General features: G+C 39.7%; 1 protein-coding gene across 2 annotated transcripts; it reads right to left on the bottom strand.

Annotated features, from left to right (window-relative positions):
* Positions 1–2,928: 2,928 nt before the first annotated feature.
* Positions 2,929–49,290, bottom strand: ar (androgen receptor). Of its 2 annotated transcripts, none has more exons than XM_052457200.1 (9): positions 49,185–49,290; positions 46,856–49,054; positions 36,421–36,572; positions 31,757–31,873; positions 14,163–14,441; positions 13,829–13,973; positions 8,846–8,976; positions 8,432–8,583; positions 2,929–7,172 (listed from the first exon to the last, which is right to left on the bottom strand). In XM_052457200.1, the coding sequence occupies exons 2-9, from the start codon at positions 48,280–48,282 to the stop codon at positions 7,014–7,016; spliced, it is 2,562 nt and encodes an 853-aa protein (XP_052313160.1). In that variant the 5' UTR covers positions 48,283–49,054; positions 49,185–49,290; the 3' UTR covers positions 2,929–7,013. The 2 variants fall into 2 exon arrangements, with proteins under 2 accessions (XP_052313160.1, XP_035636549.1); XM_035780656.2 differs by having other exon boundaries at positions 48,661–49,054.
* Between the last annotated feature and the right edge of the window lie 4,143 nt (positions 49,291–53,433).

Raw genomic sequence — 53,433 nt, 5'->3', positions numbered from 1 at the left:
AGAGCTGGGACCAAAGTAACAAAGCCTACCATCAGTAACACACTACGCCGCCAGGGACTCAAATCCTGTAGTGCCAGACGTGTACCCCTGCTTAAGCCAGTACATGTCCAGGCCCGTCTGAAGTTTGCTAGAGCATTTTTACATTACATTTAAGTCATTTAGGACGCTCTTATCCAGAGACTTACAAATTGGTGCATACACCTTATGACAACCAGTGGAACAGCCACTTGCATCTAAATCTTGTTGGGGGAGAATGGGGGGAGAAGGTACTTACCCTTACTTACCCTATCCTAGGTATTCCTTGAAGAGGTGGGGTTTCAGGTGTCTCCGGAAGGTGGTGATTGACTCCGCTGTCCTGGCGTCGTGAGGGAGTTTGTTCCACCATTGGGGGCCAGAGCAGCGAACAGTTTTGACTGGGCTGAGCGGGAACTGTACTTCCTCAGTGGTAGGGAGGCGAGCAGGCCAGAGGTGGATGAACGCAGTGCCCTTGTTTGGGTGTAGGGCCTGATCAGAGCCTGGAGGTACTGAGGTGCCGTTCCCCTCACAGCTCCGTAGGCGAGCACCATGGTCTTGTAGCGGATGCGAGCTTCAACTGGAAGCCAGTGGAGAGAGCGGAGGAGCGGGGTGACGTGAGAGAACTTGGGAAGGTTGAACACCAGACGGGCTGCGGCGTTCTGGATGAGTTGTAGGGGTTTAATGGCACAGGCAGGGAGCCCAGCCAACAGCGAGTTGCAGTAATCAAGACGGGAGATGACAAGTGCCTGGATTAGGACCTGCGCCGCTTCCTGTGTGAGGCAGGGTCGTACTCTGCGGATGTTGTAGAGCATGAACCTACAGGAACGGGACACCGCCTTGATGTTAGAGCATTTGGATGATCCAGAAGAAGATTGGCAGAATGTCATATGGTCAGATGAAACCAAAATATAACATCATGCTTTGGGGCTGTTTTTCTGCAAAGGGACCAGGACGACTGTTCCGTGTAAAGGAAAGAATGAATGGGACCATGTATCGTGAGATTTTGAGTGAAAACCTCCTTCCATCAGCAAGGGCATTGAAGATGAAACGTGGCTGGGTTTTTCAGCATGACAATGATCCCAAACACACCGACCGGGCAACGAAGGAGTGGCTTCGTAAGAAGCATTTCAAGGTCCTGGAGTGGCCTCGCCAGTCTCCAGATCTCAACCCCATAGAAAATACCAGCAACAGTGTGTGAAAACCTTGTGAAGACTTACAGAAAATGTTTGACCTCTGTCATTGCCAACAAAGGGTATATAACAAAGTATTGAGATAAACTTTTGTTATTGAGCAAATACTTATTTTCCACCATAATTTGCAAAAAAATTAATTAAAAATCCTACAATGTGATTTCCTGGATTTTTTTCTTCTCATTTTGTCCGTCATAGTTGAAGTGTACCTATGATGACAATTACAGGCCTCTCTCATCTTTTTAAGTGGGAGAACTTGCACAATTGGTGGCTGACTAAATACTTTTTTGCCCCACTGTATGTACAGATGCAGTGATCTGTGAGCTGCTCTGACAGCTGGTGCTTAAAGCTACTGAGGGAGGTAAGAGTCTCCAGCTATAGAGATTATAGCAGTTCGTTCCAGTCATTGGCAAAGAGAACTGGAAAGAGAGGTGGCCAAAGGAAGAATTGGCTTTGTGGGTGACCAGTGAGATATAACTGCTGGAGCACGTGCTAAGGGTGGGTGCTGCTATGGTGACCAGTAAGCTGCTATGGTGACTAGCAGAGACTTGTAGATGACCTGGAACCAGTGGGTTTGGCGATGAGTATGAAGCGAGGGCCAGCCAATAAGAGCATACAGGTCGCAGTGGTGAGTATTATATGGGGCTTTGGTGACAAAATGGAAGGCACAGTGATAGACTGCATCCAATTTGTTGAGTAGAGTGTTGGAGGCTATTTTGTAAATGACATCGCCAAAGTCGAGGATCGGTAGGATGGTCAGTTTTACGAGGGTATGTTTGGCAGCATGAGTGAAGGATACTTTGTTGCGAAATAGGAAGCCGTTTATAGATTTAATTTTGGATTGGAGATGTTTAATGTGAGTCTGGAAGGAGAGTTTACAGTCTAACCAGACACCTAGGTATTTGTAGTTGTCCACATATTCTAAGTCAGAACCGTCCAGAGTAGTGATTCTGGACGTGTGGGCAGGTGCGGGCAGCGAATGTCTGCAACAAGTCCATTTGGTGGAAAAATGTGCATATTTTCTTAATGAGTATTTTAGAATTTTCACATGAAAATCTGTTACCAATTGGATGGAAACCTAGATAATGGTGTTACTCAATTTACAAAAGTCCTCAATTACCAAAAATGTGTAATTGGTGTTACCATCATTGATGTTACTCCTCTTAGCACAATGTTATCATAATGGTTAAACATTTGAAATCATTAAGCTGCCATATTAGTTGATTTAGCATGGGAATATGTTCCCAAATGCATTTAAATAAAAAATGCAATAATGACCAAAATGTCTTTCTGAGAAATGTTTAGGCTAATTACTGCCTGCACATGAAGTGTTTATTGGTGAGGTCGGGTATAAAAAAAATGATGCAGGCAGGTGCTGGTCAATAGCTAATTTCTCATGATCTGTTGGCGATATTTGCTTAATCTGAGATAGGGGAACAAAAATCTTCTGGTGAAGAGCAGCATCACTAATTATTTTGACAAATCAAGTTAGTGCTTGAAGTGGAGGCGGGATTTTAACCAGCATTTTCATAGTGGTTCTGTAGTGGGGATGGTCTGAATCAGCTGTTTCCATTAGCTCATATTTTCATCCCCCAAAATAAACTGAGTAGATCACTAGCTGGTGCACACAAGATTTGCTTCTGGCTTCAGAGATTTTAGAAAAATATTAGGAAAGTTAACATAAAATAACTTCAGTATGTAAATAAAGTTCACACACACAATACATTTTTGATTGTTTTTAATAATATGCAAAGGAACACAAACAAACTAAACCCAATTTACACTAAGACTTATCTGACACAATTCATATCAATAGCTGTAGGTGAACAATCAATTTACAGATTATGGGTGGGGGGGGATTCTTAAATAATGACACATTCACTAGTAGTCACTTCACATGATAAATTGTAGAAATACTACAAACTTTCAAATATTAGGTAACACCATGTTGATGGTCAGGATTGCCTCAAATATCTTTAAAAAGTTATGCAAGTTTGCAGTTTAAAAAAAAATCTCACAAAACACAGAGTACATCGTCAATACTACAGAAGGTAGGTAAAAAGCATTAACAATTGATTTCCCAATATTTTTTTTTAAATCAGTTACATGTACACAAAGTCATTGTACCATTTACACAAATTCAGGCTAATATGGTTTATAAATACATAGAGCTGTGTCCATTTTGACATTTTAATATACTTGTGATGTAATTTACTCATATATAACATTTACATACCAAGCATTACCACTAATAACAACAGTATGAAAACATCAATTCTAGGAACTGGATTTTTTTTAAATAGATTTTGTCATTATGATTCAATGTTGGTCTACCATGGTACATTTAAAGTAAAGTTTATTATGGCAAATTGTTTATTGCTTGGCAGTGCAATCCTGTTCTCCAAGTCAATCTAAAAAGCATGTGAAAAATGTTTTATATGATAAACAAAGCAGTCATAGCATGACTACTGGGTGTATAAAGAGAAATAGCTTAATCTTTGTGATAATTTCCTTAAATCAGAAACGATTTTACCAACTAATTTACCTCGTCATTTACCTCAGAATTCAAGCTAAGTAAAGTGGCCTCATTATGGTAGACACAACTGCTGATCATTTTACTTTACAGACAATTTAATAATTTACACTTAATCTAAAATAATATATGGTACAAAATCTCTATGCGTTTTAAGGCAAATCTATGGCTTTAATATTGAATTACTACACATAGAAATATTTTTTTCTGATTTAAGGTGTCTGATTTGGGATGTTCTTTTGAGGAAAACCTGTAACGAGCATATTTTATTATCAAAATGATTAACAAAGGAATACGACAATACCAATGTCAAGTATGTGCCCATGGCATTTACAAATTGTCATCTGATGTATTAAAACATTTTCTTATCAATATTCAAATTAATTATTTTATTGCTTTTATATAGGCATAGCCAATGTCTCTACGACGAGAAAAGATCAGATATTTTCAGATGGGCAATTGTAACCTAGGCCCGAAATTCAATTAAATCTGCCATAGCAATATTGATGCAGTATCCTTGTTTACACAACTGCTGTCATGCACACGTGTCTGAAAACTGAAAGCACTACCTGCTGTTTCTACCAAAACCATTTTGCCATTTTGTTTATAACGGAAAAGGTATGTTTAGATTTGTGCTGCTGCTTGAATATTGCAATGTGGTTTCATTGAATTGAGATCCATATTATTGCAGTACATTTATAAGAATTATGGTGGTCAACAAGTAAAGTTCCTCACAACACAAGAACAACAACAACTTGAACTTACATTTGTACAAATGCATTTGATTATGGTCTCAATTGACTAATGGTAATATGCGTTAAAGGATTTAAGTCACAATGTATACAGTTGATTTGGATTTTTATGCACAAGCTATTGAAGAAATATATAACACCACTATAATTGACTTGTTTTCTGCATGCCCAAGGTAGACTGAAGTTCTAATGCTTCCATTTTTGCATGCGTCACATGCATGTGTCTGAGAATGAGTGCAATTGTTGTGAAGGATGCATGTTATTGCCATTTATGGTGATAAAACAACAACAAAAACTACTGCTGTCAAATTATCTTTTGATTCATCCCTGGATATTTTTATGGTGTCAGGCAAAGATAGGTGCAATCAATCACTGCTTAAAATCTGAGAAGCATGTGTATTGTAACACTAATTGATTACAGTAAGTGCTACCTGTTGTAGGTTTGATGTGGTCTATTTAGGGACAAATATTAACAGTCACTTTTCTTCTATAAAGCACTTTCAACTTGGCCTAGGTTTCAGTCTGGAGTCATATATTCTAATTAAGCAGCTATGGTGTTGTTATAAATGGGTAAACACCTGCAAGTAATTGCATAGTGCTTGTGGCTGTCAAACGTAAAGTGTATTCTGACAACCCATTCTTTCCACAGCCTACAGTATTTAGAGCGTCAAGATGCTTCCCAGCAAACTCCATTTAACATTACTGGTTCAGCCAATGTTGAACCACCATTTGTTCAATCAGATGTCGAGGCCATGAACATGTGATCTTTCTGGAGTTTGCTGTTTTCCAGATATTTGCATGAAGATTTCAGCATTTTAAAAGGCATTTAAATGACATTCTAAATATGATAATGCATTTCACCTAGTCTAAAATATGAAACGGTTTGATTTGATGTAGTAATTTAAGATACATTTGGCATATAAAAGCAAAGTCAGGGACTATCCCGTGCTATCATTGAATCCCATAGTTTAGCACCTGTTGCCATTTTTGTTGAGGTATCTGAACAAAAAGACCACACTCGCCTAGTTTAAACATTGTTTGCATGTCATGGATCTTATAACAGAGCTTTTCTTGATTGTTTTTGGTTGTTTTTCACTACTTTCTGAAACAAGCAAAAGTACAGATTATTGTATAAAAAGACTTGTTTTGGTATAATAATGGTGTTATGTCAGAATGTTTTGCTAGTGCAGAGAATAAAATGTCCCTGTTTGGCACTTAACTGCAAAACCAGAATGAATCATCAAGAAAAGCCGATGTCTTAATAAGAAATAATGTGAAAAATGCGGTAATATTTGACTTGACTCAGTCTAAACTAATGAAATGTCAACCTGCTTTTACAGGTAGAATGGCAGATTGGAGATTACTCTGAACACAATAACTATCATAGCTGCACTGAACTTGCAAAATGTACACCTGGCATGCATTGTTTTCAATAAAGATTGAAGCATTCTAACATCTACAAACACATGGAGCATGAACCTCCATACATCCTGATGTTGAACTAAATAATGCAAATATTCAGGCCATGTTAAACCTTATAAGAGCATTTTCAGCATTGAGAGATTATGGGTATGCTCCGTTTGACCAAATCATTTGGCCACCTGAAACTACATGAAGAGACTAAATGTGCAGCCAAGTTGTAGCAGGTTTCATACTATATCTTTATAGTATACTTTTAAAGATCCACTGCCACTAAATATATCTGAAAAGTTATTATTTGCAATTGTCTCACTCTGTGTGTCTATAATAAGTAAGTCACTTCTGGGTGAATTATTACAACATTTCCCATAATCAGATGAAATTATGACGGTACCATTAGAATATATTGTTTGTTCACTGACTAAATAACTAGCAAGAAAGTTGTAAGTACTGTACAGTAGTGATGTATGCATTGTATATATATATACATATATATATATATATGTATATATATATGCAATTTAGCTAGTAAATACAGATAAACTATTGTGTATGTATGTGAGTATGCTGTAAACGACTAATTCCACATTCCCTTTGGTAGTTGTTTTTTAAATGAACATAGCACAATCTCATGAAAGTTCCAAAAGTAAAGATATGCATAGATATTTTTAACAATTTCTGCATTTGTTAGTTTTATTATTTAGTTTTATTAGTTTTATTTTCATTCAGTCAATGAATGGTATTCTTCTGTTTCTTACATTTGATGTAACCCCACTGGTCTTGTGTGATATTTGTTCTTGAAATACAGGACAGATAGGGCCGTCAACAAGGTGACACCTTGCAACTCTTGAGATAAATGCTAAAACCTTGCTGCCTATTTGAGAAAATGATCTCAATTATGTCTGATAAGCAGCAAAACTACCGTAATGATGTAATGATTTAAAAATGGTACGTTGAGCTATTCGATAAAAAAGAAAAGGAGCTGAGAGAGAGAAAACAATGGCAGGGAAAACCTACAGAGCCAAGAGCCTTGGCTCTGTAGGGTTATAGAGTCAGTTGGATCGGATCAGATATTCTCAGGATGATGGCAAATCCTGCTACTTGCTACTTGTGGAAAAGGATTGGTTTGGCCAAGCCTGCCAGGATCTTTGGCACATGCACTGAGATTATCTCGGCAATCATCTCTGGAAAGCTGACCTTGGTGGGCAGAGACTGGGCCTGGATAAACAGATCAAATGTAAACTGCTGGAGTTTCCTCACGATCTGGTTGTTGGAGAGATGGACAGAGACAATACACAGTTATAATTCTGTCACTTCAAATTAACATTTGGAAACGGCGCCACTCCAAATGTTTAAGACGTCACCTCATTTCACCTTTATAATTTTTTCCTGGCAGGCTAATGTATTTCGGCAGTTGCGCCTTCATCAGAGCATCAAGAGACGTGCCAAAGCCATCGTTTTTATGCAAATGCATAACTGATAATTACAATTGCCTGTTTGAGGGTGGTACATTGTGGTATTCAAGCAATTGTTACTATATATACAAATACATATACAAATACACAGATCAGCACAATAAACTCGACAAATAGCATTTAGGTATTCATGATGACGTATGAAATTTGAGATATGTTGGCGCAATTAGTTACTTCCTAATGCACAATAAAGCTTACAAAAATAGATGCATTGGGGTATGGAAAATAAACATCTGGATAGAAAGATTGTGATTGAACAAGTTTGGGAAACCCTAGTCTAAACAATGAGTTCTCATTCAGATTATTCTTGTAGACTATATGGCCAAGCTGTCATTTGTATGGTCATGTATATTCTCCTACATTCAGTCGCAATCTTTCTATCCAGACGTTCATTTTTTATACCCCAAAGCATCTATTATTGTGCACTAGGAAGTAATTCATTGCAAGAAAATATCTCAAATTTCCTACATCATCATGAATACCTAAATGCTATTTGTTGAGTTTATTGTGCTGATCTGTGTATTTGTGCTGTATATTTGTATATGTATTTCTATATTTATTGTAACAATTGTTTGTTGACTAATGTTTTGAATACCACTATGTACTGCACTCACACAAGTACGGCATTTGTAATTATCACCAAGGCACTTGCGTAAAGAACGATGGCTTTGCACATCTCTTGATGCTCTGATGAAGGCATAACTGCCGAAAACGTGAAATGAGGTGACGTCTCACAAAAGAGGAATGCCGTCGTGTCCCAATGTTCTTGAACTTGGGATTTCATTTGATGTCATTGTCGTATATGGCAGAGCACTCAGCGAATAAGGTGAGATAGCACACCTGTTACCCACTCCATTACAATTCTGTCACATTCTCAGTTTTTGTTTAGTTAAACATGACAAATTTAGACTTTTATCACTTAGATAAAATATGTCATTAAATCTTGGTACTGTAATTTAAGATTGTCATTAAGGCTCTTAGCTTGATACATTCTAAGATAACAGAATATATCAAATAAAGTTATTGAGGATGCACATTGTCTCTCACCGGTTGGAGGGAATCCATGAGGCGGGTGAGCTGATAGAACCTCTGAGAGCAGTTGGACTTCCTTCCATAGTTAATGACACGATCAAGTTCATTGATGTAGGTCAGCCGCAATTCATCAAAGTACTTCTGACTCTTAAGACCATCGACTGGAACTGCGAAGGAGACAAGCAACGTTATTGTTGTTTTGTCCACAATATTACATTTCTGTTGCTCAACTATTGATAATACAGTGTTTGGTTTTATAAATCAAAGCTTTCTCTGATTGTACTGGATCATTTCGACAGTATTATGAAAATGGCTTAGACTAGGACATTGCTTGCAAATCAATTTAATGAAAAAAGGAAATACACCATGTGAGGCTCTCTACATTATTTTAATGGACCTGCCAACATTGGGCTGCGCAGCAACACTCACTGATGCTGAAGAGGAGCAGGGCCTTCATGCAGAGGAACTCTTCCTGAGTGACTTGCAGCAGGACAAACTGCTGGGAGAGGTGTCTCATCCGTATACAGTGCTCGAACATGCTGGAGATGTGCATCCGATGGCTGGGACGAGAGAGAATCAAATCAAATTGTATTTGTCACATGTGCAGATACAACAGGTGTACCGTGAAATGCTTACTTACAAGCCCTTAACCAACAATGCAGTTCAAGAAATAGTTATGAAAAGATTTACTAAATAAACTAAAGTTAAAAAATAATAATAATAATCAAAAAGTAACACAAGAAAATGACATAACGAGGCTATATACAGAGGGTACCGGTATGTGCGGGTGTACAGGTTAGTCGATGTAATTTGTAAAGTGACTATGCAAAGACAATAAACGGGGGGTCAATGTAAATAGTCCGGCTGGCCATTTGATTACTTGTTCAGCAGTCTAATGGCTTGGGGGTAGAAGCTGTTAAGGAGCCTTTTGGTCCTAGACTTGGCACTCTGGTACTGCTTACCATGCGGTAGCAGAGAGAACAGTCTATGACTTGGGTGACTGGAGTCTTTGACAATTTGTTGGGCCTTCCTCTGACACCGCCTAGTATATAGGTCCTGGATGTCAGGAAGCTTGGCCCAAATGATGTACCGGACCATATGCACTACCCTCTGTAGCGCCTTATGGTCAGATGCCGAGCAGTTGCCATACCAGGCGTTGTTGCAACCGGTCAGGATGCTCTCGATGGTGCAGCTGTAGAACCTTTTGAGGATGTGGGGAGCCATGCCAAATCTTTTCAGTCTCCTGAGGGGGGAAAGGTGTTGTCGTTCCCTGTTCACAACTGTCTTGGTGTTTGGACCATGATAGTTTGTTGGTGATGTAGACACTAAGGAACTTGAAACTCCTGACCCACTCCATTTCAGTCCCTTTGATGTTAATTGGTGTGTGTGTGGCCCTCCTTTTCCTATAGTCCATGATCAGATCCTTTGTCTTGCTCACATTGAGGGAGAGGTTGTTGTCCTGGCACCACACTGCCAGGTCTCTGACCTCCTCCCTATAGGCTGTCTCATCGTTGTCGGTGATCAGGCCTAACACTGTTGTGTCGTCAGTAAACTTAATGATTGTGTTGGAGTCATGCTTGGCCACGCAGTCATGGGTGAATAGGGAGTACAGGAGGAGACTAAGCATGCACTCCTGAGGGGCCCCAGTGTTGAGGATCAGCGTGGCAAATGTGTTGTTGGCTACCCTTACCACCTGGGGGCGGCCCATCAGGAATTCCAGGATCCAATTGCAGTGGGAGGTGTTTAGTCCCAGGGTCCTTAGCTTAGTGATGAGCTTTGTGGGCACTATGGTGTTGAACGCTGAGCTGTAGTCAATGAACAGCATTCTCACATAGGTGGTACTTTTGTCCAGTTGGGAAAGGGCATGATGGTGTTGATGTGAGCCATGACCAGCCTTTCAAAGCACTTCATGGCTACCAATGTCAGTGCTACGGGGCGGTAATCATTTAAGCAGGTTACCTTCGCTTTCTTGGTCACAGGGACTATGTTGGTCTGTTTGAAACATGTAGGTATTATAGACTCGGTCAGGGAGAGGTTGAAAATGTCAGTGAAGACACTTGCCAGTTGGTCCGCGTCTGCTTTGAGTACACATCCTGGTAATCCGTCTAGCCTCGCTGCTTTGTGAATGTTGACCTGTTTAAAGGTCTTTCTCACATCGGCTACGGAGAGCATGATCACAGTCGTCCGGAACAGCTGGTGCTCTCATGCATGCTTCAGTGTTGCTTGCCTCGAAGCTAGCATAAAAGGCATTTAGCTCGTCTGGTAGGCTTGCGTCTCTGGGCAGCTCGCAGCTGGGTTTCCCTTTGTAGTCTGTAATTGTTTTTTAAGCCCTGCCACATCCGATGAGCATCAGAGCCAGTGTAGTAGGATTAAATATTAGTCCTGTGTTGACGCTTTGCCTGTTTGATGGTTCGTCTGAGGGCATAGCGGGATGCCATATAAGCATCTGGATTAGTGTCCCGCTCCTTGAAACGGCAGCTATAGTCCTGTAGCGTAGCATCCATGTCATCTAACCACTTCCGTGTCATCTAACCACTTCTAACCACTTCCATATTGAGTGAGTCACTGGTACTTCCTGCTTTAGTTTTAGCTTGTAAGCGGGAATCAGTAGAATAGATTTATGGTCAGATTTGCCAAATGGAGGGCGGGGAGAGCTTTGTATGCATCTCCATGTGTCGAGTAAAGGTGGTCTAGAGTTTTTTTCTTCTTCTGGTTGCACATGTGACATGCTGACAGAAATTATGTAAAACATATTTAAGTTTGCCTGCATTAAAGTCCCCGGCCACTAGGAGCGCTGTTTCTGGATGAGCATTTTCTGGTTTGCTTATGATCTTAATAGAGCTCATTGAATGCGGTCTTAGTGCCAGCAACGGTTTGTGGTGGTAAATAGACGGCTACGAATAACATAGATAAGAACTCTCTTGGTAGATAGTGTGGTCTACAGCTTATCATGAGGTATCTCGAGACTTCTTTAATACTAGACATCACGCACCAGCAGTTATTGACAAATAGACACACACCCTCACCACTCGTCTTACCAGATGTAGCTGCCCTGTCCTGACGATGCAAGGAGCAGCCAGCCAGCTCTATATTATCCGTGTCATCTTTCAGCCGCGTCTCGGTGAAACATAAGATATTACAGTTTTTAATGTCCCGTTGGTAGGATAGCCTTAATCGTAGATAATCCAGTTTGTTTTCCAATGATTGCACGTTGGCAAATAATACGTAGGGTAGAGGTGGTTTAACTACTCGTCTGCAAATTCTTACAAGGCACGACAAAGCAGTATATCCTTTGCGTTCGGACTGAATAAAGAAAAATCTGCGTCCAGATCGAGGTGAGTAATCACTGTTCTGATGTCCAGAAGCTCTTTTGGTCATAAGAGACAGTAGCAGCAACATTATGTACAAAATGAATTATTAACCATGCGGGGAAAAAAATATAAAAAAATAGCACAGTTAGTTAGGAGCCCGTAAAACCATCCCATCCGGCACCATTATTGGAAGAGAGGAGGGAGTGGGGCAGTGAGGGTCAGGGTGAGATACAATATAAAGAGAATGAGCCAATGAAAAATCAGAGCGGGGTTGGGGAGTTTATCGGGAATATATTAAGAGAAGGATAATCTGTGAGCGTGTTGTTGTGAGAGATATAGATAGAGGGAGCAAATAGATGAGAGAGTAAGAGAGTGAGACCTTTATGTGAAACTGTTGCAATGATTACAATTGCCCAGCGGGCAAAGCTGGATGAAATCTGTTTGTAATGATGTCATTTCAACTAGTTTTGCCTGCTGGGTTGAGTGTGGTCTGATAATACAGGATCACAGTGATTGGTACTGAATGCTGCCCAGGATTATTTTCAAACAAACTGAAAATGTGACCTGATTACATGATTTTCTATGATGACATTGTACATCTAATGTATAAATAATTTACAGACATAGTTCACAGGAATAGACACTAATATACTTAATATATAATATATGCTACATGGATCACTAACCAGTTTTCTATCCAACCTTTTATTGTGAGTAAAGTACATATTGGATAAAAAATGTCATGACAGGCCTGATGGAAACAGAACATTATTTGGTAAACTTTCCAAATGTCAACAAAACTCAATACACTAGACAAGGTGGGATCTTTTTGTGTCGGTAAAATTAATTATGCGATAAATGTCGGTGGAAATGCTTTTATGCGCAAATATTGATATAATAATATCACATCAAAGTAAACTTGGGAGTCATGACCATCAACGCTTGGCTGCCATTTGACAAATAAAAATAATCTCACTCTTTTGTCCATAATAATCTCATGTAAGATATTGATTAGAGTGCACGTGCCAATACCATAATGGGCACACGCTATATAATACAAACATTTTTGTGAGAAAACCATGAATAGAGTTGAAAATGTGTTGGTATTTTTTATTTGGTACATGGGATTTAACCGCAAAACCTATTTTTATGTGCACTACGTCATCACGCACAGACTTTTATCTGCAACAAGTCAATCTGATGGAAACACATCTCTGCTGGGAAAATGCGCATATTGATTTTATGCGGATTTTAGAATTTTTGAATGAAAATCTGTCACCAATAGGATGGAAACCTAGCTAATGATGATAAGGGTGCTTTAGTTGTAACATTTACAGTATATTAGCAATAATAAAATATTTAATTTACCTCATGGCAGGGTAATAATATCTCCACAATGTTCTGCACTGCACCTCAGTAATGGCTATTGTGGCAAAATTCCAGGAACGTTCAATAAATGCCCTGGTTTTCCAGAAATCCTGGTTGGAGGATGGTTTCCGATTTCCTGCTTATTCCCTCCTAATTCTGGGAATCCTACAACCTTGATTTTGGGAAAACTAGAGAATTGATTGAAAGTTCCCAGAATTATGCAACCCTAGTAATGACACTTTAAATACCATTGAACTACCTTAGTCACTTACAATACTTACGTACTCCGTAATATTCAGATTTGAACTAAATATCACTACTTCTCTTAAAACCTGCACCATAGGTGATGTAATGCTGAAAAAATGGAATCTTCCTCAGGACTTATCATGTGACTAAAGAACACCAAATAAGGAAATTAAATATAAATGTTACTGAAAGCCAGGCTTGTAAGCCCGTGTGCACATGGAATTCTAGACATATCGGTGAGAGAGAGACAGAGAGAGCGAGAGGCAAGTAGAGAGAGAGAAAGAGCGAGAGAAAATGAGAGCGACAGGGACAAGGAGCAAGACAGACATAGAGGGAACAAAATTGGCATCTGCCGTACTTATGACAGACAGAAGCCACTGGAGGAAATCTTCACCAACATAATGGGACAACACTGAGTTGTGGCCCTGGGGGTAATAAGATAATATCACAGAAATAATTGAATTCAGTATCACATAGCTGCACATACTCATTGAAAACCAGGTCTGGGGCGAAGTAGAGCATTCTGGCATTGACATTTTTGTAGGACCTCCATCCCAAGCCGAACACCATCACCCCCATCCATGAATGCTGGATTACTGTCATCTGGTCATCCACATGCAGATTCCGAAAACCTGAGAAGAAAATGAAAAACCACATGGAAATGGATTATTATCAAAACATGTCTCTGATGAATTCTTCATGCCTTCACTACCTGCAAATTGCTGCAATGCCATTGCAAACTTGTTATAAATTAAATTATGACATCTTCAAGGACCACATGGAAATATGTTTTGTATGATTCTTCTATTCCAGTACTGTACCTGGCATGCCTTTGGCCCACTTGACCACTTTGACCAGTTGGCGCTCCCCAAGTTCGTTGAGGCTGGTGAGCAGCACTGCAGCTGAGTCCGGCTGGCAATGGTCATGTCCCGCATTAACCACCTCTGGCTCGATGGACTCCAAGATGTTGAGGAACACCAGCTGGGAATGGAAGGTCAGGCCGGACTGGGGAGAGACACACTGGATGGCATCAGTGGGGCCTTGGGTAGGCAGATCCTCCTCCGGGCTCTTCAGCTGTCCAATCTTCTTCAGTTTACGTGCTACATATGGTCAAGAAATGGAACATGGATGAGTAATGGTAGAAGAATAGTGTAATATCTGATGTAGCTGTTAACAATTGCCAAATCCATGATACAACTGTACATAAATGACAGTTCAGATTGTGAGGGAAATTAGCAATATACAGTTGAAGTCGGAAGTTTACATACACCTTAGCCAAATACATTTAAACTTAGTTTTTCACAATTCCTGACATTTAATCAGAGTAAAAATTATCTGTCTTAGGTCAGTTAGGATAGCCACTTTATTTTAAGAATGTGAAATGTCAGAAGAATAGTTGAGAGTATTATTTATTTCAGATTTTATTTCTTTCATCACATTCCCAGTGGGTCAGAAGTTGACATACACTCAATTAGTATTTGGTAGCATTGCCTTTAAATTGTTTAACTTTGGTCAAACGTTTAGGGTAGCCTTCCACAAGCGTCCCACAATAAGTTGTGTGGATATTGGCCCATTCCTCCTGACAGAGCTGGTGCAACTGAGTCAGGTTTGTAGGCCTCCTTGCTCACACTCCTTTTCAGTTCTGCCCACATATTTTCAATTGGATTGAGGTCAAGGCTTTGCGATGGCCACTCCAATACCTTGACTTTGTTTTGTGTCCTTAAGCAATTTTGCCACAACTTTGGAAGTATGCTTGGGGTCATTGTCCATTTGGAAGACCCATTTGCGACCAAGCTTTAACTTCCTGACTGATGTCTTGAGATGTTGCTTCAATATATCCACGTAATTTTCCTTCCTCATGACGCCATATATTTTGTGAAGTGCACCAGGCCCTCCTGCAGCAAAACACCCCCACAACATGATGCTGCCACCCCCGTGCTTCACGGTTGGGATGGTGTTCTTTGGTTTGCAAGCCTCCCCCTTTTTTCTCAAAACATAACGATGGTCATTATGGCCATCAGACCAGAGGACATTTCTCCAGAAAGTACGATCTTTGTCCCCATGTGCAGTTGAAAACCGTAGTCTGGCTTTTTTTATGGCGGTTTTTGAGCAGTGCCTTCTTCCTTGCTGAGAGGCCTTTCAGGGTATATCAATATAGGACCCGTTTTACTGTGGATATAGATAATTTTGTACCTGTTTCCTCCAGCATCTTCACAAGGTCCTTTGCTGTTGTTCTGGGATTGATTTGCACTTTTCGCACCAAAGTACCTTCATCTCTAGGAGACAGAACGCATCTCCTTTCTGAGCGGTATGACGGCTGTGTGGTCCCATGGTGTTCATACTTGCGTACTATTGTTTGTACAGATGAACGTGGTACCTTCAGGCGTTTGAAAATTGCACCTAAGGATGTACCAGACTTGTGGAGGTCTACAATTTTTTTTCTTAGGTCTTGGCCGATTTCTTTTGATTTTCCCATGATGTCAAGCAAAGAGGCACTGAGTTTGAAGGTAGGCCTTGAAATACATAAACAGGTACACCTCCAATTGACTAAATTATGTCAATTAGCCTATCAGAAGTTTCTAAAGCCATGCATCATTTTGGCAAGTCATAACCGACTTGCCAAAACTATAGTTTGTTTACAAGACATTTGTGGAGTGGTTGAAAAATTAGTTTTAATAACTCCAACCTAAGTGTATGTAAACTTCCGACTCAAATGTACAACATCTGTAAGGTCCCTCAGTCAAGTATTGCATTTCAAGCACAAATTAAACTACAAAGACCAGCGAGCTTTTCGAAAGCCTCATAAAGAAGGGCAGTGATCAGACATTAAATATCTCTAAAAAGTATGCTTTGGATTATGTTATAAACCACCCAGATGCATCAAAGATACAGTTGTCCTTCTGAACTGAGCTGCAGGACAGGAATGAAACTGCTCAGGGATATTACCTGTAAAATAGTTAGAGTTCAAATGCAGTGATGGGAGAAAACTGAGGATGGATCAACAACATTGTATTGACTCCACAAAAATGACTTAAATGGCATGGAAAAGAAAAATACAAATATACAAAATAAAAACCATGCATCTTTTATGCAACAAGGCACTAAAGTAATACTGCAAATAAAAACATGGCAAAGGAACAAAATATTTGGCCTAATGTTTGGGGCAAATCCAACACATCACTGAGTAACTGCCTCCTTAGTTTCAAGCATGGTGGTGGCTGCATCATGCTATGGGTATGCTTGACATCGGCAAAGACTGGGGAGTTTTTTCAGGATAAAAAGAAACCAGATGGAGCTAAGCACACACAAAATCCTAGAGAAAAGCCTGCTTCAGTCTGCTTTATAATAGACACTGGGAGAGGAATTCACCTTTCAGCAGGCCAATAACCTACAACACAAGGCCAAATCTACATTGGGGTTGCTTACCAAGAAGCCAGTAAATGTTCTTGACTGGCTGCATGCAAACACAACAACAACTCCACTTTCTGGATCTGGGCCAACCTATTACAATCTTAGAATTGTGGTACACCACCATAGCTTAATATCGCTAAATAACAACATGGGTTGGTTTAATAATTTAAAGGTATCCATGACCATTTCAAACATATTTCCTAAATGTAAGCAAATGAATTGGCTATAACTCATTGATCCTGCTTTGTAACTAGACCTACCCCATCTAATTTACGTGCTAGCTAGCCTGTAAATAAAATAACATAGCTAGCTAGAAAGGGAAGTTTTTATATCTAAATATATAATTTTCCTAAGATATTGTCGCTACACATGCCATAAAATCTGCTAAATATGTTTATGTGACCAATAACATTTGATTTGATTTGTAATTGCTTGACATGACATGTATTTTGGCCAATAGACATGCTCATTGTACACTGAACAAAAATATAAATACAACATGTAACAATGTCAACGATTTTACTGAGTTACAGTTCATAAAAATGTCATGTCAATTAAGGCATCCCCCTGCACCTCTATGATTCAGAGGGGTTGGGTTAAATGCGGAAGACACACTTCAATTGAAAATAAATTCAGTAGGCCCTTATATATAGATTTCACATGACTGGGCAGTCATGGGTGGGCCTGGGAGTGCATAGGCCCACCCACTTGGGAGCCAGCCCCAGCCAATCAGAAAAAAAAATGTTTTCCCACAAAGGAGCTTTATTGCAGACAGAAGTACTCCTTAGTTTCATCAGCTGTCTGGGTGGCTGGTCTCAGACGATCCCGTAGTTGAAGAAGCTGGACGTGGAGGTTCTGGGCTGGCGTGGTTACACGTGGTCTGAGGTTGTGAGGCCGGTTGGACATACTGCCAAATTCTCTAAAACGACGTTGTAGGAGGGTTATGGTAGAGAAATGAACATTAAATTATCTGGCAACAGCTCTGGTGGACATTCCTGCAGTCAGCATGCCAATTGCACACTCTTTCAAAACTTGAGACATCTGTGGCATTGCGTTGTATGACAAAACTGCACATTTTAGAGTGGCCTTGTATTGTCCCCTGCACACGGTGCACCTGTGTAATGATCATGCTGTTTAATCATCTTCTTTATATGCCACACCTGTCAGGTGGATGAATTATCTTGGCAAAGGAGAAATGCTCACTAACAGGGATGTAAACAAATGTATGCACAACATTTTAGAGAAATAAGCTTTTTGTCCGTATGGAACATCTCTGGATGTTTTTTTCAGCTCATGAAACATGGGACCAACACATTACATGTTGCATTTATATTTTTGTTCAGTGTAACTTAAAAAGAAAGAAAGGATGTGGTGTAATGCAAGGGTGAGAACAGACTGATGCACAGATGAGAGAGATGACGCAGAGGGGTGATACCTGACAAATGCAGGGGTGAGGGTTGAGAAGGAGGGTGCAGAATTGATACTTGACTAGGGGAGGTAGGGCCAGCTCCAGGCATAAACGACATAAGCGGCCACTAGCTTTAAAACTTCAACAATTTCTCTCCACCCCATGGCAAAATGTGTAGAATTGCAGGGTTAAAACTTGACTAGGTGAGGGGTCAGGTCTGAGGAGGAGGAATGATACAATTCCTAATATGTGTCGGTTCAATTCTGTTGATTTCACTTTGGCCAATACCCCATCCAAATCCGTGTGGTTCCTCCTTCTGAACAGACCAAATATGCAGCACAACATTTTCAAGATCCTAATACTTATAATAATATGGTAATTTTGCGTTAAAAGAGCAAGGATTTCCTTGTTACTAAAGCCAATTCTAAAATATAAATAAATAAACCAAATCTTGAAATATTACTGCAATTGTATTCTCAGAATGTCGACTTGATTCTTGAAATGTTGATATTTTTAAGTATTATCCATACAAAACAATATATCATCTAAGTGCATCAGCATTTATTTATTTTCTGCTTAGCCCTAATACTCTTCAGTATAGAATGTATTTTACCACACTGCTGGAGGCTCCTCTCCGTTTCATTAAAAAAAATACGCTGGAGGTGAACAGAGGTCCTGTTTCCCCTAATGCGGATTTGAACTTTAAAGAAATTCAGGTTCAAGAATCACCTGTGGTAGAGGAAGGGAAAACATGAGAATAATTCAAGTTTAAACATAACAAAGTACGACGTACCAAGGGAGAGCATACTCTTGACAGGGGAGACTGTAATAAGATATGTCACACTGTAAGCTATAGTGAAAAGCCTACTTTTTAGTTTAATTATGATATAAGAGAGCTTAGAATTCCTTAAATGTGAGTGACGTTATCATATGGTACTGTGGTACTGCAGCTGCGATGGGGTTATGGTCCATTTCAATTCAGGGCCTTGATCCAACAAAGCTAGTATCCGGAAGGTTCTGTGGCAAAATAGCATTCTTATCTGAAATGTGAAAATTAAGGTCTGGATTATTAGTTGTTTACGTTCCACATTCTGATCTTAAACATCTGCCATTATCTAATCTCATTTCAGGTTACTATGGAAGTGGAGAATGTTTCCATGTAAACAACAATTCCAGTTTTGCAATCATTTTGTGCAATACAACAGGAATAGAGTAAGAGACTAACAGGCTAGAACAGCGTGGTCTTCTAATAGGTACTGCCAAAATACAATCCCATTAAAAATACATTTGACCAGATGGGCCTCATCTGTTAGAGAAGCATGGGATAAATGAAAGGCCATTGTATCTCTTACTCATCAAAATCTAATAATGTTATGTTCTTGTCCTAAATCATGTTGAATAAAATGAAGACCTCTCTCTGATGTACAGAACTCTGCTTTAATTGGCGCAATAATTTGTGTATGCATACGGTACAGTAGCACAATCAACAACAAGCACCTAAACTGTGAGTCATTTGGATACAATCCGAAGTGAACTGCTAAAGATACAGACGGGCTAGGCAACGTATCTAAATATTATTTCTTAACTAACAATAAAACTACAACTTTATATACCAGGGAGGATGGAGATGGGAGGCTTTCCTTTCAGCTTCTGGCAGATGTTTGACTGTTGACGCCCTCCACTGAGAAACTGAACAGGTCTTATCCATGCCTGACGTGATACATCTCCTGCCCTAACTAAGTCAATCCGAGTGAAATAATTATCACAAACAATCTGTGCCCTAACCAACAATCCTATGACTACAGTCACAGACTAGACAAGTATATAACCCACCATTCACTCAATCTAATTATTTCTGCCAGATAACACCACCACTCTGAAGTTGCTGAGCTCTAGGTTCACACTGTTATTTCAGCTGCCTCTATATGCTTGGCACCTGTGTAGGAGTGTGAGTGACAGAGAAATGCAAATAGTTGCTTCCTAACTATCTGATCAATAACCTATAGGCATTTCAAATACTCTAACTGAGTGGTAGGATACATTCTCGCTGCTTTTACAAAGTTTTGTTGAAGTCTAAGGTGAGAATAGTTTTCCTGTGCATAGTTACTTCTCGGGTCAGAAGTTTAGTTCAGGATAAGGGATTTGCTTATAAATGGGATCTTCACTCTGCTTCTCCACAGATCCCAGGCTTAAGAAGCCCCTGAAGGAAGGACTATTGATGTCCCTCAACATGTGGCGCATGCATAGTAGCTCTAACCTGGATACAATCATGAGAACTTGAGGCTTCATCTTCTCAGGCTTTGTGTTTGTGGCATTAAAGAGGGGTGTTATGCTTAAAACGTGCACAGTAATAATAATAACAGTCTTAGACACATTTGTCATGAATTAGAATAAATTAGCAACAATTATAATATTGCTCAGTGTGTGCCTCAACGGGCTTGGCCATCATTATCACCACTGGGTTAAGGCTCTGAGAACAATTTCAGTTCTAGCTTGGCATACCGCTTTTATGAGCCCAGGCCCAGAATAGATCCATCCAGTAATGAACACCTGTTTAAAACCTTCTCAGAGCCTATTCACATTAAATACATTATTGGAAGCATGGTGGAGAAATCATGGCATATTGATCCCCAAAACATATCATGTACTGCCAATACTTGAGCAATGTTTAATCATAATCTAGCCAAGCCATGCATAGAAACCCAGCCACAGGACAGGAAGAAATGTATCTTGAATATTACCATAATTGTTCCAAATGCTTAAAAGACTACACATGGATGCAATTAGAGCCAAATGTTCCACCAATAAAAAAAAACATACCAATTGTGGAAGATACAGTTGAAGTCGGAAGTTTACATACACTTAGGTTGGAGTCATTAAAACTCGTTTTTCAACCACTCCACAAATGTCTTGTTAACAAACTATAGTTTTGGCAAGTCGGTTAGGACATCTACTTTGTGCATGACACAAGTCATTTTTCCAACAATTGTTTACAGACAGATTAGTTCACTTATAATTCACTGTATCACAATTCCAGTGGGTCAGTTTACATACACTAAGTTGACTGTGCCTTTAAATAGCTTGGAAAATTACAGAAAATTATGTCATGGTTTTAGAAGCTTCTGAAAGGCTAATTGGCATCATTTGAGTCAATTGGACGTGTAACTGTGGATGTATTTCAAGGCCTACCTTCAAACTCAGTGCCTCTTTACTTGACATCATGGGAAAATCAAAAGAAATCAGCCAAGACCTCAGAAAAACAATTGTAGACCTCCACAAGTCTGGTTCATCCTTGGGAGCAATTTCCAAATGCCTGAAGGTACCACGGTCATCTATACAAACAATAGTACGCAAGTATAAACACCATGGGATCACGCAGCCGCCATACCGCTCAAGGAGACGCGTTCTGTCTCCTAGAGCTGAACGTACTTTGGTGCGAAAAGTGCAAATCAATCCCAGAACAACAGCAAAGAACCTTGTGAAGATGCTGGAGGAAACAGGTACAAAAGTATCTATATCCACAGTAAAACAAGTCCTATATCGACATTACCTGAAAGGCCACTCAGCAAGGAAGAAGCCACTGCTCCAAAAAGGTTTGTAACTGCACATGGAGAAATGTCCTCTGGTCTGATGAAACAAAAATAGAACTGTTTGGCCAAAATGACCATCGTTATGTTTGGAGGAAAAAGGGAGATGCTTGCAAGCTGAAGAACACCATCCCAACCGTGAAGCACGGGGGTGGCAGCATCCTATTGTGGGGGTGCTTTGCAGTAGGAGGGACTGGTGCACTTCACAAAATAGATGGCATCATGAGGTAGGACAATGATGTGGATATATTGAAGCTAGATATATCTCAAGACATCGGTCAGGAAGTTAAAGCTTGGTCGCAAATGGGTCTTCCAAATGGACAATGGCCCCAAGCATACTTACAAAGTTGTGGCAAAATGTCTTAAGGACAACAAAGTCAAGGTATTGGAGTGACCATCACAAAGCCCTGACCTCAATCCTATAGAACATTTGTGGGCAGACCTGAAAAAGCGTGTACGAGCAAGGAGGCCTACAAACCTAACTCAGTTACACCAGCTCTGTCGGGAGGAATGGACCAAAATTCACCCAAATTATTGTGGGAAGCTTGTGAGAAAAGCTACCTGAAACATTTGACCCAAGTTAAACTATTTAAAAGGCAATGAGTTTAAATGTATTTGGCTAAGGTGTATGTACACTTCAACTGTAACTAGGTGAGCAATGTGAGAGGGAGGCTGGAACCTTGGCTAGCGGATCAATGACCATGGCAACAGTGGGCAGAGCAGGCCATTTGGTAAGGTCAGACAGAGACAGTGGGCACACCATGTCACAGGGATACACCTTGATGACAATATTAGCAGCTTACAAATGTAGCAATAATTTACTGTATTGTTACAGTATTAGTATGGATGTACTTCAACACAGCAAACAAATGATTTCAATGTTTTAGCGTGAGGATTGCTATAGTTTACTTTGTAATGTGTTATGCTGTTTTTGGAAAAGTCGTTTACCGAGGGTATAGTGCAAAGAGGAAAAACAACATTTAAAAATCTAAATGGTGAGTGAAAGCATTTCCTGCACACTGGAACTCCTGTATGTGACAATAAAACATGTACACTACCGGTCAAAGGTTTTAGAACACCTACTCATTCAAGGGTATTTCTTTATTTTTCTATTTTCAAAAATAACATCAAAACTATGAAATAACACATATGGAATCATGTAATAACCAAAAACGTGTTAAACAAATCAATATATATATTTTATATTTGAAATTCCAAATTCAAATAGCCACCCTTTTCCTTGATGACAGCTTCATGAGGTAGTCACCTCGAATGCATTTCAATTAACAGGTGTGCCTTCCTAAAAGTTATTTTGTGGAATTTCTTTCCTTCTTAATGTATTTGAGCCAATCAGTTGTGTTGTGACAAGGTAGGGGTGGTAGCCCTATTTAGTAAAAGACCAAGTCCATATTATGGCAAAAACAGCTCAAATAAGCAAAGAGAAACAACAGTCCATCATTACTTTAAGATATGATGGTCAGTCAATCCGGAACATTTGAAGAACTTAAAGTTTCTTCAAGTGCAGTCACAAAAACAAGTGCTATGATGAAACTGTCTCTCATGTGGACCACCACAGGAAAGGAAGACCCAGAGTTACCTCTGAAGCAGAGGATAAGTTCATTAGAGTTACCAGCCTCAGAAAATGCAGCCCAAATAAATCCTTCACAGAGTTCAAGTAAACAGACACATCTCAACATCAACTGTTCAGAGGAGACTGTGTGAATCAGGCCTTCATGGTCAAATTGCTGCAAAGAAACCATTACTAAAGAACACCAATTAAGAAGAAAATACTTGTTTAGGCCAAGAAACACGAGCAATGGACAATAGACCAGTCGCAATTTGTAATTTGGTCTGGAGTCCAAATTGTAGATTTATGGTTCCAACCGCCGTGTCTTTCTGAGACGCGGCGTTGGTAAACGGATGACCGCCTCATGTGTATTTCCCACCGTAAAAGCATGGAGGAGGAGGTGTGATGGTGTGGGGGTGCTTTGCTCGTGACACTGTTTTTGATTAACCAACAAGGCTACCACAGCATTCTGCAGCGATACACCATCCCATCTGGTTTGGGTTTAGTGGGACTATCATTTGTTTTTCAACAGGACAATGACCCAACACACCGCCAGGCTGTGTAAGGGCTATTTTATCAAGAAGGACAATGATGGAGTGCTGCATCAGATGACTTGCCCTCCACAATCCCCCGACCTCAACCAAATTGAGATGGTTTGGGATGAGTCGGACCACAGAGTCAAGGAAAAGCAGCCAATAAGTGCTCAGCATATGTGGGAACTCCTTCAAGACTGCTGGAAAGCATTCCAGGTGAAGCTGGTTGAGAGAATGCCAAGACGGTACAAAGCTGTCATCAAGGCAAAGGTTTGAAGAATCTCAGATATAAAATATACTGTATGCTGATTTGTTTAACACTTTTTTGGTTACCACATGATTCCATATGTGTTATTTCATCGTTTTGATGTCTTCACGATTATTCTGCAATGTAGAAAATAGTCCAAAAAAATAAATACCCTTGAATCAGTGAGTGTTCGAAAACTTTTTACCGGAAGTATATATGTATTTTTTTTAATTTTTTTAAACTTTCCTTTTGGTAAGATCATTATGTTGAAAAGTTCCATCTGGCTTTACAGAGATACAGTCATTATTATCTAAAAGGAAACCATACAGGTGTATGCAATTAACACCCAGGTAACCTGGAAGTTAAATTCTGATGGTGCAGAATGAATCACCTCAATTATGGGGTCACCAATGATCTCCTCTAGAACAGGTGCACACATGTACCTTATTATGGACGGGACTGCAGAACTTTGACCAAAATAAAAAATATATACCTTTAATATCTGTCAGTGCAGAGTGGCCCAGTGACTCCATCTTTATAGCTAGCTTATCATGACCACAAATGAATTATGGTCCCATGCACTATGCATGCTTTCATAATGCTTTTCAAGGTGCTACGTGACAACAATGCATCGTGCAGAGGGGACTACCAATTAAAGTGGCAATACATTTGGTGGTGGACATTCAATAATACCATTTCCTAAATAGAATTAGCTCAAGGAAATGTAGAGTGAACAATCAGTTCACACTTGGATCCCAGTATTATTGTTAATTTATTTCTCAATCTGAGTAATGAACAGTGCCTCAGTAGCTGAATCTTAATATGATGGTAAATCATGACATTCTATTTCAGATGTAATAAGTAAACCTTCCTTTAATTTAGATAAAGAAAAATAATTAAAACATTCCCAAATATATTAAAAATTGTGGTATCTTGGCACTGATCTTTGGATAACTCATACAATAGTAAGTAGGTCAGGTTGAGCTGCCCTTAAGATCCACGCCCCCTTCAAACTGATGCCAATACAAACAGAGGCATCCATACAAGACATGACATTACTTAATTTTCTCTGCAAATAACTTAGTCCTAATTTAGAGGAAAGATAAAAATATACAGTGTACTGATTTCCGAAATCTTTACGGAATGACTCAGACGAGCAGAGGATATATATTAATTAAGATATGTACACATGGTATTTGGAATTATTTCTGATTTGTAGGTATAGCAAAAAATAGTAAAATTGAGCTTTTCCTGGTTTGAATGAGGTTTGAATCATTTATTGTATGGTGGTTTGCGAATATTAATCTGTTTTCACAGACTACAACTTGTGCTTGGCCAACAAGTGTACGTGAATTAAATATAACAATGTTACATAACACAAAATATAACTACATTATGCATAAAATAAGATCATTTAGTTGGAATTGATCCCGATAAAACTAAATATATCATAAACAAACTTGAGTAACTAACAACTGGAATGGCTTAGGTTTAGGCATGCTAGCAAGTAGTTATTGTTCGGGTTTCATGTCTTAACATTACTATGATCTGAATTGTCTAACAGTACAGTTTATATATTTACACATTTTCATGAAGATAATCGGGAACTATTATATGCTGGCAGATAATTAAAATCTTTTGCACTTGCTTGTTACTTTCCTGCACAAAGTTTTGTCAGAGAGTGGGTATACAGTGCATTCAGAAAGTATTCAAACCCCTTGACTTTTCCCACATTTTGTTACGTTACAGGCTTTTCTAAAATGTATTAAATAGATGTTTTCCTTAATCAATCTACACATAATACCCCATAATGACAAAGCTAAAACAGTTTTTTAGAAATATGTGGAAATGCATTCAAAATAAAAACTCAAATATCACATAAGTATTCAGACCCTTTATCATTACTTGGTTGAAGAACCTTTGGAAGCAATTACAGCCTCGAGTCTTCTTGGGTATATCGCTACAAGCTTGGCACACCTGTATTTGGGGACTTTCTCCCATTTTCTCGCAAGATCCTTTCAAGCTGTCAGGTTGGATGGGGAGCTTCGCTGCAAAGCTATTTTCAGGTCTCTCCAGACGAGACGCTTGGCATTCAGGCCAAATAATTAAATCTTGGTTTCATCAGAGCAGAGAATCTAGTTTCTTATGGTCTAAGAGTCCTTTAGGTGCCTTTTAGCAAACTCCAAGCGGGCTGTCATGTGCCTTTTACAGAGGAGTGGCTTCTGCCTGGCCACTGTACCATAAACGTCTGATTAGTGGAATGCTGCAGAGATGGTTGTCCTTCTGGAAGGTTCTCCCATCTCCACAGAGGAACTCTTAGAGTTTTGTCAGAGTGACCGGCCAACTCTAGGAAGAGTCTTGGTGGTTCCAAACTTCTTCCATTTAAGAATGATGGAGGCCACTGTGTTCTTGGGGACCTTCAATGCTGCAGACATTTTTTTGGTACTGTTTCCCAGATCTGTGCCACAACACAATCCTGTCTCTGAGCTCTATGGACAATTCCTACGAGCTCATGGCTCTTCTGACATGCACCGTCAACGGTGGGACCTTATATAGACAGGTGTGTGCCTTTCCAAATAAGGTCAAATGAATTGAATTTACCACAGGTGTCCAATCAAGTTGTAGAAACATCTCATGGATGGTCAATGGAAACAGGATGCACCTGAACTCAATTTCGAGTCTCATAGCAAAGGGTCTGAATACTTATGTAAATAAATATTTTCTTTGTCAAAAACGTCTAAAGACCTCTTTCGCTTTGTCATTATGGGGTATTGTGTGTAGATTGATGATACTTTTTAAAATGTTATCCATTTTAGAATAACATAACAAAATGTTGAAAAAGTTAAAGGGTCTGAATACTTACCGGATGCACTGTATGAACTCCTCAAAAACATGTTATTAAACATGGGATTTGCCATGCACAAAGGCAAATGCAGAGAGGACTTTTAAAGCTCAAATGGAATTTGGGAAAAGGTTCAAGTTTCAAATCATCTTTTTTTTTTAGCAAGAGAATGGAGGGTGGGAATCGGGAAACAGGAAGCACCTCTAATATTCCAGGAGTTGGTGTAATTGCCTTCAACTGTTACTGTACCCTACAAGACACAACACATTTAATCCCAGGGTTGATTACTAGGCCTCAGCCGACATAGAAAGTCTATCCTGTAACCATATACATATTTTTTTTCGCTGCAAATGGGAAGGTTAGGAGCAGGAAAATGTCACCCAGATTATATTTTCAATGCTTTTTCTATTTCAATATACCTCTGCTAAATTAAATAGCTTCAGTGGATCTGTAAAATTAACTGCCATATCAATGTTCTATTTGGAGAAGTAATTACAATTTTGAGAGTAATTACGTAATATGGAATTCTGCATTCCAAAAGAAAACCTCCTTGCAATGATACTTAACTAGTCTCTTCCATTTTGCAGTAAAACAAATTCAACCAATGCATTAGTCCGTAATCAGAGAAGAATCTTTCACATTTGAAGCCCTCGTCTGAGCTTTCAAATTACTGTCACAAACTTACCTGTGCACATAAAAAATCTATGAGAGGAGCGCTTGAGGGGAAGGAAGGCACTTTCTAACTGCAACTGGAATAGAGGTGCCTTTCCCTGACAATCACAGCATCACATCGCATTTTCCCCCATGGGCTTGTCAGCGTCTGGTGGCTAAATTACCAGCATTTCTGCTCCTTTAATTCACATGTCTCATGTCAGCTTTGTGCTTCTCTGTGCAATTTTCACCGTTAACAGAATGAGAAAATGGAAGGGAGTGAAAATTGAACACAAGAACGGAAATTTGTCCAGCACATGTCCATCTTTGAGACCTAATACGACAAACAGCTCTGGGTGACTGTAAGGGAAAGTGAATGAAATAGGTCTAAATTGCCTGGTGGCACAGTCAGAGGCTTGATTAGCAGTAGTATTTCCCTTTGTGATGCAGCGATTCAAGAGAGCTGGCTAAGATGTGTAGTACTGGTTGCAACATTCACAAGAAATCAGGTACTTAGACTGACGGGAGCATTGCAGAAAAATCCTCCATGCTGAGTTTAACCCTGTAGTTCAGTTGTATGCCCTAAAATGAGAAATGTGCTCATGCTGTATATACACTGAGTGTACAACACATTAAGAACACCTGCTCTTTCCATGACATAGACTGAACAGGTGAATCCAGTTGAAAGCTATGATCCCTTATTAATGTCACTTGGTAAATCCACTTCAATCAGTGTAGATGAAGGGGAGGAGACAGGTTAAATAATATGTTTTAAGCCTTGAGACAATTGAGATATGGATTGTGAATGTGTGCCATTCAGAGGGTGAATGGGCAAGACAAAATATTTAAGTACATTTTAACGGGGTATAGTAGAAGGTGCCAGGTACACCAGTTTGAGTGTCAAGAATTGCACCGCTGCTGTGTTTTTTCACGCTCAACAGTTTCCCGTGTGTATTAAGAATGGTCCACCACCCAAAGGACATCCAGCCAAATTGACACAACTGTGGGAAGCATTGGAGTCAACATGGGCCAGCATCCCTGTGGAACGCTATTGACACCTTGTAGAGTCTATGCCCCAACAAATTGAGGCAGTTCTGAGGGAACTAGGGCTGTGGCGGTCATGAAATTTTGTCATCCCATGATTGTCAAGCAAATAACTGCCAGTCTCATGGTAATTGGCCATTGATTAACATAAACACATTTAGCACCTCCACATATAGCCTACAAGCCACTGATGTAGACCTTTGGAACATCTACATTTTAATAAGTCTAATAAATCAATTTAATATAGCCTACACCATCACAATAAGTTCATTATTTATTATTAAGTCTAAAGAAACATGACATGAAGAAAATGTAATATATTTCAGAAGAACAGAATATCTTACTCTGAGCTGTCCTTATGTTAGGCCCTGATCTGGCTATGCCATATGGCTATGGCCTATACTAGTTCATTTAGCAGACAAGATTTGCTTAGAATTCCGTGGCATTAATTTTGATTATTTTATAGTATGAACTATTCATTTTAACATAGCTGAATGAAATAGAAAGGATGTTTTCTCCAAACGATTTCTGAGGGAGTGTCCACATGCGGCTATTCTGTGTTGAGTGGTTAACAAAGAAACAGGTCCTGCTATATGCTTAATTTAGAGTTATTTATGCAACTTTAGTTGTGATACAAGCATAATATATAATAATAATATATGCCATTTAGCAGACGCTTTTATCCAAAGCGACTTACAGTCATGTGTGCATACATTCTACGTATGGGTGGTCCCGGGAATTGAACCCACTACCCTGGCGTTACAAGCGCCATGCTCTACCAACTGAGCCACAGAAGGACCACCAGAACATGATGCTGCATGATGCGACTAATGATGATTTGAAAAAAGTTGCACGAAAGGCATGAGCTCTGCTTTGTTTCTTGCACAGGCTGCACACACTTCATCAGTCACTCATTCACAAATTGACCAGCACTTGATAAAAGCCTCTATTTTCCCGGCGGCATCCTCCTAAAATCCATGCCTTTTGCAGAAAGCGGCCTTTATGCCCTTTGGCTGATTATAATAATTGTAATTCCCTTCTCCCAGCTGCGTCTTCCGAAGCACCTCTCACTCACATGCCTCTCTCAGATATCGCAATTCTTATTCGCCAATGTCTGTCATGTGATTGGGCTCTTCTCAGAGGCATCTATCTCAGCTCTGAAGAAGGCTACAAGTAAAGACAGACACACCGGGGACTCCACTGCGCACTTCCTTCTTATCGAAATCCGAGGCGCATATTTAAGATGTTATAAGAACTGTCCACATTTATTTTTTGTCAGCCAACAAGATGAGTAGGCTAAATGAACAGAAAAAGCACTAGCCTACGTCAATCTACTATTCCCCCATAGTACAAAAGTTGACTTATTCTATTGTTCACCTTGTCCTTCTGTGCGATAAATAAATTGTGGGATACGATAGATCCTAAATTAATACAACCACTTTCATCAAATAACCTTTAAGAAGTAAAGAGGCAGGGCCTCCCGAGTGGCGCAGCAGTCTAAAACACTGCAATGGGGTTTGATTCCAATCTGTGTCTCAACCAGCTGTGATCGGGAGTCCAATATGGCGGCACACAATTAGCCCAGCGTTGTCCGGGTTTGGCCGCGGGGGTTTTACTTAGCTCATCGCGCGCTAGTGACTCCTTGTGGCGAGCCGGGCATCTGCAGGCTGACTCCGGTCATCAGTGGAATGGTGTTTCCTCCATTACATTGGTACAGCTGGCTTCCGGGTTAAGCGAGCGGGCGTTAAGAAGTGCGGCTTGGCAAGTCATGTTTTGGAGGACGCATGACTCGACCTTCGCTTCTCCCGAGCTCGTTGGGGAGTTGCAGTGATGAGACAAGATCATAATCAGAGAAAAAGTGGAATGAGGCTGATGCAACAATTCAGAACATTTAACTTAAAATGTTGATAAACTATTAGGCTATTTCTTCACATTGTAAGCACAGCAATATGCACACGACCATAGGCTATAAGCATGAATGTTCCAAAATGCAATCAATTAGCGGGAAAACACCATTCTCAAAAGTGACCACAAATGCGATTATGCATGTAATGCTTATTATAAAAGTGCTCAGAAACTCACACGCCGCCTATGTATGCCAGTTAGGCTCTACACCGGTTTTAAAGCAGATTAATGTGCTTAATTTTAAGAAGTTATTTGGACACGTTAGTTGTGATTACAAACCTTATCAAAACATATAGGCCTATGGGCTAGGCTACATGAGGTGTGAGACTATGATTTGAAAAAAGTTGCAGAAAATAAGCATGCACTGTTTCTTGCTCTATTGCACACAAGCTGGGTATCATTCAAGTGAAATATCATTCACGGGTGATAGGCTAATATTGTTACCCATCAGACTATTATTGATTTAATCTTGTCTTTTCATATACTAAATAATATATGTGTGAAATGAGTTTTGATTTAGAATGGACCATTATCATGCAACTATCTCAGAACGTGGGCAGGGATTTTTTTTAAATGTCATCTATGCACTTAAATAGCGAATGCAGGACGCTTTTCCCATGGTTCATTTTCATGCCAGCCAGGTAGGCTATACTCCTGTTGTAAAGATAAGCTATGTGCTTAATATTAGGAAAGTTTAGAAATAAATATAGTATACCTAGCCTATAGAAAGCTGATTGGATCCTCCTATATTTAATAGAGGTCTTCAAAACTCTGTTTTCTCACACAATTGCATAGCCTATAGAAATGTTGTGCAACATGAGCTCATGGGCTCTCATGAGGTGTTTGATTTGATTTTTGATTACATTTGCATTGATGTCAGAGTGATTAGAGGGACAATAAAGTCCTGAGCACCAGGCAATTAGCAAGTTTGGTAGGCTACTAATGACCATCAGCAGCATCAGAGCTTGGAGAAGCCTAGTTACTGTTACTAAACGGTCAGATGGAATTTGACTGCGGTCATGACTCGTGACTGCCAGTGTGGTGGTAATACAGTCACCGTAACAGCCCTAGTTGCAACTCAATATAAGGAAGGTATTCTTAATGTTTTGCACATACACACACTTTTGTCCATGATAATCGATCAGTGGGTGGGCGGATGGATCACTAAGTACTTTATATTTCTCAGTGACTTAATAAATTGACTTGATAGTTGTATTTACCTCCGAGGGTCATCCCAGCTTCAAAACACTTCCTCAGTCGACATGATGGGCAGTTCTTCCGTCTAAGCTTGTCGATGGTGCAGTCGTTTCTGCTGGCACACAGGTATTTCTGTTTACCTAACAAAGACAAACAAAGATAAGAATAAGAGAATACGAAATTCTATTTTGAATGAGGAGGAAAGTTACATCATGGTTGTAACATGGTTGTAAGTCATAAATGATTACCACAGAAACCAATGGTTGGAACCGGTTCAGGAAACAGAACCGAAAACCGGAAAATAACAACATTTTTTGAGTAACAGAACCCGAACCAAAAACGAAAGTGATCTATACTGTTCTGGAACTGTTATTTTAAAAGCATGGGAACCGGTTAATAACGTTATTTTACATTCCGGGCATTTCTTTCCAGTCCCACAACAAAGCGCCTATGCAAAAGCCCTCACTCTGTCGCTCAGGAAGTTTTTCCAGCATCTGCTTGCCAGCTGGAAATATTTTACAGTGAGTGTGTGTATGTGTGTGTGTGTGCTACCTGCCCCTCCCCCTATGAAGCATAGGTTACTGTAGCCTATTGACGTTATTCCGAAATTAGATGTTTAATTAGAGAAGCATGGATTGACTTTTTCAATGCTAGTTAATTATACTAACAAAAAGGTTAGACGTATTTTTAATTCTAGCGCAGCTCTGCATACAGAAGCTTGTTAACTAGCTAGGTAACGTTTTCTCTGGTCCAATATTAAACCAACTCGGAAGTTCAAAGACATTCAAAGTTCCTCCAATTCTGTGGACCTAATTCAGATAATGCATGTCATAATAAGATGCCCAGCACTTCAAGGCAAGCTTGAAGCTACGGGATATACACTACTGTGATTATGATGGAAGAGAATTCTCTTGGTAGATAATGCGGTCGGCATTTGATTGTAAGGAATTCTAGGTCAGGTGAACAAAAGGACTTGATTTCCAGTATGTTGTTATGATCACACCCCGTCTCGTTAATCATAAGGAATACACCCCCGCCCTTCTTCTTACCAGAGAGATGTTTGTTTCTGTCTGCGCGATGCGTGAAGAAGCCAGGTGGTTGTACCGACTCTGATGACGTATCCAGAGTGAGCCATGTTTCCGTGAAACAAAGAACGTTATAATCTCTGATGTCTCTCTGGAAGGCAACCCTTGCTCGGATTTCGTCTACCTTGTTGTCAAGAGACTGGACATTGGCGAGGAGTATGCTCGGGAGCGGAGCCCGATGTGCATATTTTGGTTAAACTATCCCCAATTCAATGGAATTGCAACCCTCTGCATGCACAGTGCATTCTTCCATCACATGTGAAGTGCACTCTTCCATCACATGTACAGCTGATTCTCAAGATCTTGCACACTAATGAGATGCTATTGAGCCCACACTGTCTAAGCCAAGGACTACATGCTTTCTGGTAGGGGAGGGGTGAATATATTTTATCTGACATACATTATTTTTTTGTTAACTAGTAAATAGTAGCCTACAGAAAAGTGTGTTTAAATCATTTCTAACTTGTTAACATTTTCTGCTAGTTAGTTTTTGCTACCATGTGGGTTTTAGCTTGCTTGAGCCTGTTAACTGAAGAGTGTTAATTCACCTGTTTCCATACATGTTTCATTTTATAACATTTACCTTACAAAGGAGTTGTTTAATCTAACTGCTTAACTATTTATCTGTACATGGAATTGTATTTATTTTTACTCATTTTTTCCTCATCTTTACAGGAAAATGCCACGTGCACTATCTGATGTGTGGAAACATTTCACTGCAGCTAATGTAGAAGGAAAAGCTGTGTACATTTGGAAATACTGTGCCAAATCATGTGTGAAGAATGCAACAAAGATGCAGAATCATCTGGCCAAGTGCACAAAGTTCCCTCAGAGCTCACAACAAGCAACCTCTGACAAAAGTCGCTCTACATCTATTCGAGGTGAAAATTATGAATCAGACACCTTATCAATAGCAACTGCTCATGGTCCTCCTGGAATCAGAAGTGTTTTTGACTCAGTGGAGGTACGTAGTCAGAGAAATGCTGATGAATGTCTTGCTTGAGCTCTGTATGCAACTGGTTCACCTCTGATGCTCACAGGCAATATGTATTGGAAGATATTTCTGAATGTTCTTCTCCCAGCATACACCCCTCCAACCAGACATGCTTTATCTACTCATTTGCTGGATGCAGAGTTCAACAGAGTTCAAGTGAAGGTCAAGCAAATCATAGAGAAAGCAGACTGTATTGCAATCATCTCTGATGGATGGTCGAATGTTCGTGGGCAAGGAAAAACCCCTCAACCAGTATTCTATAAGAGCACAGACACAAGGGACAACAGACACACCAGTCTCTACATTGCAGATGAGCTGAAGGCAGTCATCAATGACCTTGGACCACAGATGGTATTTGCACTGATGACAGACAATGCTGCGAACATGAAGGCTGCTTGGTCTAAAGTGGAGAAGTCCTACCCTCACATCACCCCCATTGGCTGTGCTGCTCGTGCATTGAATCTGCTCTTCAAGGACATCATGGCACTGAAAACAATGGATACACTTTACAAGAGAGCCAATGAAATGGTTAGGTATGTGAACAGTCATCAAGTTATAGCAGAACTCTACCTCACCAAGCAAAGTGAGAAGAATAAGAGCACCACATTGAAGCTGCCCAGCAACACCCGTTGGGGTGTCATCATGTTTGACAGCCTCCTGGAGGGGAAGGAGTCTCTCCAAGAAATGGCCATATCACAGTCTGCTGAAATAGACAGCCCCATCAAGAGGATCCTCCCGGATGATGTATTTTGGGAGAGAGTGGTAAGCAGCCTGAAACTCCTGAAACCTATAGCATTAGCTATTGCACGGATTGAGGGAGACAATGCCATCCTGTCTGGTGTTCAGACTCTGCTTGCAGATGTAAGAGAAGAAATCCATACTGCCCTGTCCACTTCACTGTTGCTACAAGCAGAGGAAACTGCAGTTCTGAAATACATCAAAAAGCATTAAGACTTCTGCCTGAAGCCCATACACGCCACAGCGTACATGTCGGACCCCAAGTATGCTGGCAAGAGTATCCTGTCTGGTACTGAGATCAACAAGGCCTATGGTGTCATCACTACTGTGTCTCGTCACCTTGGCCTGGATGAGAGCAAGGTTCTTGGCAGTCTGGCGAAGTACACTTCCAAAGCAAGGGCTTTGGGATGGAGATGCAACATGGCAGTCGTGCCAACATATCTCATCAGCCACCTGGTGGAAGGGACTTTGTGGATCGCTTTTTGAGCCTGACAATGAGCCATCCTCAACAAGGTTGGAAAATGACAGTGAAGATGAGGCCTCAGAGTTTTATGTTCAAGAAGTGGACATTAAGGAGGTCCAGGGAGAAGACATGGAAGCCTGAGAGAAAGACCACCAAAGCTTCAGTTTCTAGATGTATAATTTTACAGATGTATGTTGAAAACATTTTTGGGAGATGCGATATATCATTGGGGATCATTCAATATTCCCTTTCTTTTGTTGTTCAGTGAAATCATCCCATGTGAAGGAACAACTCATTTAATTAAAGTCCAATTTGTAACTAAATTGTTTTTTACATTTCTATTGGAAGGATTTAATTATTTGCAAATATATCTACTTATGATAAGGTAAAAGGTTTATGTTTCTGTCTCCATATGATATGGTAAATATATCCAATGCATAAAACATCTACAATTAAATGGTATTCATATGAATTTGCATATGTTTCCATTAATTCCCATATATTCCCACTGAAAGTTTCCACCTCTGAATATTCCTCAAAATGTGCAACCCTAGTAATGATCATGCTATTTAATCAGCTTCTTGATATGCCACACCTGACAGGTGGATGGATTATTTTGGCAATGGAGAAATGCTCACTAGAAAGGATGTAAACAAATTTGTGCACAGAATTTGAGAGGAATAAGCTTTTTGTGCATATGGAACATTTTCTGGGATCTTTTATTTCAGCTCATGGAACATGTTGCGTTCATATTTTTGTTCAGTGTAGTTTACATGTTGTTAACAATCTAAGCCAATCCTGTCTGTTTTGCCCCATAGTTGCGCAAATGTCGGTTTTGTTGCTAAACAACTAACCCTTTTATGCGCTGGGAGTTTCTGGTGATTGTTTTTTATTGATCTTTGTCAAATCTTGTAGAAACTGTTAGGTGCGTGACTGTAATTGCTATTTGAAGTGGGAAACTTAGCATACCTATGTCAGGCCAGATATCTGGATATTCGATTAGCTGTGCCCATCCCTGCTCATAATCATGAGCTTTTACTCAGAAACAGGATTTCATATGTCATATGACTCACAGGTTGATTCACTGAAAAAATGTAATGACTTTCCATATGAGGATTTCCCAGATGGGTAGACGAGGATGAATGTAACTTCTGGCAATTTTGTAAAAAATGTACATAGATTGGTTTTGACATATTCCAAATAAACCATGTCAATACTATGGGTATTGTCCTTTGAAAAACATAGAGATTAAGAACTATTTTTCTTACGGCATCATTATATCTAATACATTATTTCCAAAAAGCATGAGAGGTGGATCTGGTTTATGGATCCCATTTCCACCATTGATGCTCTGCTCTTTCTCCTGTGTGGAGAGGTGCAATGGCATATTACTTTATCCAGTCTTACCTTCTGCAGCTCTCTTGAAGAACACTTTGCAGCTGCCACAGGTTAGCGCTCCATAGTGGCAGCCAGATGCTTCATCTGCACAGATCAGACAGGTCCTCTGGGGCGGGAAGAAGAACTCCATGGGGAACATGTGGTCTCTGCCACCCTCAAACCTTTAGGAACATATTAAAGGCTTTTTAGAAACATCACAAACAAACAGTACATAATTACTCAACAGCATCCTTCAATAAGCACATGTGTTCCTATTACCCTCTGCCTCTCTCTTTTGCCACTACATACACTCTGATAAGTTGTGTCCTGACATTTTAACAGAAGTGACCATAACCTAATGCTTGAGGCCTGTAATTTTTCCTTCAGGGGTGAAACCATTGAGAATGGACTAATGGAATATTCAAATTAATCAAAACTACAATAGTGTAACAGCAGAGCTTGATTGTCATGATATGACAAATTGACAAGCACAGAACAATTGCTAACATTATGAAAGGCACGTCGCTTAAGCAAGTTGTTATTTTGCTTAAAAAAAATAAACATTGTGATATACACCGACTATACAAAACACATACATTCCATGACATAGATTGACTAGGTGAATACAGGTGAAAGCTATGATCCCTTATTTATGTCACTTGTTAAATCCACTTCAATCAGTGTAGATGAAGGGGAGGAGACAGGTTAAAGAAGGATTTTAAGCCTTGAGACAATTGAGACCTGGATTGTATATGTGTGCCAAATATTTAAGCGTATGGGTATGGTAGTAGGTGCCAAGTGCACCGGTTTGATTGATTCACACTCAACAGTTTCTCATGTGTATCATGAATGGTCCACCACCCAAAGGACATCCAGCCAACTTGACACAACTGTGGGAAGCATTGGAGTCAACATGGGCCAGCATCCCTATGGAACGCTTTGACACCTTGTAAAGTCCATGCCAACAAATTGAGGCTGTTCCGAGGGCAACAGGGGGGAGGGGTGCAACTCAATATTAGGAAGGTGTTCCTAATGTTTGGTATCTCAGTGTATACACCACTGACACTTAACACCCCACACAAAAGCTGAAATCCAATCTGGACCATGGTCCCTGATCAAAATTAAACGTGATTTCCTCTGGCTGGCATTCTATACGACTCCTCACATTGAGGCCTTATGTGCAATACTACTGCCATCAAGTGAATACCCTATTTGTGTGGTTCTTTATAATTAGTGAAAAGTTCATTTGATTCACAGATCCAGATTATTTAAGCATTTTCACTTTTCTCCCTCAGATTCACAGTTTCTGAGTGAGATCCTCATCGGGTGAACCAGACTGGGTAAGAATGTATCTGATTTCTAATCAGAGCTGGGCAGAGGGTGTGATGACTTGAGAGTGTGGGAAAGGTGGGAACAGCAGTGCCAGGGCCAAGGGGGGCAAGAGGGGTGCTCTACTGCAGCTGTCAGCACAGGAAGAGATTGGACAGTGTGTACAGACATAACTATACCTCAATGACGTATAGCGTTAGGTGTCAAGGCTCTATGTAAAAAACACAAGGACAAAGCTTATAACCAAGCAGCAAAACAGTCCTCTCTACAGTATCAGCAGTAGGCTAAATGCCCACTGGCTCTTGGTCAGAATCTAGAGCCAGAAAAGCCAGCTGTTAGAGAATAAAGCACAAAGCTCAGTTTCAGTGCCTTAATATGATGAGTATAATTCTGTTCTGATGACCTGGTCTGATGTTACTGGGAGATTGAAGTAATTCAGTGTTTCCCATATATTCACTAAGCAGCAGCGCACCACTAAATTGTTCCTAAAGCCAGACAGGAAGTATGTAGAAAAGATCATTAAACTATATATTTTAAAATAATATAATCTTTGAGAACTAGAAATCACCCAAATAAAGCTAGACACTAAGGGAGAATTGAACATCCTAAAAATAATGTATTTAAGAGTATTTTTTGTCATGGCTGGATTACTGACGGGGCACACAGGGCACATGCCCAGGGGGTCCCGATTGGTTTTGTTATACTATTTGAGCATAAGAACACAGAATTAGCCACAGCAAAACGCATGGGATTGCATGACATTTGTTTTCCTGGAAATTAGCCACACACACACCCCTTCCATGATCATTGACAAAACTAGGGGAAATACTGGTTAATTAATCCATAGATATTGAGAGTGACTGATCTGGTTAATCATAAAATCAGTAATAAATGTAGGTACTTCAAATGTGTGATGAAATTATTAATGTAATCAATGCAAGGATATAAATGTTACTCTATGCTGCTCTTATCCATTTTAGCTATAAACCTTTAAGGAAATAATTGGAATTGTTGGAAATCCAAAATGAGGATATGTGATGATGATAATACTTCTGAAAATTATATAGTTGATGGCATATCCTGTGGATGTCAACATGGCGTAAGAATATGAATGTAAACTGGGGCATGGCATGGCAAAGCAGGGGGGAAACGGAAAAGGTTAGAAAAGTGGAATTCCTTTCTGACTATTTTGACAACACAGAAAAATCTCCACATATAAATTGTATTTTTAAAATCATTGAGGATAACAAACAAAAAGTCAAACTTTTATATTGTATTCCTTCAGAAATTACTGTTCACTCTGTCACAGACATGCCATGTACCCACAGAATTTTGCAGATGTTCTGTGTACCCACCCCATCTAACCCAGACATCTAACATTTCCCCCGATGAAATGTAGCCTAAGTGAATGACTACTCAACATGAGCAAAATAAGCTATTCTGTATTTTATGTAAGCTTATTGGCTGGAGTAGAGGAGGGCTGATATGAAGAATGTAGCCCATAAGCCAATTGGAGCTACTGTAATAGCCATATGGTTTGTAAGTTCCAGATCTGATATAAATCTTGCATCATAACACTTAGACATTTCAGACTGTGGAATCCAGATAATACACTGTGAGTGGTGTGTGGCTGACATATGAATCGTCATTAGCACAGCACTTGCACGCTTAAGGTGCAATTTGGAGAGTAATTTAGAATCTCAGGTAAATTCACCATAAGTGGATCGGATGGTTAGGTCATCAACATCAGCAGTGGCCTACTGAGCATTAGTGCATCCAGCCCTTTGTTCTCAAAAAGAGCACACGTGCGCACATGCCTTCTAAGTCAGTGGCATATACACTGAGTATACCAAACATTAGGAACACCTTCCTAATATTTAGTTGCACCCCCCATTTTGCCCTCAGAACAGCCTCAATTCGTCTGGGCATGGACTCTACAAGGTGTCAAAAGCGTTGTTGACTCCAATGCCTCCCACAGTTGTGTCAAGTTAGCTGCATGTCCTTTGGGTGGTGGACCATTCTTGATACACATGGCAAACTGTTGAGCATGAAAAACCCATTAGCGTTGCAGTTCTTGACACAAACCGGTGTGTCTGACACCTACTACCATACCCCGTTCAAAGGCGCTTAAATCTTTTGTCTTGACTGGCACACTTACTCAATCCATGTCTCAATTGTCTCAAAGCTTAAAAATCATTATTTAACCTATCTCCTCCCCTTCATCTATATTGATTGAAGTGGATTTAACAAGTGACATAAATAAGGGATCATAGCTTAACCTGGACTCACCTGGTCAGTCTATGTCATGGAAAGAACAGGTGTTGTAGTTATTTTTCAATGTAACTACAAACTCAAACCCTCACCCTGAAATGTTAAGTAAATATGGTCAATGTAATGTGGTAGTAACTATTTGTACTGTTATTTTAAACCTGAAACTTACAGTGTAAAGAACTATACCGCATGTGTGATATTGGTTGGAAACATGGTTGGCTGCTATAATGTGGAAAATGTAGAACAACTTCATCTTCATTAATAGTGAAAAATATGCAAATAGGCATGGTGATGACAGCTAAAGGTAAGTAGCAGCCCAAAAATACAGGTGTTAGGTGCCAGTGACTGCTGAGTAAGGCAAAAATCTATTTTGACACCAAACAGAGCATAATTGCTGCAACAGAAATGGACAACTTAATTGACCCTTTGCCTAACAAGCCTTTTTGAGGTCTATCTTGTTTTTCAACACTTCCAGGTTCCTATTTACTCACTGTACTGACCTTTTTGGAACTACAGTATCTATTCTCATTTGAGAATATACATTATATATATTATTACTGGCCAAATTTAACATTTATAGTGCATATAGAAAGTCTATATTTTTTTTACTTTTTTCCACATTTTGTTGTGTTACAAAGTGAGATTGAAATAGATTTAATTGTAATTGTTGTGTCATTGATCCACACAAAATACTCCATAATGTCAAAGTGAAAAAATAATTATACAAATGAAATAACTACCATATAGTCCCTGCATAAGTATTCATCCCCTTTGTTGAGGCAAGCCTAAAAGAGTTCAGAAGTCAAATTTGGCTTAACAAATGATATTTTGTTATATATCAAGTTAAATTGAATGACGGCCCCTTCCTCTGTTCCACATACTGTACCTAAAATATCTGTAAGGTCCCTCAGTCAAGTATTGAATTTCACGCACAGATTAAACTAAAAGACCAGGGAGCTTTTTAAAGCCTCATAAAGAAGGACAGTGATTGATAGATGGGTAAAAATAACAAATCATACATTGAATATCTCTTTAAGCATGGTCAAGTAAAAAATTGTATATGGATGGACGATGTATCAAACCACCCAGACACATCAGAGATGCAGTCTTCTTTCTGAACTGAGCTAAAGGACAGGAAGGAAACTGCTTAGGGATGTCACCATGAGGCCATTGGTGATTTTAAAACAGCGACAGAGTTCAATGGCTGTGATGGGTGGATCAACAACATTGTCGTGACTCCACAATAATGGCCTAAATGACAGAGTGAAAAGACGAACACAAATATACAGAATAAAAATTCCAAGACATGCATATGTATGCAACAAGGCACTAAACTAATATTGCAACAAACACGGCAAAGAAATACACTTTTTGGCTTAAATGCAATGCCTTATGTTTGGGGCAAATCCAACAACACATCACAGCATGGTGGTGGCTCCATCATGGGAATGGTATGCTTGACATCTGCAAAGACTGGGGAGTTTTTCAGGATGAAAAGAAACGGGCTGGAGCTAAGTACAAGAGCTAAGTACAAAATCCTAGAGGAATCCTAACCTGATTCAGCACGACAACACCTTTTCCCCTCAGGAGACTGAAAAGACTTGGCATGAGTCCCCAGATTCTCAAAAAGTTCTACAGCTGCACTGTCGAGAGCATCCTGACCAGTTGCATCACTGCCTGGTATGGCAACTGCTCAGCATCTGACCGTAAGGCGCTATAGAGGGTAATGCGTATGGCCCAGTACATCACTGGTGCCAAGCTTCCTGACATCCAGGACCTATATACTAGGCGGTGTCCGAGGAAGGCCCAAAAATGGTCAAAGACTACAGTCACCAAAGTCATAGACTGACCCCCAAGCCATAAGACTGCTGAACAACTAATCAAAATGGCCAACCGGATGGCCGAAAGTTTGATTTGATTTGATAATAACCTACAACAAGAAGCCAAATCGACACTGGACTTGCTTATCAAAAAGGGAGTGAATGTTCCTGAGTGGCCAAGTTACAGTTTAGACTTAAATCTGCTTGAGAATATATTGCAAGACTTGTAAATTACAGTCTAGTCATTATCCCCAAAACCCTGACAGAGCTTGAAAAATTGGGAAAAGCTCTAATGAGACTTACTGATGAAGACTCAAAGCTGTAATCAAGGTATATTAGTGTTTATTTTTTAATGAATCTTAAACAAATTTTTGTACGTTTCTTCCACTGACATTAGTATATTTTGTGTAGAACGTTGACAAAAAAATAACAATTAAATCAATTTTAATCCTACTTGTACTTGTAACAAAATGTGAAGAAATCCAAGATGGGTGTAGACTTTCTATAGGCACTGTACACTTTACCCTCTGTACCATCTATGTAACGTGGTTGGTGAAACACTACTTGACCAAAAGTATGTGGACACATGCTCGTGGAACATCTCATTTCAAAATGATGGGCATTAATATGGAGTTGGTCGCCCCTTTGCAGTTATAACAGCCTCCACACTTCTGGGAAGGCTTTCTACTAGATGTTGGAACATTACTGCGGGGACTTGATTCCATTTAGCCACAAGAGCATTAGTGAGGTCGGGGCACTGATGTTTGGCGATTAGGCCTGGCTCACAGTCGACATTCCAATTCGTCCCAAAGGTGTTCAATGGGGTTGAGGTCAGGGCTTTTTGCAGGCCAGTCAAGTTCTTCCACACCGATCTCGACAAATCTTTTCTGTATGGACCTCGCTTTGTGCATTGTCATGCTGAAACAGGAAAGGGCCTTCCCCAAACTGTTGCAACAAAGTTGGAAGCATAGAATCATCTAGAATGTCATTGTATGCTGTAGCATTAAGATTTCCCATCACTGAAACTGAGAGGTCTAGCCCGAACCATGAAAAACAGCCTCAGACCATTATTCCTCCTCCACCAAACTTTACAGTTGGCACTACGCATTGGGGCAGGTAGCATTCTCCAGGCATCCGCCAAACACAGATTCGGACTGCCAGATGGTGAAGTGTGATTCATCACTCCAGAGAACATGTTTCCATGGCTTCGGGGAGCTTTACGCCACTCTAGCCGATGCTTGGCATTGCGCATGGTGATCTTGGGCTTGTGTGAGGCTGCTCGGCAATGGAAACCTATTAAATGAAGCTCCCGACGAACAGTTATTCTGCTGACCGTGCTTCCAGAGGCAGTTTGTAGCTCGTTAATGAGTGTTGCAACTGAGGACAGAGGGTTTTATTACACGCTACGCGCTTCAGCACTCGGCGGTCCCATTCTGTGAGTTTGTGGGGACTACCACTTTGCGGCTGAGCCGTTGTTGCTCCTAGACGTTTCCACTTCACAATAAAAACTTTTACATTTGACTGGGGCAGATCTAGCAGGGCAGAAACTTGACAAACTGGCTTGTTGGAAAGGTGGCATCCTATGATGATGACAAGTTGAAAGTCACTGAGCTTTTCAGTAAGGCCATTCTACTGTCAGTGTTTGTCTATGGAGATTGCATGGCTATGTGCTCGATTTTATACACCTGTCAGCAATGGGTGTGACTGAAATAGCTGAATCCACTAATTTTAAGGGGTGTCCATATACTTTTGTAAATATAGTGTAGTTCCAGTCTATTAAAATAATATATACCCTTGGATCGTACAGTACATTGCTTATAAAACCATCCAACCGAGGAAGCTATTACAATGGGGAAAGGGGGATACCAAGTCAGTTGCGCAACTGAATGCATTCAACCGAAATGTGTCTTCTGCATTTAACCCAACCCCTCTGAATCAGAAAGATGCGGGAGCTGCCATAACTGACATCATTGGCGCCCGGGCAGCACTTGTTGTTGGGGGTTAACTGCCACGCTCATGGACAGAATAGCAGATTTTCACATCTTCCCGGCCTGGTGATTCAAACCAGCGCGCATTCGGTTACTGGCCCAACGCTCTTAACCGCTAGGCTACCTGCCGCCCACACACAAGAACATCATGTGTAATTGAAAATACATGGTCTGGTTGTACCTTCACAGTAACAAGCTGGCTATATTTCTAGGACCGTATACACACAATGTATTCCAGAAGGGGGGAGGGTTACTGTTTATATGGACAAAAATAACACTCTTAAAAGCACTCAATGTGATGTATTAGGTCTATGTTTGGTTGAATTGTAGTTACTGCTGTTATACTGCAGCTCAGAACAATGTAAGTGTCAATGCCACACTGTGAAGCATTTTCTGACAGAGACAATACTATTTTGTCTATGGGGGGTAATTCAATAAACAATGAAATTCACATGGGAACTCAAGCTTGGGATGAGTTATAATCGGCCTATTAGACCATGTTAAAACGTATAGAGATGAGCTCTCCAAGAGAGACAAAGGGATTCTAAAATAAGGCCATGTGTATGAATAATGTTGGGCTGCTGTCAAACGGACAGTAAAGTACGTCACCATAGTTACCTTATATAGAACTATCTCTATCTCATGACATTAATCAAAGTAGTCCTAAATGTACATATTTGTGACAATGTGGAAATGAGAAATACACGCAAACCTGCAAATCTGATGCTATTGCTACCCATTACAATACATGCAATTGTTTGATTATAATTCCAATACCACTTCAATATCTTAGAAACATCTTGTAAATGCAAGTAGCAAATTAGAAAACTACAGGGCAAAATTAATCAACAAGTAAGGGCACCAAAGATGCACTATTATCCTGAAATTAGAGAAATAATTCTCCCTTTAACAGATATTATAGAGATGCCTAGTTGTCTTCTGGTTGAACATAATTGCTGTATTGCTGAGTTTCAAGTTGCAGACAGAGACGTGTCTCTCAACCCACATCTAAAAATGATGTCTTAATATCTTCATGATCATTTCTCATGCTTAAAAATGGCACATACAATTAGTATTTTACTTTAACAAGCTTTACAGAAGGAATGGATGTGTCCAACTGTATTATTATGTGATCACTGTATATTGTGTAAACACATTTGAACCCCAAATCAGTCGGATTTAGAGAAAGATTTCTCACAGGGCAGGAAGGAAGAAATTTGTTTGAGATATTTCCTGAATATAAATTAATAGAGGTCCGCGTCTCATGTGATCATGTTAGTAAACAGTTTATACTGTAAACATGATTTTATAGCATTTCTTGTTCTGAATATATGGGAGTTGAGAACATCGGTAGCTATTTTTGGAGTGAAATGAAAAACATTGTGACTGGACCGATAACAGATTCTCCCTCCATTCAGTGTTAGGGTATGTGATGCCTTGTGTGTAAGATAAGAAAGTCTGTTCATTGAATTGTTACTGACCCTTAGAAGTCAATCTTCACAGAGCATCTAGTATGTATATAATGTCTTCCTCATACTCTGTAGGCTACATGATAAGTTCTTGAAACATTACAGTTCCCCTTTAAAGTTGAGATTGATTTTACTACCTCTCTGGGCAGATTTCTGAGCACATACAGTACTGTTGAATGAAAATTATGTACACCATATACATTACACTGTACAGTTATAGCTCTCATTTAGCAACCTTTCCTCAGAAATAAAGAGCAGGAAGTTAAATGAGTGTGTCAACCTCCAGGTGAGAGCAACAAGAATATTTAGCAACATTTGCTCAGATATTTATTCAAAAATTAGCTCAGAAAGGAAGTAAAAATGTCTGTTTTCTGGTAATTTGAGATTCCTGCTTCTCAAACTTCAACAATATGCAAAACCAGATATTGAATAGTAAAAACTGGGATTCTAGTATTGCGCAATGATCCTGATCACGGAACTTCAGACCATGCTTGGTCAAATAGGGGCTCTCTTTCGCGTCATTTTATCCCATCCTACTACAACTACACCAAGCATCAAACCACTGTGAGTAAAACATTAAGACAACTAGCATTTGCTCAAGGACCGTAGTCAGTGTAATATAGACACTACAAATGCAATGCTTGCTTTGCAGAGATTTTGCATGATATTAGTTGCACATTCTACATGCAGGTTGACCAAATTTATGTTGGAAGTTCGTTTTCAAAGTAGCCTAACAAATGTATTATTTTACTGCTGAGAACTGTTCCATGGATCTGTACACAACAAATACTTAAATCATGTGGCTTTTGGCTTTGTGTCCAATTAAATCAGAGGACAAAGATATACACACACAACATCATTTACATAAGTTCTAATGAAGCCTAGAACGTCATGTTTAAAAAAGCAAAACAGACGAGCACTCTGGGCATACACTATTCAGAGCTTATAACTATAGATGCTCAAAGTAGGCTACAAAGTAGGCTGGATAACATCTTTATTTGCTGTAATGACAATGAGCAAGTGCCTAACAAATGACCTTGTTTGCATTGTCTGCAAAGTCCCTGAGAGAAAGACATGTGCATCAATGGGAAACCCCATAGCTGACTGGAGTGTGATCAGGAAGATATGGAGGTGGAACTTTGCAATTCCTCTATGTTTAAAAAATCTGAACTGGTCAAATGTGGTCTTTTTTCTGTTCCTTCAACACTATTCACAGCTATCCTTTTCAGAATCAATAGTGGTCTAACTCATGTTACTACTGATGTCATTGTTACTACTGATGTACATTCATAAAGATAATACAATACAGCACTATATAATTTGCAATATAACCATTTGACAATGGGGTCGTTGATTTTGTTTTTGATCAAATACATCATAAATATAACAGTAGTCTACTATAGAGTAAGTACATTGTGATAGTCTGTTGGAAGAGGGGATGAAGAATTATGCAGCACATAACTTAAAACTTGACAGGTGAAAGATTGCTTTGTTACACTGCATTTAAACATGTAGGTTAATTACCCCTTAATAAGGGCACTGTAACGTAAAGTGTTTGTGAATTTGTGAGTTTTAATAACCTTCTTACCTGGCATCTGTGTAAGAGACATCCAGCCAGTCACCGACCTCATTCTTTAAGTACGGGGAGTTGGGATAGGGCATCCTCCCTAGCATCCCGCCCGGGTACCACTGCTCAGAAGTTGGCCGCTCTCTGCGCACCAGACCACCACCCCGCTCATATTCATAAGGGTTACAAATGAACCCGGAGTCTGGTCCCGCACTGTATGGATTCATACCCTGCCTCGGTCCATAGTGTGTGTTGTCATTGTCATTATACCCGTTGTACTGAGAGCCCCATGACGTTCCGGCAGGTTCATTACTAATGGCCTCATATTTTATCTTGACACTGTACTGTTGTTGTAAGTAGTCAGCATATTTGTCCTCCATTGTTTCTCCAGTTTCACAGACATGAGCTGGGATGACATGAGACAAGATTCTGTCTGGGTCAGTTTGACTGAAGTGTGCCAAGTGTGCTGGCAACAGTGGGTCAAAATGACAAGATGCAGAGCGTGCTCTTGTACTCAGAGAATTCTCTGTTTCTTTTGAAGTCGGGTCATCACTCTTTTCATTCAGTCTAAATTCCTGTTCACCTGTGGATGGATGTCTGGAGCTAAGGTGCTCCATGGTCGCCACTTCTTCTGTAAGGTCATTTGCTGGGGAACTTTTAAACATCTCAACTCGTGTATCACTTTGTAGTGGCCTGGCATTGCGCTCACTAGGGCATTTGTATTCTGTAATGGAGACGTTTTCTTCAGCTCCAGAACAATTCAATATAGGCACCTGAAACAAATAGTTGCCTTGACTTTGGTCATTTGCACTGGATGGTGCGTAATTAGGTCCCAGGTCATTCATCTCATTCAAGTCCATGGTCAATCCCAGCGACACAGAGACAGCGTTGCAGAGCTCCCTCGCCGTTTCTGATATGGTTGTGCAGGCAGAATTGGAACAACTGTTCGCCACACGGGCGTAACTGTTAGGACTTAACTCCACTCCGTGATGGGGCACAGCTGGTTGACAGCACTGTTGTTTAGTGTTGCAGGCTAACGGTCCAGGGCGACCGGATCCGTATCCATTCGCGTTTGGATAGTCTAATTCGTTCACAGAGGAAAACCCGGGTTTGTTTCCTGTTGAGCTTTTGGCAAAATGGATACGTCTTGCATCCGATTCGAGTGTCCTGGAAAAACTAATGCTGTCATCTTCCCTCACTTCAATGTCAGAATTGCGAGCCGTCCCTGACGATATTTCTTTTCGGGGTGATTGCCGGTTAGTTTGGCGCATCTCCCAGGGGTGTTTATTCTGCATGAAACTGTACGAACTAGAAAAGTCCAAGGTTTCGGTGACAGTAGTGTTACTAGGCAGTGTAGCTTTCACGTTGTGGAAAACGTTTTGGAAAGGTCCGCGAAAAACTATGTTTGGGGAGTCACAAACTCCTCCTAATCCAACTGGAATCTCCATAGTCCAAAAAAAAGGCGTTTACGCTGATAGGCCGTCAGAGTTGAAAAAATCTTTAAGAAAACGGAATTGATCAAGTAGGCCACATTAATAAGAATTTAAAGTCATAGCCCTATTCCAGTTAACAAAACAATGAGGCAATAATTAGACTGAGACTAAAAAAAAAATAGGAGGATTGCCCTATTGCGTAATTGAACAGTTTTTTGTCAGAAGTTTGTAGCCTAAACCACACACTATTTACCCAGTTTATATAAAAACGTTTATGAAAACGAATATGTCGTTATTTCATGAATAAAACATTTGATTAACATTTTGCTCACGGATCCATACATTTTGACATATAGCCAGCAGAAATATCCTTCATGACAGATTTGCGCTCACCATTCATGAAGGCGAAAATGAAACTGCCTGAAGTGATGAGTTCTGTCGATGGACTATAATCGTGTTTTTTCTTCCTCTTGAGAGACTGTGCAATGGTAAAAAATTGTCTGTGTCCAATATGGCAAATGCGTTGCCGGAGAGAAGCGCTGCCTGTTTCACCTATGAAACTCCTCCAGTTGGCCTATCCTAACGTTTAATATTCATTTAAAGGTTATAGCCTACAAACGAGTGAAGCACCTACAAAAGTTATCAAACAACTGAACACCCCGATAGAACAGTTGAATTCTTGGTTTTAAGAATGTTTGGTTTGCTGCAAATTTGTGTATGGACGAAGTTCGCTTCCAAAGTCCTTGAGTTCCTTTTTGCCGTCAGCCTTTGAGTTTGGCAACATTCCCTAGTGACGAAATAATACATTCCTTGGATTAAGGCCAGTAGGCATACATAGAGTCATTCAAAATATATCGATAGGAGTAGGCTAGACAGTCCATGTGAATATTAAATATGAAAATCATGCAATTACTTACTTAGATACGGTTGAAATCGGGACCAACCCACAGTAGCCTAAAACAAAAAGGTTAGAGTTGGCTGAGTCGGTGTCGTGGACATGCAGTGGCAGAGCACAGGTCTAATTTTGCCATTATGCATGATGATACATCACTGCTCATCATGCAATGCTTGTAGCTACTAAAAATACATGGCGTTTACAACTGCCACCACCACAGGCTTACATCGCTGACACAGTTATCCAAAACAACTTTCAACCACTCTCCTTAGGCAGTAGCAGGTTGCTCACAAGAGCAACAAGAGCAACAGCATTGGTGCCACCTGGGATAAGACTCCATCCAACTGGAACATAACTGGTCCAACATGCTCACGCAAAAGGTTTTCCCTAAATGCAGAGTGCATGGGCCAATATATGTCTTTACTAAAACATAGATTGTTGTATAACAAAACATTTAATAATTCCTTATCAAACATCATAATGATTTACCTATATGAACACCCTTTGATTATGTAATGTAATAACTATGTAAATGTCATCTAATGTGTCAAAAAAAAACACAAGAGAAATGAGCACACACAACAAATATTAAAAGAACATTCTTGCAAAGGTTCATTTCATTGATAGTGTAGGCCTAATAGATACAAAATGCAGGACCTCCAGACAAGAGAGGATGGTTTGGGAGTAAATACTTCTATTACGCCCATAGAACACAAATAATGATATACCACATTAGTCCATGGGCCAGCAGAAATATTTGGCCAAAATCAATTGAATCAAGTTGTAGAAAAATCTCAAGGATGATCAATGGAAACAGGATGCACCTGAGCTCAATTTCGAGTCTCATAGCAAAGGGTCTGAATACCTTTATTGATACATTTGCAAACATTTCTAAAAACCAGTTTTTGTCATTATGGGGTAATGTCATACTTTGTGCAATTTTTCCAACAATTGTTTACAGACAGATTATTTCACTTAATCACAATTCCAGTGGGTCAGAAGTTTACATACACTAAGTTGACTGTGCCTTTAAACAGCTTAGAAAATACCAGAAATTATGTTATGGCTTAAGAAGCCATGACTAATTAACATCATTTGAATCAGTTGGAGGTGTACCTGTGGATGTATTTCAATGCATACCTTCAAACTCAGTGCCTCTTTGCTTGATATCATGGAAAAATCAAATGAAATCAGCCAAAACCTCAGAAAAAAATTGGAGACCTCCACATGTCTGGTTCATCCTTGGGAGTAATTTGAAAATGCCTGAATATACCACGTTCATCTGTACAAACAATAGTACACAAGTATAAACACCATTCACCCAGGCAGCTGTCATACTACTCAGGAAGGGGATGCGTTCTGTCTCCTAGAATTGAACGTACTTTGGTGCGAAAAGTGCTAATAAATCCCAGAACAACAACAAAGGACCTTGTGAAGATGCTGGAGGAAATGGGTACAAAAGCATCTATTTCCAAAGTAAAACGAGTCCTATATCAACATAACCTGAAAGGCCACTCAGCAAGGAAGAAGCCAATGCTCCAAAACCGTCATAAATTAGACAGATTACGGTTTGCAACTGCACATAGGGACAAAGATGGTACTTTTTGGAGAAATGTTCCCTGGTCTGATGAAACAAAAACAGAACTGTTTGGCCATAATGACCATTGTCATGTTTGGAGGGAAAAGGAGGATGCTTGCAAGCCGAAGAACCCCATCCCAACCGTGAAGCACGGGGGTGGCAGCATCATGTTGTGGGGTGCTTTGCTGCAGGAGGGACTGGTGCACTTCACAAAATAGATGGCATCATGAGGTAGGACAATGATGTGGATATATTGAAGCAACATCTCAAGACAGTCAATCAGGAAGTTAAAGCTTGGTCGCAAATGGCTCTTCCATATGGACAATGACCCCAAGCATACTTCCAAAGTTGTGGCAAAATGGCTTAAGGACAACAAAGTCAAGGTATTGGAGTGGCCATCACAAAGACCTCAATCATATAGAACATTTTTGGGCAGAACTGAAAAGGCGTGTGCGAGCAAGGAGGCCTAAAAACCTGACTCGGTTACACCAGCTCTGTCAGGAGGAATGGGCCAAAATTCCCCCAACTTATTGTGGGACGTTTGACCCAAGTTAAAGAATTTAAAGCCAATTTGTAAGTCGCTCTGGATAAGAGCGTCTGCTAAATGACTTAAATGTAAATGTAATGTTAAAGGCAATGCTACCAAATACTAATTGAGTGTATGCAAACTTCTTACCTACTGGGAATGTGATGAAAGAAATAAAAGCTTAAATAAATCATTCTCTCTACTATTAGTCTGACATTTCACATTCTTAAAATAAAGTGGTGATCCTAACTGACCTAAGACATGGAATTTTTACTAGGGTTAGATGTCATTAATTGTGAAAAACTGAGGTTAAATGCATTTGGCTAAGGTGTATGTTAACCTCCAACTTTAATTAATTGCATAACTGACATACTTAGGCCATCATTTTGGGTTGGGTTTCCTTGTTGCAACACACATTTTAAGCCATTATCGGTCTTATTACACCCTTATTACACACTTATTATTTATTCAGTTATGGACATGGAAAATCAATGCAGTTCCTTCCCATTGAAATTAATGGTAGCTTTAAAATAGGCTGTTGCGACTGATTATTGACAAAATCTATGATGACTCTATATAGCTAAAAGTTCTAGGGTCTCCCAAATGGGTCTCCTTGTTCTGTAAAATTCGGTGTATTTAACAGGGTACCATGTGATAATAGAGCACATCCCAACACTGCCCACAATGGCGCAATATATCCCAAAATGCATGCATGTATGACCTTTGACACCCCAAGGTGGGCCCATAGATGTCATTACCATTCCAGTTGTTTCATACCTTAATGTCTTGCATTATGAAGTTCTTAACTTATCAAATAGCCTTAGCTTGAGAAAAGCGGACAAGTATGTGAAATTTAGCCCTCTGGTCAGTGCACTACATTTACCAGCAAACGGAGCAAACTGAGTTCATTGTCTAAATTCGGAATATTTACACAAGTACTAAGATATGTAACATCATATTTATCAACTACATTAACTTTCTATACAACATCACAACCCCACCCATCCATAGACGCGGGAAGCAATTGTGGGGTAGGGGGAGGGGAGGGCTGGACAAATCTTTTTTCCCATGCTTCGCTGCAGATGGCTATATCGGTTCGCTAATACAGGACTATTAAAGGCCAGTATTATCTTTTTTTATTTTTTATTAATATTTGTTATTTATTTTCTGATTTTTCAGGGGGTGTTGCAGAACCCTCAGCACCCCTACTTCCCGCAGCTATGCACCCATCTATTCTAGGCTAGGTCAAAATCTCTAATGATCTTTCTGATTATTTGTCCTATGTATGTACTGTATAAGGATAATGTAACCTTAAACTAACATATTTCTCAACATAATCACAACCTGCCATTGGATTCAAATTATTATTATTTTTTAAATGGCATGTCAAGTTATAGACAAATACTCTATGGACAATTATATTTATTATCTACAATTCTTTCTATTCAGCAATTCAAAAATAACAATTTTGAAATGTGTATCTTGTAGTTTTTGCTATTGGATTAAATGGAAGTTAAAATGCCTAAATGATGAGCCTATCATGAATATTGGACGCTAAACTAAATGTTCTTATGGTGTTTCAGGGATCATTTTGATTTTGCCTGAATGACTCTGGGGTGAAAGATGTTTGAATGCACAATCAAAATATTCTGAACATGGACATTGCATGTGTTATCAGTTTAGAGTTTTGGACTTAGAGTTTAGAAAATATATCATTTACATCTGAACATTTTGCAAAAGTGATTGAAAGAATAACTGTCATTAGATAATATTGCTCCAGTTTATACCTAAACCTAAACTGACTGTTCAAATATGTATAGTCCTCTACCATTTCTTGCCTGAGAGGTAAGAACAGGGAGTTCTATTATGTGCAAAATATAAAACATTCAGGCAATAACCCAACAGGGAGTACTGATTAAATCAGTGAATAAAGAAGAGCTTTCATCTATGAATTACAATTATATGATTGAAAAACTATTAAAATAATCATGTTTTGTTTCTCCAGCTGAGTCCATGGACAATCCAGACCACCCTGAAACATACACAATATAACCAGCTACAATGCATGCACTATAATTTGTAATTAATAATATGATTGACTTCAAATAACTATATTTCATCATTTCTGCTGTATGATGTCCACAGCTTTGTCCCGACACCATATGT

The sequence above is a fragment of the Oncorhynchus keta genome, chromosome 11, assembly GCF_023373465.1.
Source record: "Oncorhynchus keta strain PuntledgeMale-10-30-2019 chromosome 11, Oket_V2, whole genome shotgun sequence".
Taxonomy (NCBI): Eukaryota; Metazoa; Chordata; class Actinopteri; order Salmoniformes; family Salmonidae; genus Oncorhynchus; species Oncorhynchus keta.
Note: the sequence above shows the minus strand (reverse complement) of the source record. Positions and strands in the feature narration are given on the sequence as shown.

Coding starts and splice junctions, on each gene's coding strand:
- ar (XM_052457200.1), bottom strand. CDS start 48,282: ATGGAGATTCCAGTTGGATTAGGAGGAGTTTGTGACTCCCCAAACATA. Junction 36,573..46,855: donor GTCTCTTACACAGATGCCAG/GTAAGAAGGTTA, acceptor ATGTTCCTAAAG/GTTTGAGGGTGGCAGAGACC. Junction 14,442..31,756: donor AGCTGGGATGACCCTCGGAG/GTAAATACAACT, acceptor GACCATATGTAG/CACGTAAACTGAAGAAGATT.